This window comes from Triticum aestivum, chromosome 6B, assembly GCF_018294505.1.
Source record: "Triticum aestivum cultivar Chinese Spring chromosome 6B, IWGSC CS RefSeq v2.1, whole genome shotgun sequence".
NCBI classification, from domain to species: domain Eukaryota; kingdom Viridiplantae; phylum Streptophyta; class Magnoliopsida; order Poales; family Poaceae; genus Triticum; species Triticum aestivum.
Genome location: NC_057810.1, coordinates 395,136,386 through 395,208,474, shown reverse-complemented (window position 1 = coordinate 395,208,474; position 72,089 = coordinate 395,136,386).

Sequence of the window (72,089 nt, the reverse complement as noted above, 5' to 3'; positions counted from 1 at the left end):
GACGAGATGCAGCGCATCGCCACCAGGCTGGAAGAGGTGGCGGCAGCAGTTGCCGCGGGCGAGTTCGGGTTCACCGTGGAGGATGCAGAGGCAGCAGAGGCGGCAAGCCTTGCCGAGCACGAGGAGTTTGCCGTCGAGGAAGAGCTTGCCGGGCCTGAAGACGAGCCGAGCGAGCCCGGCGAGGGAGATCTCGTCGGGCCCGAACCTTCAGACAGCTTGCCGCAAGTGGAGCCCCCAGCTGCACCAAGAAGGCGTATCCATAAGGCCGGGGACGTAGCGGGGCGGCAAATGAGCCAACAGCCGCCGAGCCGTGCGACACGCTCTACCGCGGCAAGCACTGTTGCCGCGGGAGCGCCTCACGCTGCTGCGGCAACTGGAGCGGGATCTTCCCGGTCCACCGCTGCCGCCCCTGCCAAGCGGGAAAGGGAACCTACTCCTCCGCCTCGTCGCACCGGAGGCGAGCCGGACTTCGATCTCTCCGCGCTCAGCTCCGACGAGGAAGAAGAAGAGTAAGATTCTTCGTTGTTCTTGTAATTCTTCAATCTTGCTGCTTTGTCTTGTATCTGACTTGCTTCACTCTGAACCCATTCCTTTTCAGGATGCTGGCCCAGAGAGCGACGAAGAGAGCCAAAGCCCCGGTGATTGTCATCGAAGATGATCCCACCGTGTCAGCAGGGGGTGTGTCTGAGACCACCTTGACGGACCCGGCAACTACTCCCCAAAGTAGCCCCCAGCGCAGCCCCCAGCGTAAGTTTATAGTTTACTTCCTGCTGTCAGGCGCGCATGGATGCTCTTTCTTTGCTGATATCTTGGCTATTGGATTTGTGTAGGAGCAGAGCAGCCTCATCAGGAGGACCCGGAAGCCGCTCCCGAAGCGCCATCTGCTTCGACTACACCGCCAAGGGAGAATTCCCCGGCAAGGGAGCGCCCTCCGGAAAGGGAGAACTCTCCGGCAAGGGACAGTTCTCCGGCAAGGGATGGCACCAGCGATCCTCCGGCGGTTGAGACCGCGACCGCAGATCCTAGCACAGGTAATCTTCTTGCTTGAAAACTTCCCTTGGGTTCTTCTTCTTCTGATTTTCTTTTTGCATATTTGCTTGACTTCTCTCCCTTTTCCGTTCGTCAGATCCACCTGCCATGGAGCCGATGGAAACCGAGGTCGCCGGCGAGGAGGGCGCGCGCGGTGGTACCGACAATGCCGTCGCCACCAAAGGAGAGGCCGGCGCTGATGAGCCCGCTGGCGAAGAGGCCGCCGAAGCTGCCGCCGCAGAAGCTGGCGAGGGATCCGGCGATCGCACTGATGGCCCCGAGGCCACAGGAGCGCCTGGCGCTACACCGACCGCCGATCCCCCCGCCGCTGCTGCAGAGCCAGGCTCCGAAGAGCCACAGCCTGGCGCTACCTGAAGGCCGGCGATGGTATCTTCATCAAGCTTCCCTGGGCGTCAAGCTCCAGGGCGCCGGTCGAGGGAGAAATCCTGGACGGAGAGGTGCTTGCCTCCGCCGGGCTGATGCTGGTTGACGCGCCAAGTAGCAGCGATGAGCCTGAAGAGGAGCGGCTGCTGCGGAAGCTGACGTCGCTCTACCGTGCCCGACAAGCCAAGCTGGCCTCCCGAGAAGCGCTTGTCGCGAAGGCGGGAGTTGACATTGAGAAGCGCGCGGAGGAGCTCCGGGGCCTCAGGCAGGAAGCTCTCCGGTCCTTGGCGGAGGAGCGGGAGCAACTTCTCGAGGAGCGGAAAGCCTTCCTCCTCGAGAAGGCTGAGGCTGAAGAGAAGCAACGGCTTGTCGCCGAAAACCTATATGCGCAGGAAGGAGAGTTGGCGCAGCGCAAGGTCAACCTTGACAGCCACGAGGAGGAGCTTGCTGCGTGCGAGCAAGCAATTGGCGGGGCTCTCAAGGAGGCAAAGGATGCTGCCACGGCTGCCGAGGCCGCCAAGAAGGAACTGGAGACAAAGGTGGCGCAGCTGGAAGCCGATCTCCAGGCGAGCGGCGAGGAGCTTGCCGCGCTCAGGCGTGAGCGTGAGAAGGACGCTGGCGCTCATGGTGAGCTGCAGGGTCTTCTCGCTGAGAGGGGCAAGGAGCTCAGCGCCGCCAAGGATTCCAATGCAGATCTCGAGTTGAAGCTGGCCACTTTGACTCAGACGCTGGACGGCGCCAGGGAGCGGGAGGTGGCCTTGTCGGAGAAGATGAAAGCCGACGAGGCGCTGCTGGCGAATGCTGCTGCCGCCCACGACACCTTCAGGGAGACTGTGGAGCACTGGACTGAGGGTCTTGTGGATCTTGCCGCCGCCGTCGACGGGGAGCTGGCGCAGCTGGGGATGGAGGAGCTTGGGTACTCCTCTGACGAGCACCTCCAACCCAGCGCCAAGCTCAGCTTGTTCTTCAAAGGCGTGGCGACGGCCCTCCAGCGACTCCGGGAGAAGATCCCAAAGCAGTTGGTTGACGAGTCGCGCAAGATCTGCGCAGGAGCTCTCTAGAAGGTGCTGATGAAGGTGGCCTTCCGCAACCCAGGCCTCAACTTCACCAACGTCCTCAAGTCCCTGCCGTCGGATGCAGATCTGGAAACACTCAAGGCCCTTGTCGCACCCATTGTGGACAAGGTGAGCGGGATCAAGAGGGTTGAGGGCGATCGCGTAGATTAGGCCGCCTGTTTTCTCTTTTTCTTGTCGCTGTTGATCATGTTATGAGAACAATCTATTAGAGCTGTGACAAGCTATCTTGTAATATAACTCTATTTTGGGTAGTGATTGCTATGTTATTTCCTTTACTTGATCCCTCCTTTTATGTTTTTGCCCTACGCTTTTAGGGAACTTGTCGGCGCAGGTACCTTAGCCGCGAGCGCTGAGTGCGGGACATTAGCAGCCTGCTGGCGGTGCCGCTTCCGACAAGAAACCTTGTCGCAACTAGTCGCAGCTCACTTAAATTGTTGAGCGGACTCGAAACAAAGTAAGGGCACAACTAGCTACGAGTTGGTCCTCTGCGCACAGGTTTTCCTTACAAAGTACGGTCGTTCGAGGAAGATAATTTAAAAATTTAAAACTAATTGCTCAAACTTTGGCAACTTAGCTTTTCTGGCGCTTGCTTTCCGGTAAGGCGAAACTTCCTTGTACGATGCCTGGTCCACACCATTATCTTCTCCTTTCCCCCGGTAAACTTGTGTGTGAGGGAACCTTCTTTTCCTTTTTGAGAAAAAGAAAGAAGAGAAAATAAAGATATGGAGCCTTATGGCTCGTTATTGCTTATCGGGGGTCGGTGCTGCACAAAGTGTCAGATAATGCATGCAAAAGAAGTATAAAGCATGAAATTGACAAGATGTGCGGAGCACATGAGCTTTACTTATGCACGGGATCTGCGCCTGGCTTTGTACAAAGGATTACATGCAACATCAGCAAGACTTGTACAAAAGGTGGTTGCCGGAACAGGTTCCGGCAACCGCGCCCTAGGGGTAAAACTTACGAAGATGCTCAATGTTCCAGGAGTTGCTCACCGGAACGCCATCTTTGGTCTCAAGGCGGACAGCGCCGGGCCAAGTGACTCGTTTCACCCGGTAAGGGCCTTCCCACTTTGGTGTCAACTTGTTGGAATTCTTGGCGGATTGAACGCGCCGAAGAACAAGGTCGCCTTCCTCGAAGCTTCTGGCGTTAACTTTGCGGCTATGGTAGCGGCGCAAAGCTTGCTGGTATCGAGCAGCTCGTACAGCAGCCTGAAGACGGTTTTCCTCAAGGAGCAGTGTGTCATCTTGCCACAGCTGCTCTTGCTCAAGCTCATCATAAGCGAGCACTCGAGGTGACCCGTATACGAGTTCCGTGGGGAGAACTGCCTCTGCTCCATAGACTAGAGCGAAAGGCGTCTGACCAGTGGCTCGATTTGGCGTCGTTCTGATCGACCAAAGAACCACCGGCAGCTCCTCAATCCAGTTCCTTCCGCACTTGCGCAGCCTGTCGAAAGTCCTGGTGATAGAGGCAAAGGTGTCCCGTCTTTCGATGAGATGATGGATATCGCTTTGGTGGCAGTCGACTTTGACGATCCAACTACGAACGTGCGAGGACGTCGCGCCTTAGCAATCTCTAAACCAACTCCAAGAGGTTATTGACCACGCCGGAGCACGATCAACCTGACCACGAGGGTCTGTTTCCTGCGAGCAAACGAAGAACAAGCAAGAAACTGAGATTGCAATCTGGATATTGCGAATATAAGATGAAAGCTTTATTGATCAAGGTGGGGTTCTGTGACGCCTTTGTCTGGTCGTTGAACACAAACGAAGTACGCGAAGTTGCAGCTATGGCGAACTTTTAATCTAAACAAAACCCAAAGTCTAAACGATGCCCTAAGGGCTGTATATATGGAGGAAGAGGGGGGAATTTCGTGGCCCTTGGTGGAGGGGTCCTAAATCAACCCTATCTCTTGTTTCCCCACACATACGGACTCTAAAAATAGCCTAGACTTATGTATTTCGAAATTACATGGGCCTGGCCCAATAATAAGGTGATGCAGCACCTAAAATAGCCTCGGGACGAAATTTATGAAGTGGCATCTTGTATATTTCGTCCAAGGCTTCATGCACCCATTATGGTGGCTTCAAAGTCCTGAAATCATCACTTGTAACTCCGTTCTTGTTCCCCTTGCGCATGCCATCATCTCCATGCTTGTTCTTGCTCCAATGTTCATCCTTCTCCAAGCTAGGCCCCTCATTTGTAAGCAAAACAAATGTATCCAATTTAGGCAGCATCATATTCTCATGAACATTAGAATCATTACCAAGAAACGAAAGTACCTGGTAATTTAGTTGGCGTGCACGAGCTCTAGTAATTGGTCCAGTATGTATAGCAGCAGGGGCTGTGGGTGTAACAATTGTATTGATGTCCTCATCATCCTCCCCTTCTTGAAATGAAGTCGTCCTCGACGGAAGTTCATCTTCCTCACCCAAATAAGGCTTCAAATCTGCAATGTTAAAAGTGGGACTAACCCCAAAATCTGCAGGCAGCTCAAGTTTATATGCATTATCATTTATTTTCTCTAACACCTTAAAGGGACCATCAGCACGTGGCATTAACTTTGATTTGCACAAATCAGGAAATCTATCCTCACGCAAATGTAACCAAACAAGATCTCCAGGTGCAAACACAACATGTTTTCTACCCTTATCTCCAGCAAGTTTATATTTTGCATTCATACGCTCAATGTTTTCCTTAGTTAACTCATGCATTTTTAAAATGAATTCAGCACGTTGTTTAGCATCAAAATTAACCTTCTCCGAAGATGGAAGAGGCAAAAACTCAATAGGTGCATGAGGTAGGAAACCATACACAACTTCAAAAGGGCACATCTTAGTAGTAGAATGCAATGAACGATTATAAGCAAATTCAATATGAGGCAAGCATTCCTCCCACATTTTCTTATTACTCTTCAAAACAGCCCTAAGCATAGTAGACAATGTTCTATTGACTACTTCAGTTTGGCCATCAGTTTGGGGGTGACAAGTAGTACTAAAAAGCAATTTAGTCCCTAACTTAGCCCATAAACATCTCCAAAAGTGGCTAAGAAATTTAGTATCACGATCTGAAACAATAGTATTTGGCACACCATGCAAGCGAATAATTTCACGAAAGAACAAATCAGCAACATTAACAGCATCATCGCTTTTATGACATGGTATAAAGTGTGCCATTTTCGAGAATCTATCCACGACAACAAATATGCTATCCCTCCCCTTCTTTGTTCGAGTTAAACCTAAAACAAAGTCCATAGATATATCCTCCCAAGGAACACTAGGTACAGGCAAAGGCATATATAAACCATGAGGATTGAGTCGTGACTTAGCTTTTTGACATGTAGTGCAGCGAGCAATAAAACGCTCAACATCCCGTCTCATCTTTGGCCAAAAGAAATGTGTAGCAAGTACGTCCTCCGTCTTCTTCACGCCAAAGTGTCCCATTAATCCTCCTCCATGCGCCTCCTGCAACAACAAAAGACGAACGGAGCTAGCTGGAATGCATAGCTTGTTAGCACGAAACACAAATCCATTGTTAACAACAAACTTGTTCCACATTCTTCCTTCTTTACAATTCTGCATTACATCTTTAAAATCAGCATCATGCACATATTGATCTTTGATGGTCTCCAAACCAAATATTTTGAAGTCAAGTTGTGAAAGCATAGTATAGCGACGAGACAATGCATCAGCAATAACATTTTCTTTTCCCTTCTTGTGTTTAATGACATAAGGGAAAGTCTCAATGAATTCAACCCATTTAGCATGTCTACGATTCAGTTTAGCTTGACTTTTAATATGTTTCAAAGATTCATGATTAGAATGTATAACAAATTCTTTGGGCCATAAATAATGTTGCCATGTTTCTAAAGTCCGAACAAGAGCATATAATTCTTCATCATAAGTAGAATAATTCAGACTAGGCCCACTCAATTTTTCAGAAAAGTATGCAACAGGTTTGCCATCTTGTAATAACACACCTCCTAATCCAATTCCACTAGCATCACATTCAAGCTCAAAAGTCTTATGAAAATCAGGAAGTTGGAGTAAAGGAGCATGTGTCAACTTATCTTTCAATACCGTGAAGGCTTCTTCCTGTGCGGTACCCCAAAGAAAAGGCACATCTTTCTTTGTAAGCTCATTGAGAGGTGCAGCAATGGTGCTGAAATCTCTCACAAAACGCCTATAGAATCTAGCGAGGCCAAGAAAACTCCTCACTTGTGTGACCGTTTTGGGCTGCAGCCAACTCTCAATAGCTTCAATCTTGGCTTTATCAACTTCAATTCCCTGTGGAGTAACAACATAGCCAAGAAAAGATACTCGGTCGGTGCAAAAGGTGCACTTCCCAAGGTTACCAAACAAACGTGCATCACGTAGAGCAATAAAAATAGCACGTAAATGTTCCAAATGTTCTTCCAAAGATCTGCTATAAATCAATATGTGATCAAAGTAAACTACCACAAATCGTCCAATGAAAGCACGTAAAACTTCGTTCATTAATCTCATGAAAGTACTAGGTGCATTAGTTAACCCAAAAGGCATGACTAACCACTCATATAATCAAACTTAGTTTTAAATGCTGTTTTCCATTCATCTTCCAATTTCATATGAATTTGATGGTAGCCACTACGCAAATCAACTTTGGAGAATATTGTAGAGCCACTCAATTCATCAAGCATATCATCTAGCCTAGGAATAGGATGACGATAACGAATAGTAATATTATTAATGCCTCTACAATCAACACACATACATGATGTACCATCCTTTTTCGGCACTAGAATAATAGGAACAGCACAAGGACTAAAGGATTCGCGTATATAACCTTTGTCGAGAAGCTCTTGTACTTGACGCATAATCTCCTTCGTCTCCTCTGGATTGGTACGGTATGGTGCACGGTTTGGCAGTGAAGCACCGGGAATTAAGTCAATCTGATGCTCAATCCCTCAAATAGGCGGTAATCCCGGTGGCACGTCTTGTGGAAAAACGTCAGCGAACTCCTGCAAAATGTTAGTGACAGCAGGAGGCAAAGAGGAAGGCACGTCCTCGAATGAAAATAATGCCTCTTTGCACACAAAAGCATAGCAAACAGATTTGCTGAAATCTAGCTCATCAATATCAGATTTGGTGGCAAATAAACATGCACTTTTCAATTTAATTTCAGAAGCAACACTAGATGGTTAATTATTAGGCTTCATTTGTTGCTCAAATTCTTTTGCCACAATCTGATTTTCACTCTTATTCTTCTCCTGTTTTGCTTTATTAGCTCTATTAATATCATCTTTCAAAATGGAATCAGGAGTCATAGGAAGCAAAGTAATATTTTTATCCTTATGAACAAGAGTATAGTGATTGTTTCTACCATGGTGTACAGAATTTTTATCAAATTGCCATGGTCTACCAAGTAATAAGGAACATGCTTGCATAGGTACCACATCACAATCAACATAATCAGCATATGTAGAGATACTAAAATGCACATGAACAGTACGTGTTACCTTAACCTTGCCGCTGTTGTTGAACCATTGGATGTAGTAAGGATGTGGATGTGGTCTTGTGGTGAGAGAAAGCTTCTCCACCATCTCCATGCTAGCCAAGTTGTTGCAGCTCCCTCCGTCTATTATGATGCGCACAGAACGTTCCTTCACAACTCCCTTGGTATGGAACAAATTGTGCCTCTGATTTTGCTCAGCTTGTGTGACCTGCACACTCAAAACACGTTGAGCAACTAAACATTCATACCCGTCAGCGTCTTCAGGAGCCATGTATTGCGTCTCATGATCAGAATCATCTCCACCATGTTCTTCACGTGTAATAAGAGCCAATGTCTCCTCATCATAGTCACTAGCGGACTCATATCCACCATCCGCGGTAGCAATCATCACACGTGGAGATTTGCATTCTCTCGCATAATGACCTCCTCCCTTACAACGACGACAAATAATATCACTTGTGTGCCCTGTTGATGCCCTGGAAGAAGAAGAACTCTGTGCAGGCCCGGCAGGTGCGCTCTTGGCAGATAATGGTGGTTGTTCCTGTTTTCTTGTATCACGGCTGTAGGAGGCACCTGATTGAGGTGCTGGTGCAGTTGAAGTAGAAAATGCACGCGACGTCCATGAGGAAGGTCGGCCTGCAGAAAAGTTAGTTTGCGCCAATGCTTGTCGATCATGCACTTCACGTTCAGCTTTACAAGCAAGATGGGATAAATGAGTGATATTAGTATACTCCTTATAGTCTAGAATGGTCTGAATCTCTCTATTTAATCCACCCAGAAAACGTGCAAGCATAGCTTCATTCTCCTCAATAATACCACATCGAATCATGCCAGTTTGTAATTCCTGATAATATTCTTCTACAGAATTTTTTCCTTGTCTTAAACGCTGCAATTTTTGAAGCAATTCACGTTGATAATATGGTGGAACCCAACGCGTACGCATAGCGGTTTTCAAAGCAGCCCAAGTAGTTGGAATAGGATATAATCTACAATGTTCAGACCACCAGACACATGCAAAACTAGTGAAAGCACAAACAGCAGCAACAACCCGTCTCTCCTCGGGATATGTAAACATGTAAAACGTTGTTCAGTTTCTAACTCCCAAGTAAGATATATATCAGGAACATATCTACCCTCAAATGGTGGAATATTCAATTTCAGTTTAGAAATGTGGACATCATCTCGTACCTGAGGTGGTGGTGCAGGCCTACCATTACGAATATATACCTGAGGTCGACCTGGTGGTGGTGGTGCTGGTGGCTGCACGTAGTTCAGATTTTGATCAACCTCATCCTCATAATCTCCCACATAATCATCATCCTCCTGGGTACCAGCAGCAGCAGTAGCAGGAGCCAAAGAAGCACCAACAGTAGTAGCAGCGGCACCAGAATTTTGTCCTGGCTCAATAGGAACACGCTGTGCTCGTCCATACTGATTCGGAAGGGGGCGTAGTTGTTGTTGTTGCAGAGGTGCGACAGGTGCAGCCGGTGGTGGAAGACGCGCAAGCAGTTCATTAAATCTGTTATCGAGCTTTGTTTCGAACGTCTTCTCAAGGCCAGTAATCTTCTCCATGGCCTCTTCAAAATTGTTCAGCACATCTTGCACCTGTTCAGTCATCATTTGCTGAAACTTATCATGAAGCTCCTTGTTCGATAAGTTCTCCCAGTGAATCTCGTTGGCTTGTGATCCTGGCATGGTTAGCAGCAATAGAAACACACAAGAATATGATCCTACAGACTACTAAGAAGTTTTGGTGGTGTATCACAAACCCGTCAAGCAAACCTCAAATTCTTACCAGTTCTTACCCAGCAGCAGGTGGTGATCGGCAACCGTTGTAGTCAAAACTTCTCAAAGCTTGGATAGAGCGATTACCAGGGAAAGTCAAACGCACGACGTAGATGTATGTGGAGCTGGGAAGGCTTATAATATGGTAGCAAAAAGGGTCAGCAATAATCAATTCAGAGATGCAAAGTTGAATAAACGCTCAACGACGGTACTGTGCTGGTCCTAGGCTAGACCGTGCTAGAGACGCGAGCCTAGAACACTAACAAAATCACGGCGCTGCACGTAAACAAGGGAAAAGCACACTCTCGATTTTTTTTTCGCTCTTTTTTTTTTGCGTTGCTTTTTTTTGCGCTGCTCTCTTTTTTTTGCGAAAAATCACTATAATGGCGAGTGTCTCAAAACTCTTCCCAGGTCAAACTGACAGGATGGGCACGAAATTTTTGTGACCAAAATTTTTTTTTACTGCCCGGACCCAAAAACTGGAAACGGGTCAAAAAAAACTTTCTATAACGGCGACTGTCTCAATACGCTTAGAAACACCTAAAAATAGGATAGCCAGAAAATTTTTTGTCAAGTGCATTTTCCGAAAATTTTGGGCCTAAACGGAGGGTGGTTTCCGGACTCTTTTTTTTTTGGAAACCAACCTCTTCTACGGACGGCAAAAGATTGCTGGAATCCGAAACCTACTCAGACAAGGAAACACGAATCGGAAATTAGATGGATCCCGAAAACAAACCTAATATGCAAGGAACTCGGATTGGTGGTGGATATATGGTGGTGGTATATGGCAGCGGTGGTGGTAGCGGTGGTAGTATATGGATATGGATCGGTGGTGGTATACGGACACGGATTGGTGGTGGTATATGGATACGGATTCGGAGCGGTGGCGGATAAGCGGTGGTGGTAGATGGCAGGGGCGATGATGATGGTGCGGTGGCGGCGTGACAACTTATGACCAGAACTCGAAACTCTAAAAGACTAGACTCTAAGACCAGCAACTAGACACGACGATGCAACCGCAAATTCAACAAAGCAAAACCCTAAAAATATTATGCAAAGGCTCAGATTGGTTCGGATATGATGAACTAACCCTAATTTTTTTGTGGCTTTTTCGTGGACTGTAGGTATGAAGAACAGACTCGATCTAAACTACGAAAAACTATAAAATCTCACCGAGCAACCTGGAAATCTGATACCACTTGATAGAGGCAAAGGTGTCCCGTCTTTCGATGAGATGATGGATATCGCTTTGGTGGCAGTCGACTTTGACGATCCAACTACGAACGTGTGAGGACGTCGCGCCTTAGCAATCGCTAAACCAACTCCAAGTGGTTATTGACCACGCCGGAGCACGATCAACCTGACCACGAGGGTCTGTTTCCTGCGAGCAAACGAAAAACAAGCAAGAAACTGAGATTGCAATCTGGATATTGCAAATATAAGATGAAAGCTTTATTGATCAAGGTGGGGTTCTGTGACGCCTTTGTCTGGTCGTTGAACACAAACGAAGTACGCGAAGTTGCAGCTATGGCGAACTTTTAATCTAAACAAAACCCAAAGTCTAAACGATGCCCTAAGGGCTGTATATATGGAGGAAGAGGGGGGAATTTCATGGCCCTTGGTGGAGGGGTCCGAAATCAACCCTATCTCTTGTTTCCCCACACATACGGACTCTAAAAATAGCCTATACTTATGTATTTCGAAATTACATGGGCCTGGCCCAATAATAAGGTGACGCAGCACCTAAAATAGCCTCGGGACGAAATTTATGAAGTGGCATCTTGTATATTTCGTCCAAGGCTTCATGCACCCATTATGGTGGCTTCAAAGTCCTGAGGTCATCACTTGTAACTCCGTTCTTGTTCCCCTTGCGCATGCCATCATCTCCATGCTTGTTCTTGCTCCAATGTTCATCCTTCTCCAAGCTAGGCCCCTCATTTGTAAGCAAAACAAATGTATCCAATTTAGGCAGCATCATATTCTCATGAACATTAGAATCATTACCAAGAAACGAAAGTACCTGGTAATTTAGTTGGCGTGCACGAGCTCTAGTAATTGGTCCAGTATGTATAGCAGCAGGGGATGTGGGTGTAACAATTGTATTGATGTCCTCATCACCTGGTCTTGAGCCCGCGCAGCACTTCAGCATTTGCCCTCTCCGCTTGACCGTTGCTTCTCGGATGAGCAACAGAAGCGAAGCAGACCTTGGCGCCAAGATCTTGGACGTACTGCATGAAGGTGCGGCTCATGAATTGCGTGCCGTTGTCGGTGATGATCCTGTTAGGGATCCCGAAACGGCAAACAATCGACCTGAAGAACTTGACTGCTGACTATGCTGTCACCTTCCTCACTGCTTCCACTTCCGGCCACTATGTGAACTTGTCGATCGCAATGTACAAGTACTCAAAGCCCCCGACGGCTCGGGGAAAGGGGCCCAGGATGTCGAGCCCCCAGACCGAAAATGGCCAGGATAAAGGGATCGTCTGGAGAGCTTGAGCTGGATGGTGTATCTGTTTGGAGTGGAACTGGCACGCTTCACACTTGGTTACTTGTGCAGTTGCATCCTGGAGGGCTGTCGGCCAAAAGAGTCCTTGCCGGAATGCTTTGCCGGCAAGTGCTCTTGCGCCAATCAGGTGACCACATATGCCTCCATGTATCTCTGCCAACAGCTTTTGTCCGTCTTCCCGATGAATACACTTCAATTTCAAACCGTTGAGTCTTCTTCTGTACAGTGTGTCATCGACAAACTGGTACATACTTGACTGCCGGGCTACTCTTTCCACTTCTTCTTGTTCTTCGGGAAGTTCTCCTGCCTGAAGGAAATGGACAATCTGATGTGCCCATGCTAGAGCTTGTGGCTCGACAACAAGGACTAAAGGCACATCTGCTGCTGCGGGAACATCCGCTTCTACGGCGAGAACCTGCGGCTCAGCCGGAGCTTGATGTTCCCCGGCAAGCTTGCCGGAGCAAAAATTGTCGGGAGCGTCTGCTTCAACGGAACAAACCCTAGGGCTTGCCGGAGCAGATTGCTCCTCAGCACTCTTGGTGTTGATTTTGATGACTTTCTTGGCGGCGGCTCCGGGGAGCTCTGCCGGAAAGTAGTCACCAGAAATCAACTTCCTCTTCTTGCTCTGTCCATTTGATGGTGTTACAGACGGTTGAGTCAGCTTGAGCACAAAAATCCCTGGTTCCACAGGTAACTTGAGTGCAGCGCACTTCGACAGGCCATCAGCAATCTCGTTCTGAGCTCTCGGAACATGCTCCATTTGTAGGCCGTCAAAGTGCTCTTCTAGCTTTCTCACTTCATCAACGTAGGCTTCCATCAATGGACTCTGATAATTCTTGTTCACTTGGCGGACGACAAGCTGTGAGTCACCCCTGACAATGAGCTTCTTGATCCCAAGGTCTGCTGCGATCCTGAGACCGGCAAGCAAACCTTCATACTCTGCAGTATTGTTCGTTGCTTGCTCCCTGGGAAAGTGCATCTGGACTACGTACTTGAGGTGCTCTCCGGTGGGTGCGACAAGCAGCACGCCCGCACCGGCGCCTTGCAGCGAGAAGGCACCATCAAAGTACATCAGCCACTCTTTGCTTGCTTCCTTGACGGGGATGCTCGTTTCTGGAATTTCTTCATCTTGTGTAGGTGTCCATTCTGCTATGAACTCCGCCAATGCTCTGCTTTGGATAGTTGAAGTGCTCTCAAACTTTAGGTCAAAGCTTGACAGTTCCAGTGCCCATTCGACAATCCTGCCTGTTGCTTGTGGATTTTGCAGTATCCTCTTCAGCGGAAAACGAGTGACGACTGTGATCTCATGTGCTTGGAAGTAATGGTGCAGCTTTCTCGAGGCCATAAGAAGGCCGAAAAGCAACTTCTGCACACAAGAGTACCTTGACCTAGCTCCCTGCAGAAGGGAACTGACGAAGTAAACTGGGCGCTGCACCATCCTTTTCTGCATCTTCTCACACGCCTGCGTAGATCCATCCTTGTCGGGACCAGAGCTTGACGGCGAAGCCCCCTTCTTGTCGCTGGATGCATCTGCCGTGGTTGCTGGCTCATCATCTGCCTCCCTCTCTGCCACTAACGCAGCACTAACCACTTGATTGGTTGCCGCTATATATAGCAGCAACTTCTCTTGTGGCTTAGGTGCGACAAGTGTTGGAGTGGAGGACAGGTATCTCTTCAAGTCCTGCAGCGCAGCCTCCGCCTCCGGAGTCCATTTCATTGGACCTGCCTTTTTCAATATTTTGAAAAATGGCAGGGCACGCTCAGCAGATCTAGAGATAAACCTGCTGAGAGCAGCCACACAACCGGCAAGCCTTCGTGCATCCTTGACGCGCTTTGGTGCTTCAATCTGCTCAATGGCCTTGATCTTGTCGGTATTGGCTTCAATTCCCCCTTGAGACACGAAGAACCCGAGAAGCTTGCCGGAGGGGACTCCAAACACACACTTCTCGTGGTTAAGCTTGAGGTTGATTTTGCGCAGGTTTGCAAAGGTTTCGTCCAAATCTTGAATCAGAGTCGCCTTGTCCCTGCTTTTGACCACTATGTCATCCATGTAGGCTTCTACATTTCTGTGTATTTGTGGCTCAAAAGCGTCATGGACTACCCTTGCAAATGTTGAACCAGCATTCTTTAATCCGAAAGGCATCCGCACGAAACAGTATGTGCCACATGGGGTAATGAATGCGGTCTTCTCCTCATCCTCTTCTGCCATGAAGATCTGATGGTATCCTGAGTATGCATCAAGAAATGAGAGTAAGTCACATCCGGCTGTGGAGTCAACAATCTGATCGATGCGCGGCAAGGGAAATGGGTCTTTGGGACAAGCTTTATCGACATCGGTAAAGTCGATACAAAGCCTCCATTTCCCATTAGCCTTGCGCACGACTACAGGATTGGCCAACCACGTAGGATGGAGCACTCCTCTGACAAGGCCTGCTGCTTCCAACTTCTTGATTTCTTCTGCGATGAATTCTTGGCGCTCCACTGCATGTTTCCTGACTTTCTGCTTGACGGGCCGCGCATGAGGACAGACGGCAAGGTGGTGCTTGATTACTTTCCTGGGAACACCGAGGATGTCAGACGGTTGCCACGCAAACACGTCGACGTTCGCCCGCAGGAAAGCAACGAGCGTGCTTTCCTATTTGGGGTCCAGAGTGGCACTGATGGTGAAGGTACCACCAGTGCCGTCCTCCTTGGCGGACACCTTCTTAGTCTCTGGTGGAGCTTCCATCACCTTCTTAAACTTGCCGGTGGAGCTCGATGGTGCGTCCTCGACAGTAGCGCAGCACTCCGAAGAGGTGCGCTTGCCGGAGTGGGCATCAGAACTCTTGCCGGACTTAGTCTTCTTCTTCCCCCCGGGAGCTTCAGCGGCAAGTGACTTGCGATCCGTTGCGGCTGCTGCTTCCCGGTAGATCTTGTCAGCGCAGATAAGAGCATCCTTCTTGTCGCCAGGGACAGAGATGACACTTATCGGGCCTGGCATCTTCAGCATGTTGTATGCATAGTGAGAGGCTGCCATGAATTTGGCGAGTGCTGGACGGCCTAGTATCCCATTGTAAGGCAATGGAAAGTCAGCAACGTCAAAAGTGACCCTCTCAGTCCTGAAGTTTAACTCGCTGCCAAATGTCACCGGCAACGTGATCTTTCCCTTTGGCTTGCTCCTTCCCGGATTAACTCCTTGGAATGTGCCGGTCTCTTCGAGCTTGCTGTCAGGGATCTGGAGTTTCTGGAGTACCGCGGAGGAGATCAGATTCAAGCCAGCCCCGCCGTCAACTAGCATCTTAGTGACCTTGAGGTTGCGGATAGTTGGTGAAACCAACATCGGCAAGCACCCGACCGCAGTTATGCGATCAGGGTGGTCCTCAATATCAAAGATGATAGGCGTGCTGGACCATTTCAGAGGTTTGCGTGACTCGACGGGTGGTTCTGCTGCATTAACTTCCTGCACCCACTGCTTGAGCTGGCGGTGTGAAGTATGCAGAGAGGCACCACCGTCAACGCACAGGACCTCTGTGGCTTTCTGGAACTCCTGCTCATCAGTCTCATCATCATCCATATCTTCGTCGTCATCGTCGTCTTCATCCTTGTTGCGGCCGCGAGGAGGTCTGTCTCCTTGCCGCTTCTTGGCCTTGCCGCGGCGTCCTCCTCGGCCGGGACATTTCTTGCCAGCCCCTCCAGCACCTTCCTGGGCCTTCTCCTTGTCACGTCGCTCGTATTCAGCCTTCTGCTGCTCAACAAGCTGCTCAACCTTCTTGCAGCTCTGGAGGTCATGGCCCTTGGTGCGGTGGATCTTGCAGTACTGCTTGTTGGTGCCATCCTGCTTGTCGGCGACCGCCACAGCCTGGTAGTTGGTGTCTGCGGCAACCTCCTTGCCGGAGCTACCAGCTTTGGCTTTGTTGGCGCCACCTCCGTTGCCGGACTGCTCAACAACTAGCACCTCTTTGCCTTTCTTCTTCCTGTTGTTCCGCCGCCGGTTTTTCCTTGCCGGGGCAGTTTCCTCACTATCAGATCCTCCTGCTCCCGTGTTCTCTCCGGGGAGTTTCCTCCCTTCCTCAGCACATGCACACTTGTCGGCCAGGGCATATAGCTTACTGACGTCCCTGATCTTGCACATCGCCATCTCCTCCCGCATCCTGCGGTTTCGCACATTCTGATGGAACAGCTGATTACCGCGGCAGGGTGGACATCTGGGATGTTGTGCTGTACACGGCTGAATCTCTGAATGTACTTGCACAGGGGCTCTCCTTCCTTCTGGGCGAGCAGATGAAGGTCACTCTCTTGGCCATGAGGCTTGTGGCCGCCTGTAAAGGCGCCGACAAACTGATGGCATAGATCCGCCCAGGAGGATATGGAGTTGTCCGGCAAGTGCATGAGCCAGGATCTGACATTGGGCTTGAGCACCAGCGGGAAGTAGTTAGCCAAGATCCTGTCGTCCCGCCCCCCGGCAGCTTGCACCGCGATGGTGTAGATGCTGAGGAACTCCGATGGATGCGTCTTGCCGTCGTACTTCTCTGGTACGTCTGGCTTGAAATTCTTCGTGCTGGGCCACTGGACTTGCCGCAGCTCACGAGTGAACGCAGGGCAACCTACCACGTACAGCAAATCACCTGGTTCCCCTGGCGCATGCATGTCGACAGAGGGCCCAGCGCGCTGGTCAGATTGACGCCGCGCTTCTCTTCGTCGCTCAATGCGAGTTCGAGCGTCCTCTTGCTATCGTTCGTGAAGAACTTGGCGCTGGTCACGACGAGCTCGTGGATCCGATGACGCGGTGGAGTCGCTGTCGAGGTGGATCCGGCGAGTCGGCGATCTTGGCCTTCGGGGTGGGGAGTGCATGGTGGTTGCACCCCCACCGGTTTCGTCGCCACCGGCTCGTGTCTGGCAGTCCTGCCGCGGCAGCGATGTACTCGGCTGCCGCGGAGTGTCGCCGTTGGCGTAGCCGATGAGACTCTGAATGGTGGCCCTCCATTCGTCAATCTTGTCTGATGTCGGAGGGTAATCCAGGAGCAATTGAGCTCGCGCCAAAGCTTCTACTAGAGTGGTGGGTGGCAGTGGCGGACAGCGCAAGGAGCGGGATATGCTCGGACTTCTAACTATGTTAGAAGGAGCAGTATCCCGTCCGGGCGATCGTGTCTCGCTCGTGCCGGCACGTTGGCGTGCATGCTGATCTTGAGCGCCCCGGGATCCACCAGCTTGATCTTGGTCCAACAAATGTATGGTACTGCAAATACCATGACGCTGTCGGTCCTGCGCCTCCTGAGATGGGCGCGGTACATGCACGGACGCCGAGGTCTGCGCAGCCTTGCCCTTGGACCTGGCAGCGTCGTGAGCTCCCTCGTCAGCGTCCGTTCTTCCGCCGGTGTCTACCCCACCACTCGTTTGCTCCGGTGGTGGTGGGATCGACGCGGACGGAACATCTGCCGCCGAAGCCTTCTTCTTCGGTGGCATGTCGATGAAGAAAATGAAGATCTAGCTCGTGTGAACGCCGGATCAGGTTCACGCAACCTCGATGCCCCCTACCTGGCGCGCCAAAGAGTTGGGGAAACTGATCCTCGAACACCTATGGGGCTGGCGGACCGAGCCCCTTTCGGTTCGGCGGGGGGCGGAGGTTGCACGAAGAGCAGATCGAGGCGAAGCACACGAGCAGTTTACCCAGCTTCGGAGCTCTTCGGAGAGATAACACTCCTACTACTGCTTGTCTGATTGTATTGTGTTCTTGCTCGGGAGCGCTGAGTGCTACAGTACACCCGAGCTACTAACGAGACCGAGCGTGAGTATGTTCTCTGGCTTCAAACTGAGCCGAACCCCCTCTACGTTGCGCATGGGCCTCCTTTTATATGCTCAAGGGGTCACCGCAGGTGGCAACGTAAACAAGGGTAAAAACGTAAAAAGAGAGGTGGTTGGTATAGCTACCTGTACAGTGCATCCCACCTAACCCTAACGGCAAGGGACAAAGGCATTAAATGCCCGTCTGCGTCGCCCAAACAATGTAAAAAGGGGCCGTCAGGGGCGCCACCGCTTGCCACGATGGCAATCTTGTCAGCATCGCATGCCACTGCACACCGCTGGCTACACAGCCTCCCGCCACATGCTCCTAGAAAGGCCCCAGGGCGACACGTTGGTGGATGCGCTGGAGCGTGGGCACAGAGTGGCCGCTTGCTGCGGCAAGCGCCTTGCCGCGGTTGTTGTCTTGTCGCGTCCGGAAGCTTGTCGCTCACCGGGACGCGTGGCGCGTCGCGGCAAGTTCCTTGAGATGCCTCGGTCGGCCTTCCCGGCAAGCTCCTCTTACCGGGGCCTTGTCTCCTTGGCTTGAATACTTTGTTCTTGAATGGCTCCAGAGGAACCTCGGAGGACCTTGGCGGTCACCCGGCAAGCCTTGCCGCGGGGCGCTGCAACTGCCCGTGCACAAGTTCGGGATACTAGGGTACCCCTACTCTAGTACACCGACACCAAGCTTGGGGATGCTACGTTTAATGAAGATGATATTTTTAGCCTCCCAAGTTTTGATAAGCAAAGTTGTTATGATGATAGCTTGCCTTCTGCATACGATGATTATATTGATGAAAGTGGGTTTGGAAGAGTGTCAACTTTAGGAAGTAATGATCCCACTATTTTGGATGATGTTGAATCTTATAATATTTATTAAAGAGTATTTGGAGAGGTCATGACTTTATTTAGTAATGATTCCACTATCTTGGAAGAGGTTTCAATCTATTATGATGAGAACAAAGTTGCTACTTATGATGATTATTGTGATGAAACTTATGCTATAAAAAGTAGTGATGATTATATTTATAAAACTTGTCATGATTATGATTATCCTTTTTCTGAACATTAATCTTTTAATGTGGAAACATTTTTTAGTATCCGAGTCTATTATGATACTCCCACTATTCCGAATGAGAAGAAGTTTGCTTATGTGGAGAGTAGTAAATTTTCTATGCAAGTAAATCATGAAAAGAATGCTTTAGGTGTTGGTTATATTGTTGAATTCATTCATGATGCCACTGAAAATTATTATGAGGGAGGAATATATGCTTGTAAGAATTGCAATAATGTCAAGTTTCCTCTCTATGTGCTTAAAGTTTTGGAGTTATGCTTGTTTAGCCTTCCTATGCTAGTTGATTATTGTTCCCATAAGTTGTTTTCTCACAAAATCCCTATGCATAGGAAGTGGGTTAGACTTAAATATGCTAGTCATATTCTTCATGATGCTCTCTTTATATTTCAATTCTTATCTTTTATGTGAGCATCATTGTCATCATCATGCCTAGCTAGAAAGACATTAAAGAAAAGCGCTTGTTGGGAGACAATCCAATATTTACCCTTACTGTTTTTGTGTGTTCACATGATTATGCTACTGTAGTAATCATGTTTTATAGCTTTTGTTTCAATAAAGTGTCAAGTAAGACCTTTAGGATAGCTTACGGTGATAGTTGTGTTGATCCTGCTAAAAATCAGAAACTTTTGCACCCAGTAAATTAGTTTTGATAATTCCCAGAAACGCGATTTTGATCTGATTCGTTTTTCTTTGGATTGGTACACAAATTTCTTAGGACTTCCTAATTTGGTAGGATTTTTGGAGTTCCAGAAGTATACGTTTGATATAGATTACTACATACTGTTCTGTTTTGACAGATTCTGTTTTCTATGAGTTTTTTGCTTATTTTGATGAATCTATGAGTAGTATCGGAGGGTATGAACCATAGATAAGTTGTAATACAGTAGATATTACACCAATATTAATTTATAATGAGTTCACAACAGTACCTAAGTGGTGGTTTTATTTTCTTATACTAATGGAGCTTACGAGTTTTCTGTTGAGTTTTGTGTTGTGAAGTTTTCAAGTTTTGGGTAAAGATTCGATGGACTATGGAATAAGGAGTGGCAAGAGCCTAAGCTTGGGGATGCCCATGGAACCCCAAGGTATTCAAGTATAACCAAAAGCCTAATCTTGGGGATGCCCTGGAAGGCATCCCCTCTTTCGTCTTCGTTCATCGGTAACTTTACTTGGAGCTATATTTTTATTCACCACATGATATGTGTTTTGCTTGGAGCGTCATTTTCTTTTGTTAGTATTTGCTTGATGTTATTTATAATAATGTTTTATATATTTATTTTTAATAAAAATTTCAAGGATAGCCTTTACCATGCTTATTTTGCTAGTATACATGTTGCTGTTTCAAAACAGAAAGTTTGCCGATGTTGCAAAAATTCCCTAGAAAAGTCAGAGAATGATAAAATGTTGAAACATTTTGCATATTGAGATCTGATAAATCTTCTACAGTGTGGTATTTTTCTCATATTTTTTGGAGATAGGGAAGTATGATGGATCTTACATTCTTTACAGACTATACTGTTTTGGCAGATTGCTGTTATGTTTGCATTGTTTGCATATGTTTGCTTGTTTAATGATTCTATTTGAGAATAGGAGTATTAAATATGCAGAGACAGTTAGTATGCAATGTTTAATAATAATTTTAATGATTTGCTACAGTTGAAAATGGTAAGGTTTTGCATTCATTTATACTAACTTATCTCACGAGTTCTTGTTGAGTTTTATGTGGATGAAGTCTTTGAGAAATAGAGAAACCATGATATGAGAGGAATTAAGGAGGCACAAAAGTTCAAGCTTGGGGATGCCCAAGGCACCCCAAGATATTATTTCAACAAGTCTCAAGCATCTAAGCTTGGGGATGCCCCATTAGGCATCCCACCTTTCTTCTTCAACAACTATCGGTTAGTATCGGTTGAACCTAAGTTTTTGCTTCTTCACATGAGTTGTGCTATCCTTGCAATGTCATTTTATATTGCTTTGCTTGCTGTTTGAATAAAACACCAAGATCTGAAATTCTTAAATCAGAGAGAGTCTTCACATAGCTACATAATTATTTAACTACTCATTGATCTTCACTTATATCTTTTTGGAGTAGTTTGTCGTTTACTCGTGTGCTTCACTTATATCCTATGAGTAAATGGTTGAATGAATTGAATGTCATAAATCTGAAATTATATATGTTTCATATGCTTACCCTGTTGGGAGTAATGACTTCACATCTAATAAGTAGAGGTAGTAAATTTATTGAAGGTTAGCAAGCATTGTATTGGTCACTTGAACAATTCATGAAAGAATATTAAAGGAAGAGAGATTTCACATATAAATATACTATCTTAGACATCTTCTATGATTGTGAGCCCCATTAATTATTTTCAAACCTAAGCAAATTAGTTGAAGTTGGACAAGGAAGACAACATAATGATTTATGCTTGGGTGTATTTGTATAGAAGTTATATTGTTATAGCCTCCAACATGTGGTGCTTGCTTTTAGAATCCTTTTCTAGCCAAAATATCTGTACTAAGCGGGAATACTGCTTGTGCATCCAAATTCCTTGAACCAAGTTTCTTCCATGAGTGTCCACCATACCTACCTATATGCGGTATTTACCTGCTGTTCCAAGTAAATTTGCATGTGCCAAACTCTAAACCTTCAAATAATAATCTATTTTGTATGCCCGAATCACTCATGTAGTGACTAGGGGCTGTCAGTATCTTCCATGCTAGGTGGGTTATTCTCACGATGATTGGACTCCGCTCATCATTCACGAGAAAAATGGCTGGTAACCGGGATGCCCAGTCCCATGATCAAAAGATCAAAATCAAATAAAAAATAATTGCAAACAAAACTCCCCCAGGATTGATGTTAGTTGGAGGCACCCATTGTTTCGAGCAAGCCATGGATTGATGATTGTTGGTGGAGGGGGAGTAAAAACTTTACCATTCTGTTTGGGAACCACCTATAATGTATGTAGTATGGAAGATATTGGGAACTCTTGGTTGTTATGTTGACAATGAAAGCATGCCTCTCAAAATTATTTTCATCTCTATTTCAAAATCGAGCTCTGGCACCTCTGCAAATCCCTGCTTCCCTCTGCGAAGGGCCTATCTTTTACTTTTATGCAAGAGTCAGTAGTATTCCTTCTCATTCCTACCTACACTTTAGTTGGCAAGCATCGTGTGTTGGGGAAAGATCTAAGCATATATGGCCATTCAAATATATTTGATCATGAATTATTATTGTTGACAATTATCTATATGATAAGTGAGTTGGGAGGCGAAACACTCAGCCCCTATCTTTCTCTGTGTTTGATGGATGCTATTTGTTCTAAGAATATGCTTTGAGTGGTAGCAATCATGGAAGACTATATGATAGTTGAGTATGTGGAGTTTGCTAAATCAAAGCTCTGACATAGACCCTTCCTAAAAATAAGATGAATTGTAACTGTTTGATGACTGAGAATGAAGTTTGCTAGTTTTCAAGAAAGTTTATGGTCTATGCTTTAACATGTGAATAGCTTGTTACTTGATCTTGAGAAGTTTTATGCGATGAACTACTGTTATGACATATAATCATGCTAGAAAAGGTCATTGAAATTATCATTAATCAAACTTGTGCACCTACTAGCATACACACTGCAAAAATTCTTTCTTTTATCATTTACCAACTTGAGGATGAGCAGGAATTAAGCTTGGGGATGTTGATACGTCTCCAATGTATCTATAATTTATGAAGCATTCATATTATAATATTATCTGTTTTGGATATTTATGGGCTTTACTAAGCACTTTTATATTATTTTTGGGACTAACCTATTAACCGGAGGCCTAGCCCATATTTTTGTTTTCTTGCCTATTTCGGTGTTTCGAAGAAAAGGAATATCAAACGGATTCCAAACGGAATGAAACCTTCGGGAAAGTTATTATTGGAATGGAAGGAATCCAGAGGACTTGGAGTGCACAAGGGAAGCTTCGAGGTGGCCACGAGGTAGGGAGGCGCGGCCACCTCCCCTGGGCGTGCCGCCACCCTCGTGGGGCCCTCTTGGCTCCCCTGACCGACTTCTTTCGCCTATATATCTCCATATACCCTAAAAACATCAGGGAGCATAATAGATCGGGAGTTCCGCCACCGCAAGCCTTCGTAGCCACCAAAGACCTCTCGGGAGCCTGTTCCGGCAACCTGTCGGAGGGGGAATCCCTCACCGGTGGCCATCTTCATCATCCCGGTGCTCTCCATGATGAGGAGGGAGTATTTCACCCTCGGGGCTGAGGGTATGTACCAATAGCTATGTGTTTGATCTCTCTCTCTCACGCGTTCTTGAGGTGGTACGATCTTGATGTACCGCAAGCTTTGCTATTATAGTTGGATCTTATAATGTTTCTCCCCCTCTACTCTCTTGTAATGGATTGAGTTTTCCCTTTGAAGTTATCTTATCGGATCGAGTCTTTAAGGATTTGAGAACACTTGATGTATGTCATGCTGTGTTATCTGTGGTGACAATGGGATATTCACGTGATCTACTTGATGTATGTTTTGGTGATCAACTTTTGGGTTCAATGAACTTATGCAAAGGGGTTGGCACACGTTTTCATCTTGACTCTCCGGTAGAAACTTTGGGGCACTCTTTGAAGTACTTTGTTTTGGTTGAATAGATGAATCTGAGATTGTGTGATGCATATCAAATAATCATTCCCACGGATACTTGAGGTGACGATGGAGTATCTAAGTGACATTAGGGTTTTGGTTGATTTGTGTCTTAAGGTGTTATTCTAGTACGAACTCTATGATAGATTGAACGGAAAGAATAGCTTTGTGTTATTTTACTACAGACTCTTGAATAGATCGATCAGAAAGAATAACTTTGAGGTGGTTTCGTACCCTACCATAATCTCTTCGTTTGTTCTCCGCTATTAGTGACTTTGGAGTGACTCTTTGTTGCATGTTGAGGGATAGTTATATGATCCAGTTATGTTATTATTGTTGAGAGAACTTGCACTAGTGAAAGTATGAACCTTAGGCTTTGTTTCCTAGCATTGCAATACCGTTTATGCTCACTTTTATCATTAGTTACCTTGTTGTTTTTATATTTTCAGATTACAAAAACCTATATCTACCATCCATATTGCACTTGTATCACCATCTCTTCGCCAAACTAGTGCACCTATACAATTTGCCATTGTATTGGGTGTGTTGGGGACACAAGAGACTCTTTGTTTTTTGGTTGCAGGGTTGTTTGAGAGAGACCATCTTCATCCTACGCCTCCCACGGATTGATAAACCTTAGGTCATCCACTTGAGGGAAATTTGCTACTGTCCTACAAATCTCTGCACTTGGAGGCCCAACAACGTCTACAAGAAGAAGGTTGTGTAGTAGACATCATCCCGTGCGGCCGTTTTTTGTCTAATCTGAAAGTTTACCAGTCGTCGGCTTCGGACCCCTTGCATATAACGCGGGGGTGTTCGGAAAAACACTTCATCACTCTTGACCCAACATCTTGGTCCATTAAGGAGGTGTTAGTGCGGCGAACTAGGCAATCGGACTATAGGGCTTTAACACTTTCACTTAGCCATAGGAGTTTGATGGTGAGTCTATGATATAGCCCCTGGTATGTACGCGGTTGTCCTAATATGGTGCGTTTACATACATGACCAGAAGAACGGTCCTTCGTGTAATACGGAAGGAATCACGAAGATTCCAGTGAGTCTTCGAGTGGTTCACCAGCTCTCGCCGCATCATGACAGTCAGTTTTTGGCTTTCTCTACTGAGGTGCTCATCCGGATGAACCAGGACACAATCGTAGTAGTTCTTCCTTTACTACCCTAGCTGATAGAGCAGAACATAAGGTAGTAAGCACAGGAGCCGGGCAACCCAACTATTGACCAAAGACATGATTCGAAGCTGATGCATATAAGGCGAACCACATGACGCCGAACACTCCCTATAGGTATTTGGACTTTTCAACGTATACCGGGCCAAATACAACCCCTGGTAATGGACCCTGGTGTCAAGGCACGTGTGGCAATCTGACATGGGTGAGAACGCAGGTGGTGAGAGAATAAAACTCAAAACACAATATGAACTAAGCTGTTTCTATAATATCCCTTTCTAGTACGGCGAGCCGTGTACTTACAGATAATGCTGACAACTTCCTTGGACATTTTACATGCCAAAAAAGTATAAAATAAAAAGAGATAAAAGGTTTCCACAGGGTCTTAACCTAAAAATAAACCTTTGTGTGGGGCCCTACTGCACGCCTGGGTCGTTTTGTCCTTTGTGATGTGTCCTTGAAGGGGGGAGTGTGATGGCCATCTGTAAAAAAAGAAAAAACCTGGAAAAACGAATCCAGTGTGGCCGTAAACAAAGTTGGTTTGTTTAATGAACCTTGAAAGATAACTTTAGAGTCCGAATAGGGTCGAGCTGAACTATGGACTATTTGTATGCAGTGTGCCCCCAGCACCGCCCAAGGAATTTTAAGGGCATACTTGTTGAGGGAGTCCCGGACTAGGGGGTGTCCGGATAGCCGAACTATCATCTTTGGCCGGACTCCTAGACTATGAAGATACAAGATTGAAGACTCCGTCCCGTGTCCGTATGGGACTTCCCTTGGCGTGGAAGGCAAGCTTGGCGATACAGATATGTAGATCTCCTACCATTGTAACCGACTCTGTGTAACCCTAGCCCTCTCCGGTGTCTATATAAACCGGAGGGTTTTAGTCCGTAGGACGAACAACAATCATACCATAAGCTAGCTTCTAGGGTTTAGCCTCTCTGATCTCGTGGTAGATCTACTCTTGTACTACCCATATCATCAATATTAATCAAGCAGGAGTAGGGTTTTACCTCCACCGAGAGGGCTCGAACCTGGGTAAAAACATCGTGTCCCTTGTCTCCTGTTACCATCCGCCTAGACGCACAGTTCGGGACCCCCTACCCAAGATCCGCCGGTTTTGATACCGACATTGGTGCTTTCATTGAGAGTTCCTCTGTGTCGTCACCTTTAGGCCCGATGGCTCCTTCGATCATCAACAACGACGCGGTCCAGGGTGAGACTTTTCTCCCTGGATAGATCTTCGTATTCGGCGGCTTTTCACTGCGGGCCAATTCACTTGGCCATCTGGAGCAGATTGAAAACTACGCCCCTGGCCATCTGGTGAGATTTGGAAGTTAGAACTATACGGCTGACGTCCGCGAAAACTTGACCTTCGACGGGTTCGAGCCACAGCCAAGCGCGCCGCACTGTCACGATGGGCATGATCTAGCTCTGCTGCCGGACAGTGTCCTGGAGGCCGCACAAGTGTCTGCTCCGACCTTTAGTTCGGAGCCGACTGCACCGATCGAGGATGGGTGGCTGGACACCGCCTCGGGGGCTGCTACCTCTACGGCGATAGAGCCGAATACCAACCCTATCCTTTTTGAAGCTCGTGACTCCAAGGTGTCGGACTCCTCTCCGGACTCGGAACCTTCCGCGCCCCTGCCAATCGAATTCGATTGGGCGCTGATCATGGATTTCACCGCTGCGGACATCTTTCAGCACTCGCCCTTCGGCGACATCCTGAATTCGCTAAAGTGTCTCTCTTTATCAGGAGAGCCCTAGCCGAATTATGGTCAGGACGGTTGGGATGTAGACGATGAAGAAATTCAAAGCCCACCCACCACCCACTTCGTAGCCACTGTCGATGACCTAACCGACATGCTAGACTTCGACTCCGAAGACATCAATGGTATGGACGACGATGCAGGAGATGACCAAAAACCAGCGCCTACAGGGCACTGGAAGGCCACCTCGTCATACGCCATTTACATGGTGGACATCCCAAAGGATGGGAATGACGATGGAACAACGGAGGACGACCCCTCCAAGAAACAGCCTAAGCGCTGGTGTCAGCGACGCCGCTCTAAATCCCGCCATAGCAAAAATGGAGATTCCGGCACCGGAGACAATAACACGCCGGACAGTGCCGAAGACAACCCCCTCCAGCAGGATTCAGCACAGGAGGATGGAGAAGCCAGCCCTCATGAGAGAGCGGCAGACAAAGAGGTAGAGGACGATAATTATATGCCTCCCTCCGAAAACGAGGCAAGCCTCGACGACGACGAATTTGTCGTGCTTGAGGATCCCGTCGAACAAGAGCGTTTCAAACGCAGGCTTATGGCCACGGCAAGCAGCCTCAAGAAAAAGCAGCAGCAGCTTAGAGCTGACCAAGACTTGCTAGCCGACAGATGGACTGAAGTCCATGCGGCCGAACAGTACGAACTCGAACGCCCCTCCAAGAGCTACCCAAAATGCAGGATGCTACCCCGATTAGAGGAGGAAGCACCTAAACCTACATCACCAGCGCATAATACGGCCGACCGGCCACCTCGTGGCCGCGACAGAGAGGCCTCTCGGCCCTACACTCAAGCCCTACCCCGGCGCCGCTCAAAAAATACCAAGGCACGGGAAAATGCGCCAGACCTGCGGGATATACTCAAGGACAAGGCAAGGCAAACAAGATCGATCTATGGATTGCGTGGGCGCCCCACGATACATGATGATAACCGTCACACAGGATATAGCAATTCCGGCCGGGCCGAACACAATAGACAAAGCTCATTTGAGCTGCGTCGTGATATAGCCCAATACAGAGGCGCCGCAGACCAACTATGCTTCACAAACGAAGTGATGGATCATCAAATCCCTGAGGGTTTCAAACCCGTAAACATTAAATCATACGACGGCACAACAGATCCGGCGGTATGGATCAAGGACTATCTCCTCCATATCCACATGGCCCGCGGTGATGATCTACACGCCATCAAATACCTCCCACTCAAGCTTAAAGGACCAGCGCGGCATTGGCTTAACAGCTTGCCAGCAGAGTCAATCAGTTGTTGGGAAGACCTGGAAGCCGCATTCCTCGACAACTTCCAGGGCACTTATGTGCGACCACCAGACGCCGATGACCTAAGCCACATAATTCAGCAACCAGAAGAATCGGCCAGACAATTCTGGACATGTTTCCTAAGCAAGAAAAATCAAATTGTCGACTGTCCGGATGCAGAGGCCCTTGCAGCCTTCAAACACAACATCCGGGACGAGTGGCTTGCCCGACACCTAGGACAGGAAAAGCCGAAATCCATGGCAGCCCTCACAACACTCATGACCCGCTTCTGCGCGGGAGAGGATAGCTGGCTAGCTCGTAGTAATAACATGACCAAGAGCCCTGGTAATTCGGATACCAAGGACACCAACGGCAGGTCGCGTCGCAACAAGCACAAGCGCCGCATTAATGGTGACAATACTGACGATACGACAGTCAATGCCGGATTCAGAGGCTTTAAACCCGGTCAGCAGAAAAAGCCATTCAAAAGAAATACTCCGAGCCCGTCCAATTTGGACCGAATACTCGATCGCTCGTGCCAGATACACGTCACCCCCGAAAAGCCAGCCAATCACACCAACAGGGATTGTTGGGTGTTCAAGCAGGCAGGCAAGTTAATTGCCGAAAACAATGACAAGGGGCTGCATAGCGATGACGAGGAAGAGACCCGGCCGCCGAACAATAGAGGACAGAAGGGTTTCCCCCCACAAGTGCGGACGGTGAACATGATATACGCAACCCACATACCCAAAAGGGAGCGGAAGCGTGCACTCTGGGACGTATATGTGATGGAGCCAGTCGCCCCAAAGTTCAATCCGTGGTCCTCCTGCCCGATCACTTTTGATCGAAGGGACCACCCCACTAGCATCCGCCATGGAGGATTCGCCGCATTGGTTCTAGACCCAATCATTGACGGATTTCACCTCACTAGAGTCCTGATGGACGGCGGCAGCAGCCTGAACCTGCTTTATTAGGATATGGTGCGCAAGATGGGCATAGACCCCTCAAGGATTAAACCCACAAAGACGACCTTCAAAGGCGTCATACCAGGTGTAGAGGCCAACTGTACAGGCTCAGTTACACTTGAAGTGGTCTTCGGATCCCCGGATAACTTCCGAAGCGAGGAGTTAATCTTCGACATAGTCCTGTTCCGCAGTGGCTATCGTGCACTGCTCGGACGAACCACATTTGCAAAGTTCAATGCGGTACTGCACTATGCATACCTTAAGCTCAAGATGCCAGGCCCTCGAGGAGTCATTACGGTCAACGGAAATACCGAACGCTCTCTCCGAATGGAGGAGCATACAGCGGCTCTCGCGGCGGAAGTGCAAAGCAGCCTCTTAAGGTAATTCTCGAGTCTGGCTGTTAAGCAGCCGGACACCGTCAAGTGCGCCCAGAGTAACCTACAACAAGACCACCTGGCACGTTCTGAGCAAGCGTAGCAATGCGGCCCCAACCCTAGCCCTCGCGAAATCGCGAGACCAGTACCACGCGTACATAACTACGCTTTGGAGATACCATGGGCATAGGGGTAGGGGCACGGCCACGGCATACCTGGGGAGCGGCTCAACCGTACCAGGGGCTCCCAATTGTGTCATTCTTTTTCTTTCTTATTCTTAGGACTCACGTTTTCCAGAAGCCCTATCCGGCAGTAGAACTGCCGAACTCATGATGCAACAGCCAGGGAAGTAGACAAGCTACGTCGAGTGTCCAGGTGGTCTCTATTACGAGCAGTATACCTATTTTGCATACCATCCCGCAGCCTACCCCTGGAGGGGGACATGTTAAATAGTCCCATCCCTTGCTTATCCCACTACTTGCATCATTCTGCTTTCATTGCAGTATTTTTTGAATAAACAATGCATCGCTTTTTGCCTATTATTGCATTCCTTTTTTATCTATATATGTTCACTTATGACATCTTCCATCCGTACACTTTGGTACGGCCAAATACACCTGGGGCTTAAGTTCCCCAAAATATGGTGTGATAAGTCCGAACACTTTCACAAGTGCGGCACCCCGAACTTATAGCATTATATGCATCGGCTTCGAATCATGTCTTGGGTCAATAGTTGGGTTTGCCCGGCTCCCATGTTTTGGTACCTTACGTTCCGTTATATCAGCTAAGGTAGCGCTGGGAGAACCACTGTGATTGTGCCCCAGTTGAGCTGGGTTGAGCATCTCAGTGGAGAAAGCTAAAACTGACCGTCATGATAGGGTGAGAGCCGGTCGCTGTTCGAGAGCTTTTTCGAGTCCCTAAAGACTTATGCCGCTTAGCGCGAGGAATCGGCTTCGTCCGGCCCAGGCGTGGATAGCGCCCCGAATTCGGTCTTCCGAACACTAGGGGCTTCGCCGAAATTCAAAATTATAGAATTCTATGGCTAAATGGGAGTGTTCAAGCATTATAAGTCTGGTTGCCTTGTTCGTTGTGTTGAGCGCCTCCCTCGAAGGACCAAAGAATGGGAACAAGAGCGCTCAGGTTTATCCCGAACACCCCAGCACTCTGTCACACCCTGCATTTTGGTAACATTTCATTTGCATTATTAAAGCATGAAAATTTGGACCAACAAAAACTTTTGCATTAGTTGGCTTTTATTTGGAGTTGGTTTTCTCTCTGTGATTCTTTTTAAGTGCTCTTTAAAGTCAACACAACTCCACCTTATATACTTCATCTCCTTTCCCCAAACTTCTGCCCAATGATCATGCCATGTGTACAGAGCAATATAGTATTTTCTTACAAAAATAATTTGGCCAAATAGTATTTTCAAAAATTAGTTTTCCAAAAACCCCTAAATTGAGGTTTGCACTGCAAGTACTTGATTTGGGGTATGAAAAATATTTCAAAAAGTATATTTGAGACCTATTAGATATAGGACTCCCATAAACCACAAAAATATAATTTTAAAAGATATTTTCCTATTTTATTTAAAAGCTTTTTCTTAAGGCCAGAAATGGTCTTTAATAGGGAAAAAATATTTTATTGTTTCAAAAATATTTGACAAAAATCAGGGAAACTTAGTGGACATATATTTTCCATATATAAGAGTTCCAACACATGGTCATGTTCAAAATATTGGACAAAACCGCCCAAAACCATTTCTGCCCATTTCAAGGATTTGAAATATTTCTACAAGAAATATTTTCAAAACAATCCAAGGAAAATCCAGCAGGTCACAAATGCATATTGTGATCACCTTGCAAAGCCTCATGTCATTTAAAGTCATTTTGGTTCACCAAAAGGCCCCAAAACCCTCTCTGACGAGAATCATATTTGAACAAGTTTGTACTACCAACTTTCTCTCCTTGACCCCAACTTTTGTGAGCATGTTCACATGACCAAATGAGGCCACTACACCAAGTGGTGCATCAAGGAGAAGTGATTTGCTCAACTAGATCTACACAAGTTCATTTCTGCTAATTTCTAGGGTTTGCCAAAGTTTCATTAGCAAACTCTTCCAAATGAGCTCATCTTCCTTTTTCCCTATCATTTTGTCATGACAAACACCCCTGCCAAGTGCCACAAGAATTGAATTAGTGCAAGCACCCCAAAACCATATCAAACACCTTCTGCATGTTTACTAAAAAACCATGTTTGGGGCTCTTCCACTAATCTCCATGAGCTCCACTTTTTACCACAACCCCTCCTAGTCCCCTTTCACCCCCAGTAACAATGGCAAACCCACAACTCAATTATTGGATGGGTAAAACCCCACTTTCTCTCTCTGGACAGCCAATTTCTCCCTCTTCTTCTACCTCTCTCTTCTTCTACTGGCCACCCAGGGCATCCAAGGCCATCTCCTACTTCTTTACTCCCCCCTTGGGCTACCAGACACCTTTGGGCACGCCCATTTTGCATAAAAAATGGCCATGCCGGCCATTTGGGTGCCCTGGAGCGCGCTACAGTGCGCTCCCGCACTGTAGCCGCCCCCTTCCAACCGCCTCCGGCCACCTCGGGCCTCCCCAGCGCGCCCGACGATGCTCCTCGACGTCCTCAACACGCCACAGCATGGTCCCCCTCCTCCCTCTCCCTCATCTCGCCTCAGCTCGCACGAGTGCCGGCCGCCCGAGAGCTCCAATGAGCGGCCTCACACGCGCGGCGTCTCTGACCCCTCCCCGCTCTCTCCCTTAGCTCCCCTCGGCGTAGTCCACGCCCAGCAACACCCCAGACACGGCGCCAGCTCCTCCCGAGCCCTGTGGCAATGAGCAGGAGCTCGCCGGTGCACAAGTCCACGGCACCCCACCGTTCGCCTATTTAAGGGCCTCCCCGAGCCCTCCTCTCCTCACCACTCGCTATACCACTCCCCAAAACATCCCCCTGCACCCCCAGTTCGTCTCCAGAGCTGCCCGAGCTCGAGATCGGGCTCGAGCTCCGCCGCTTCGGCTCGCCGGAGTTTGCGAGGTACAGGCCGTCCCCGGCCCTCCTTCCTGTCGGTCTGGAACCCCTGCAGCCCTCTGATCCTTTCCCCCTTGTTTCCCCTCTTTGTAGCAGCCGGAAGCGGATGGAACCGTCGATGCCCGAAGCCCCTCCGCCGCGTGACCTCGTCGCCGGCGAACCAGGCTACCCCGGCGACCGCAACCACCACCACCCGAACGGCGAGACGACGCTGAGCCCAGTCGTTCCCTCGCCCGACCTCGTCGTGCCCTGCATCATCGCCGGTGAGCATGCCGACCGTCTGGACTCGGGGTTAGGGATGATAGGCGAGCCCCGCTTGTCAGCCTCTTCCCTCCATCGCCCCTCTCTCTCTCGCTGATGCCTGGGCCTCGCCTGTTAGGTTTAAACCTGGCGCGCGCACGTGCACCAGTGCGCTGGGCCGCCTCTCTGGCTGGGCCTGCTGCGCTGCGGCTATTCCGGCCCAGCAGGCACAGAGCCTTTTTCCTTTTTCTTTTTCTGTCACCTTTCCAAAAATCCCTCAGGATAAAATATTTATCCAAATGAAATAATTCCAGTTCCTAAATTCTTGTAAAAATCCCACCTATTTAATGGTGCAACTTCCATTCAAATCCCACAACCTTTTCTTCACTGTAAATATTTAAATGTGATTTTAAGCATTTAATATACCTTTGTAAATCCATTTCTCCTATTTTGCTACTCCAAATCCAAAACTAGAAATTTTCCCCTTCTTAGTTTTCACCCTAGTATTTAACAAAAATGAGTTGACATTATTCTGAGCACTTTGGTTTTTCTGTTTTATTATTGCCTTATTTTTCTCATTATTACTTTTGCGACGATAGATTGCGTTGCTGACGAAGGAGTTGGACCAGAAGACTTTGAAGACCCAGAAGACTTTGTTGAGCCAGGCAAGCAGCCCTTTGACCATGTCTATGAAACCCTTTTTATGCATATCATATAGCACCATATTGTTGTTGCAACGGAATCATGATGAGGTAGTAACCACTTTGATGGTTTGCCACCGTACTTCCTCATTGATACTTGCATTGTGCATGACCCTACCTTCTTATGATGGTTATGCCGGTGGGAGTAGATAGGATGCTAAAGTAGATGCTACGCAAAAAGGGACGGGTATATGCATGGTGAAGGAGACAAAGTATTTTTCAAAAGACTTTTCGAAAACCTCGTCGGGTGCCACTTATGCCCGAGGGAGATGATGAGATGGGTAACCACTTGATGACGAAGTGGTGTACCGAGGCAAGTGTGTGTGTTGTTTTCGAAAATGGATTAGATTTAAGATTTGTCGACTGTCCCATCCTTACATGTGCAACCACTCTACCCTTATATGGGAAAGGGCATTATTGATTACCTAGACCGATACTAGCTTGAAGCCCGCATTACTAGTGACGGGAGTGTTGTTGGTGTGCTCTCTCGGGATGGGGTCGTGCCAGGTAGGGCGGCCAAGAACATTTTTATGGGGCACCGGACACACCGTTGGTACCCCGTGCCAGTGGTATGTGATAAATATGGGAGCGAGGCTCCACAATTTTAAGATGTGAAATGTTGGGCACGGGGGTTACTACCAATCGAGTGGAATCCATGTTAATGTTGTCTAGGGAAAGGTAGTGATCGGGTGCTTACCCCGGGTACTTGAGGTATCGCGGGTCGTGGATGACACGGAAGTTCCCCGGATCTTGTGGGTAAAGTGTGCAACCTCTGTAGAGTGTAAAACTATTCGAATAGCCGTGTCCACGGTCAAGGACAGTTGGGCGGTGCTGCTTAAACTATGTCTAGAGTTTACAAACCAGTGTGTGCGTTTGGATAACTACTTGGGTCAAGTCAAAGGACTTGACGTGATTGAGATGGGTTGGTGCCCACTCTATTTATGTTGATACCTGTAACCTGTCCTCATGGTTACTTGAATTCTCTTGATGCATGTCTTACAAGTTGTTGAACATGTCATTGCACTCAAAACTAGCTTTCTGCAAAAATTTACCTATATCATGTATTGTTACATCTTGGACCAAAACATGGGTTGCTTGCGAGTACATTCAAAGTACTCATTGGCTTGCCACTGGTTATTTAATTGACCAGGCATGGAAGAACCGGAGTTTGAAGAAGAGTTCTTTGGAGACGAACATGCGAACTAGCACGTTTCCCAGTCAGAATGCCTGTAGGGTTAAGGCAGATGGCATGGGTTCTACTTATCGACGAAGATTTCCGCTGCTTGTGTTTCAATTGATGTTCAAGCCTTAAGGCTTTATCAATGTAAGACTTGACCATAATGGTCATAATTTGTGTAAGACGGTATGTATGGATGTAAGACTCTTGTTATTCAGCTTCTGTGTGTTCAGTGAGCATTGATCTCTGGGATCACTATACACGTGCATTCGGTGATCTCGGCTGATGAGTCAGGGTCCCCACAGAGCTGGTATCAGAGCCATCCTGACTGTAGGAAGCCTTAGTTAGCATGGACGTTAGTTAGCTTGAGACCATCTAAACTTCTCTTCTTTTCTGAAGCTTACCCAACCCAAAATATATTTCCCTTATTGACCTCTCACATTCAACCTTTGTAGATGGCTGCCGTACCCGAAGACTTCTTGACCACCGGATTTCCCGTACTTCTCGAGGATAGCCTCAAGAAGTGTCAGTTTCACCGAGCCCCCATTTTCACCTACCATGAGCATTGGATCAATGACACCGAGACGGAGTATCATGTGGAAGTGATCGGGAAGGCTAATGACTCTCCAACAAGCTAGTTCTTAGAGGGACCCCAGATGGCAACTCTGGTTCTTGCCGTCGAGACGGCAACCCTCAAGGCACTCACCCGCCTCCGAGACCTTCTTCTAGAGATGGCAGACGAGTTGGCAACCCGCTTCTTGCCTTATTGGAAGGAAGGTGAGGATGAGAGCAGTGCGCCAGCTCCACCATTAGAAGAAGGACTTCCACTCCGATTCCAGACCTACTTCAGCCTTTGTGCCGATAGTTTGGCACAACACTTGGCCTCGGAATCAATGGAGCTCCGAAAGGTACTTCATGAGACCAAGCTCAAGTGAAGACGGATAGGATCAAGAAAGAAGGTGCTCCCCCTGGACAGCCCGCAATCGCATACATATGCGGAAGACCCCCAAAGGATGGAGAACCACCACAGTAACACCGCATGAGCGCAAGGGACTACCGCAAGCTCTTCACCCACCAGCAAAGCAACGCCGCGTTGAGCTCCGAAACTCCCCCACCCCTTCAAGTGAAGAGGAAAGTCAGGATGCTGATGATGAGGAGGAAGACCCAGAAGAGCCAGACTACACGACCGAGCATTCCACCACTTAGGCATCATTCGCAACTTGGATATGCCCGTTAGTAACCCCTACGGTAGGATAGGTCATGTACCCCTATGCAAAGTCGAGTCCTTGTGATGGTTCATATAAAACCATGTAGTGTTGTGTTTGCTTTTGATGTGTTTGATGGACGTCGTGCTTTCCTTCGGGAACTTGTAAGCGACTACATCACCCATTTGGACTTTAATGAATGTGTTTGGCCCTTTTGGCCCTTGCATGAAAACAATTAGTGTCATACCAATCCCCTTACTAGGCATCCCATCTATATTGCTTTCCCCATCTTTCCCAATCATGAGACCTTGACCGCTCCAACAGGATGCCTGTTGTAACACGTATTGGTACCTCTACCCAGCAGCAAGAAGCCGGAGGTTCTGCTGAAGCAGGAGTCATCCAGGACCAAGCCCGAGGACAGACTCCACCCCCACCACCTCCTCCAAACATGGACATGGCTGAGGTTCTCCAAGCCTTCCGAGAGGAACGCCAAGCCAACACTGCAGCCCTCCAGATGATTGCTCAAGCTATCAATCGCCAGCCGGCGGGACACGGCAATGGACGTTCCACGTTGGTGGAGTTCAAGAAGCATGCACCACCCACCTTCATCGAGACTGCTGAACCCATGGATGCAGACGACTGGGTCTACACCATTGAGGACTTGTTGGAACTAGTCGCTTGCACTGAAGACCGTGAGAGGGTGGCATATGCTGCCCACTGTCTCAAGGGAACTGCTAGAGCTTGGTGGGATGGATTCAAGGCCATGCATGCTGAGCAAAACATCACTTGGAATGACTTCAAGGAAGAATTCCGCAAGGCCCACATTCCTTCCGGAATCATGGCCATCAAGAAGCGTGAGTTCCGAGCCCTGAAGCAAGGAAGTAGCACTGTCAAGGAGTACATGCAGAAGTTCAGTGTTCTCTCAAGGTATGCTCCTGAGGATGTCAGCACCGATGCTGCCAAAAAGGAGCGCTTCATGGAAGGCCTTAACCAGACTCTGCAGTACTCGCTTGTTGTGTGTGACTGCCCGACCTTTCCTGATCTGGTGAACAAGGCACTCATGCTTGAGGACAAGCGACGTGCTTTGGATGATACCCGTAAGCGCAAGATGATCAGCAAGGGTAGCTCCAGCAACTAGAAGCCTCACCCGTGGCAGCCAGCCCCGGTCAAGCCACCCTATCAGCAGCCAAGAGCTCCTGCACCCCGCACCAACTATCCACCTCAGCAGTATGCCAACCCCAGGCTAGCTTACAACAACCTCAATAACAATGCCGGCAAGAGCAGCAACCCCAACCAAGTCACTTGCTTTGGATGTGGTCAGCCAGGACACTACTCCAAGTATTGCCCCAACAAGAAGCCCGACGCCCCGCGCCCCAATGCGCAGAACCCAGGACAAGGCCGTGGAATGCCACCAAGGAACCAAGCTCCCCGCAACCCGCCCAACAATAGCAAGGGACGTGTGAATCATGTCACTTCAGAAGAAGCCCAGGAAGACCCGGACGTCGTGCTGGGTACGTTCCTTGTCAATTCAGCACCTGCAACTGTCTTGTTTGATTTTGGAGCCACGCATTCATTTGTCACCCAAAAGTTGGCATTAAAAAGTGGCATGACCCCTACACCCCTGAAAAACCTTATGGTGGTACAAACCCCCGGAGCAGAGATGAGAGCCAAGATAGGATGTAAAGGAGTCGGGATTATCATTAATGGGGTAGACTTCCTAGCAGACCTTATCATCTTAAGATCACAAGGCTTGGATGTGATCTTAGGAATGAATTGGCTCATCAAGCACCAAGGCTTGTTAGATTGCGCCAACCGGACTATCACTGTGGCCAATGAGCAAGGAGTCGAAGTTAAATTTGCCTCCAACCCCTCCTTTGCTCAAGCCAACCAAGTCAACGGTCTGACTGAAGTTGGATTGGAGCAAGTGCCGGTAGTATGCGAATACCCCGATGTTTTTCCTGATGAGCTACCGGGAATGGCTCCTGACCGAGACATTGAGTTCATCATCGAGCTCATGCCCGGAGCAGGACCCATCTATAAGTAGCCTTATAGAATGGGATCGGAAGAGTTAGCAGAATTGAAGAAGCAACTGGAAGAGCAGTTGAGGAAGGGATTTATCCGCCCTAGTGCCTCCCCTTGAGGATCACCTGTTCTGTTTGTGGCAAAGAAGGATGGTACCATACGCTTGTGCATTGACTACCGCTCCCTCAATGAAGTTACAATCAAGAACAAGTATCCACTTCCCAAGATTGAAGATCTGTTTGATCAACTCAATGGGGCCAAGGTGTTCTCCAAGATCGACCTCAGATCTGGGTACTACCAGCTGAAAATCAGACCCCAAGATATTCCGAAGACGGCATTTGTAACCAGATATGGCCTGTATGAGTGCACGGTCATGTCCTTTGGATTGACCAATGCCCCAGCTTACTTCATGTATCTCATGAAGAAGGTCTTCATGGAATATTTGGACAAGTTTGTCGTTGTCTTCATTGATGACATTCTTGTCTTCTTGAAGACGGAAGAAGAGCACGAGCAACACTTGAGGATGGTCCTAGACAAGCTTCGAGAGCACCAACTGTACGCCAAGTTCAGCAAGTGCGAATTTTGGCTGCATGAAGTTGGATTCTTGGGTCATGTTTTGACCGAAGAAGGATTGCTGGTCGATCCCGCTAAGATTGAAGCCGTGACTGAATGGCAATCCCCAAGCAATGTGAAGGAAGTACGAAGCTTCCTTGGACTCGCAGGATATTACTGCAAGTTCGTTGAAGGATTCTCAAGCATTGCCCGACCCATGACTCAGCTCTTGAAGAAGGACAAGAAGTTTGAATGGACGCCGAAGTGCGAAGAGAGCTTCCAGGAGCTGAAGAAGAGACTGACCACCGCCCTAGTTCTGGCCACACCAGATATACACAAGGAGTTTGTGATATACTGTGATGCATCAAGAACCGGACTGGGAGGTGTCCTGATGCAAGAGGGCAGAGTCGTAGCTTACCTTTCAAGGCAACTACGGCCTCATGAAGAGAACTATGCTACCCATGATCTTGAGTTAGCAGCAGTGGTTCATGCCCTGAAGACATGGCGACATTACCTCCTAGGGAAGCAGTGTGAGATATACATGGATCAAAAAAGTCTGAAGTATATTTTCACTCAAAAGGAATTGAACATGAGGCAAAGAAGATGGCTAGAGTTGATCAAGGATTATGACCTCAGTGTTCAATACCACCCTGGAAAGGCTAATGTGGTAGCATATGCATTAAGCAGAAAGGCTTGTTCCCTGAATGCTATGCTTAAGGACAAGATACCCGCCTTGTATGATAAACTTGAAAGCTTCGGGTTGGAACTGGTTGCACTAGGATTCTTGGCCAACCTCGAAGTTAGGCCTACCTTGATGGATGATGTTAAGGAAGCTCAGAAGGGACATGAAAGTATTGAAGGCATCAAGAGGAAGATCAAGGCAGGCAAAGCCCCAAGTTTCTCAGAGGATGAGCAAGGAGTTGTGTGGTTTGGGAATCGCATTTGCGTGCCCAACAAGGTTGAGCTCAAGAATCTGATCTTGCAAGAAGCTCATGACACCATGTATTCCATCCATCCTGGAGGAACCAAGATGTATCAAGACCTGAAGGAAAGATTTTGGTGGCACGGGATGAAAAGGGATATTGCCACCTATGTTGCAAAGTGTGATGTATGCCAAAGAGTCAAGGCTGAATATCAGCGACCTGCTGGATTGCTCCAACCACCCAAGGTTCTCGAGTGGAAATGGGATAAAGTCGGAATGGATTTCATCACTGGACTACCTAGGTCAAACAAGGGACATGACTCCATCTGGGTCATAGTTGATCATTTGACCAAAGTAGCCCATTTCATTCCCGTTCAGACTACCTATGATGGCAACCAGCTAGCAACTCTATACATCAACAGAATCGTAAGCCTTCATGGTGTTCCCAAGGAGATTGTGTCAGATCGAGGAACCCAGTTTACCTCAAGGTTGTGGAAGAAGTTCCAAGAGGCCATGGGGACCAAGTTGTCCTTCAGCACTGCTTTCCACCCACAGACCGGAGGTCAGACAGAACGAGTGAATCAGATACTCGAAGACATGCTCCGAGCCTGTGTCCTGGCATATGGAGCTAGGTGGGAAGATTGCCTCCCTTTTGCCGAGTTCTCCTACAACAACAGTTATCAGTCAAGCCTTCAGATGGAACCATTTGAGGTGTTATATGGACGGAAATGCCGCACACCCCTCAATTGGTCAGAAACCGAAGAAGCACTAGTACTTGGGCCCGATATCCTCCGTGAAGCAGAAGAGCAAGTCCAGCTTGTCAGAGAGCGTTTGAAGACCGCAAAGTCAAGGCAGAAGAGCTACGCTGACTCACGTTGTAGAGACATGGACTTCCGAGCTGGAGACCATGTCTATCTCCGGGTCACACCTCTCAAGGGAACCCAGCGCTTCCATGTTAAAGGGAAACTCGCACCAAGATACATCGGCCCCTTCAAGATCATTGAACGACGAGGAGAAGTGGCTTACCAGTTGGAACTGCCACCTGAACTATCCGATGTGCACAAGGTATTCCACGTGTCACAACTCTGGAAGTGCCTCCAAGTTCCAGTCAAGCCTGATCTTTACAAGGACGTCAATCACCAAGCCATTGACCTTCAGCCTGATTTGACCTACCATGAGAGGCCCATATGCATTTTGGATGAGGCTGAGCGACACACTCGAAGCCGCACCATCAAGTACCTCAAGGTCCAGTGGAGCAACCATTTGGGTAAAGTGTGCAACCTCTGTAGAGTGTAAAACTATTCGAATAGCCGTGTCCACGGTCAAGGACAGTTGGGCGGTGCTGCTTAAACTATGTCCAGAGTTTACAAACCAGTGTGTGCGTTTGGATAACTACTTGGGTCAAGTCAAAGGACTTGACGTGATTGAGATGGGTTGGTGCCCACTCTATTTATGTTGATACCTGTAACCTGTCCTCATGGTTACTTGAATTCTCTTGATGCATGTCTTACAAGTTGTTGAACATGTCATTGCACTCAAAACTAGCTTTCTGCAAAAATTTACCTATATCATGTATTGTTACATCTTGGACCAAAACATGGGTTGCTTGCGAGTACATTCAAAGTACTCATTGGCTTGCCACTGGTTATTTAATTGACCAGGCATGGAAGAACCGGAGTTCGAAGAAGAGTTCTTTGGAGAAGAACATGCGAACTAGGACGTTTCCCAGTCAGAATGCCTGTAGGGTTAAGGCAGATGGCATGGGTTCTACTTATCGACGAAGATTTCCGCTGCTTGTGTTTCAATTGATGTTCAGCCCTTAAGGCTTTATCAATGTAAGACTTGACCATAATGGTCATAATTTGTGTAAGACGGTATGTATGAATGTAAGACTCTTGTTATTCAGCTTCTGTGTGTTCAGTGAGCATTGATCTCTGGGATCACTATACACGTGCATTCGGTGATCTCGACTTATGAGTCGGGGTCCCCACACACACGTGGCATGGGGGCTGAAGCCAACGACTTGCCATCTCTCAAATTTGATAAACGGCCGCACAGAAGGTAATATTTTAAATTAACAAGCGTTGCATAGCGCATATGAACAAAGTTTCCAGCGCATAGGATAACAAATGCGAGTCTACTCAAAAACTACATCTTTGGAGCACTCACCCGCTATAAGGCGGGCACCCTTCAGGACACCCTTATAGTACATCTCGGGCGTGCGATACTCCTTGCCCGGCGGTGGCACATCCGTCACAAGCTTCTCGGCGTCCATCTTGCCCCTGTGCACTTTAGCACGGGCAAGGGCCCGACGGGCACCTTCAATGCAGACGGAATGCTTGATGACATCAATCCATGGACAGGCGTCCACCAGCCGCCGCACCAGACCGAAGTAGCTCCCAGGCATGGCTTCTTTAGGCCACAGCCGAACTACGAGGCCCTTCATGGCCTGTTCGGCCACCTTGTGGAGCTCGACCAGCTGCTTCAGCTGGTCGCTCAGGGGCACCGGATGTCCGGCCTCAGCATATTGAGACCAGAACACCTTCTTCATCGAGCTCCCCTCCTCAGCTTGGTAGAACGCGGCAGCATCAGACACACTACGGGGCAGATCTGTGAACGCTCCTGGAGAGCTTTTATTTCGGGTAAGTAACAGATAATTCACTTTTACATGCTTGCTTTGCATGAAGAATGCCTTACCCGCCGCTATCTTTTTTATCGCCTCAATCTCCTGGATGGCTTTTTGGGCTTCGGCCTTAGCGGCTTTGGCACTCTCAAGAGCCGAGGCGAGCTCGGACTCTCGAGTCTTCGAGTCACACTCCAAACTCTTGTGTTTTTCCACGAGAGCCTGGAGCTCTTGCCGCACCTCCGCCACCCGCGCCTCCTGCTTCTCTCGCTCGGTGCGCTCTGCGGCCGCACTTTTTTCGGCCTTGGACAACGCCTCTTTCAGGGTCGCCACCTCGTTCGTGGCCCCTGCAATACTCACGTTATTCCTATCATTTTTTGCAACCAAATCCTTTCTATAAGGTATTACTTTAATAAGGTATTACTTACCTTCCTAGTCCTCGAGCTACTTCTTGGCACGGCCGAGCTCGTTCTCGGACCGCTCGAGGCTCTCCTTCAATACATTGACCTTCGCAGTCAGTGCGGCAGAGGTCAGGAGCGTAGCCTGCATTCCCATATTGACATGCTTACGTTGGACTCCTGCGTATATCTTTTTAGATCCTTAGTTCGGCTTTTCTCCCGAACACCAAACTGAGCATCAGGGGCTACTGTCTATGCGGTACTATTTTTACATATCTTAATTACATACCTCAAAGCCTGTTAGAAGGCTGGTACAGGCTTCAGTCAGCCCGCTCTTGGCGGACTGAACTTTCTGGATCACCGCACTCATAACAGTGCAGTGCTCCTCGTCGCTAGAGGCGCCGTTAATCGCCTCCAGCAAGTTATCTGGTGCCTCCGGTTGGACGGAGGCCACCAGCGTCGCAGTCTTGCCCTTCTTACGAAGAGCCTGCCTGCCGGACTACGGAACCACTATAGGTTCCGGTACGGAGTCCGGCACAGGGCCGGACTTAGAGCCCTCTGGGGTTTGGCCCTCTTTGCGCCCGGAGTCCGGGAGGTCGCCTTGCGGCGCCTCCAGAACCACCTCCTTCTGGTTGGGCCCCTTTTGAGACTCCGCCGCGGCATCGTCTGCGTCACGGGGGGAGGAGGCGGTCGGAAGTGAAGTGCTATTCACATCCGATGAATCCAGGGAGCCGCTCGACGTAGCGGGGAGCTCATCCTGGGGCGGGCTACACGGTTGTATTCGGCGTTAGAAGACACTATGCGAGAAAGGAAAAATCATGAGTTATTCTGGAATCCGGACACTTATGATCTCGCCAGGGGCTTGGCCCTCGAGGACCAATCCTCTTTGCCGTCGTCGACGTTGGTGGAACAGTCCGGAGGAAGGGTCCTTCCCTTCTTGGACCCTCCGACCTCCCCAGTTGGGGAGGCCTTCCTTTTCTTCTCTCCCCCCGCTGGGGGAGAAGCCTCTTTTTCCTCCTCCCCGTCTTCGCGGGAGGAGTCTGCCTCGGTGTCGTTGGACGATAAGTCCGACAACACCTAGCGCCGGGAACTCCTTCGAGTTCCCGTGGCCTTCTTCTTGGCCTTCTTCTCCGGCACCACGTAAGGCGCCGGAACCAGCAACCCCGTCAATCGGGCATCCGCTGGGTCTTCTGGTAAGGGAGCCGGACAGTTAACCTGCCCGGACTTTTTCTGCCAGGCCTGTCAAAGGTAAGGGAGTTTAGATCCCGCATAGAGTCAAACTATGAAAAACAAGTGTCCCTTTATGCTTACCTCGCCGGCTTGACGCTGCGAGCTGAATCCGCAATCTTCGGTAGCGGATGCGGGAGCCTCGGCGCCCTTGAACAACACCCTCCAGGCATCTTCGTACGTAGTGTCAAAGAGCTTTCTCAAGGTCTGGTGTAGTGCCGGATCAAACTCCCACAAGTTGAAAGCCCGTTGTTGGCACGGGAGGATCCGGCGGATGAGCATGACCTGGACTGCATTGACAAGCTTGATCTTCTTGTTCACAAGGTTTTGGACGCAGGTTTGGAGTCCGGTCAGCTCTTCCAATTCACCCCATGTCAGGCCCTTCTCTTTCCAGGAGGTGAGCCGTGTGGGGATGCCAGATCTGAAATCAGGGGCCGCTGCCCATTCAGGGTCACGCGGCTCGGTGATGTAAAACCACCCCGATTGCCACCCTTTGATGGTTTCCACGAAGGCGCCCGCGAGCCATGTGATGTTGGGCATCTCGCCCACCATGGCGCCTCCGCACTCCGCCTGCTGGCCGCCCACTACCTTTCGCTTGACATTGAAGGTCTTCCGCCATAAGCCGAAGTGGGGTTTGATGCGGAGGAAGGCCTCGCACACAACCTTAAACGCTGAGATGTTGACGATGAAATTCGGGGCCAGATCGTGGAAATCTAGGCCATAGTAGAACATGAGCCACCGGACAAATGGGTGGAGTGGGAAGCCCAGTCCGTGGAGGAAATGAGGAAGGAACACTACCCTCTCATGGGGCCTAGGGGTGGGGACGAGCTGCCCCTCGTCTCGAAGCCGGTGCGCAATGTCGTTGTGCAGGTATCCGGCTTTCCTCAACTTTTTGATGTGCCCCTCCATGACGGAGGAGGCCATCCACTTGCCTCCCGCTCCGGACTTGGCTGGGGAAGGTTGAGGCGAGATGTGCGGACTTGGGCGATGGAGCTCGAGTACGCGGAAATGGATAAGCAAAGGAGGAAGAAGGCGTAGGTAATAAGGTGGATCCTTATCCCCTTATATGGACGGGCAAAACTATGCGTCCCCACCAGCCTGGTAAAACTCGCTTATCTCCCAAGCGCCATAATCAATGGCGTGGTTGGGTTACCCACGCCCGTATTGATGAGAATACCGGAATAAGGGGACACGATCTCTGCTTTGACAAGACGTGCCAAGGAAACCGCTTCGCTAAACGCACTAAGGTGGGATAGCAAAAAATGATTCGAATAAAGGCCTGGCCGTGGTGTGATGTCACGCCACGAAATACGTCAGTAGAACTGTGTAAAGATTATTCTCTCTACGGTGGTATGTGGAACTTATTTTGTAGAGCCGAACACTATCCTTGTGTTCAAAATCTTCTATGAAGTATTCGGAGGAGGAACCCGCCTTGCAATGCTGAAGACAATATGCGCGCCGGACTCGTCGTCATTGAAGCCTGGTTCAGGGGCTACTGAGGGAGTCCCGGACTAGGGGGGTGTCCGGATAGCCGAACTATCATCTTTGGCCGGACTCCTAGACTATGAAGATACAAGATTGAAGACTCCATCCTGTGTCTGGATGAGACTTTCCTTGGCGTGGAAGGCAAGCTTGGCGATACGGATATGTAGATCTCCTACCATTGTAACCGACTCTGTGTAACCCTAGCCCTCTCCTGTATCTATATAAACCGGAGGGTTTTAGTCCGTAGGACGAACAACAATCATACCATAGGCTAGCTTATAGGGTTTAGCCTCTCTGATCTCGTGGTAGATCTACTCTTGTACTACCCATATCATCAATATTAATCAAGCAGGAGTAGGGTTTTACCTCCACCGAGAGGGCTCGAACCTGGGTAAAAACATCGTGTCCCTTGTCTCCTGTTACCATCCGCCTAGACGCATAGTTCGGGACCCCCTACCCGAGATCCGCCGGTTTTGACACCGACACTTGTGTACACGAGGCATGTATGCTATCACCTTATGGGGCAGTCGATGGGGGCGTAACTTCTAAACAGGCTCAAGTTCATCTGAGCTGTTGCACTGAGGCGTACGCCGAACATGTTTAGCTGTGTCCGCGGTCTTAGCGACCGATGAGCTGTTTGGCTTGAATAAGCCGTTTTGGACTTCCGCTGCTAGGGCCGCAATGTCCTCCTCCGTACAGAGAGAGCGCTCCATGTTTCCATTGACCATAATGACGCCATGTGGTCCAGGCATTTTGAGCTTTAAATAAGCATAATGCGGGACTACATTAAAGCAGGCGAAGGCGTTCTTCCTAGTAGTGCACGATAGCCACTTCAGAATGGAGCTATGTCGAAGATTAGCTATTCGCTTCGAAAATTATCGGGAGAGCCGAATACGACCTCCAATGTTAAAGATCCCGTGTAACGGGCCTCTACGCTTGGTATAACTCCTTTAAAGGTCGTGCTGCTTGGCTTGATTCTTGACGGGTCTATCCCCATCTTGCGGACAGTGTCCTGATATTTTAGATTGAGACTGCTGCCGCCGTCCATAAGGACTCCAGTGAGATGGTATCTGTCGACTATTGGATCGAGCACTAGGGCAGCCGAACCCTCGTGATGGATACTAGTCGGATGATCCCTGCGATCAAAGGTTATCGGACAGGCCGACCATGGGTTGAATTTTGGGGCAACAGGCTCAACGGCATAGACATCTCGGAGTGCTCCCTCTTTGGGATATGAGTGGCATAGATCATGTTCACTGTTTTGATCTCTAGCAGAAATTTCTTCTGTCCCCCCATGTTCGGCTTGCAAGATTCATCCTCATCTTTGCTCTGAGGTCCCTTCCCCTTGTGTTCGGCGATGAGCTTGTCGGCCTTCTTGAAGACCCAACAACTGCGGTTGGTATGGTTTGCAGGTTTAGCGGGGGTGCCATGGATCTGGCAGGGCCTGTCTAATATTTTGTCAAGGCTAGATGGACCATCTTTGTTGCCTTTAAATGGCTTCTTCCGTTGACCGGCTCTGGGGCCACTAAATCCAGCATTTACCGTTGAATCATCTGGGCTTCCATCATTGTTTCGACGTTTGTTTTTGTTACGTCGTGGCTTTCCATTGTCATCCCTGACTTCGGATGTGCCAGGGTCGCTGGTGCTGCTACGAGCTAACCAGCTGTCCTCGCCCACGCAAAAACGTGTCATGAGTGTAGTTAGGGCTGCCATTGTCCTTGGCTTTTCCTGGCCGAGGTGTCTAGCTAGCCATTCGTCCCGGACACTATGCTTGAAGGCTGCTAAGGCTTCGGCATCCGAACAATCGACGATTTGGTTCTTCTCAGTGAGAAATCGATTCCAAAGCTTACAGGCTGATTCCCCGGGTTGTTGGATTATGTGATTTAGATCGTCAGCATCCGGGAGCCGGACATAGGTCCCTTGAAAATCGGCCCGAAAAGCATCCTCAAGTTCTTCCCAACTACCAATGGAGTTTTCTAGAAGGCTTTTCATCTAGTGCCGAGCTGGTCCTTTCAGATTGAGGGGTAAGTATTTGATGGCGTGGAGATCATCTCCGCGAGCCATGTGGATGTGAAGAATAAAGTCTTCTATCCAGACAACAGGATCTGTCGTTCCATCATATGCCTCGATATTTATGGGTTTAAACCCCTCTGGAAATTCATGATCCAGCACCTCATCGGTGAAGCACAGGGGGTGTGCGGCACCCCTATATTTGGTTATGTCATGGCGTAGGTCCGACAGTTGCAATGTTCGGTATCGGCTCCGAACTGGTATATGACTGTCATATTTGGCTTGATAACCATAGTCCCGCGTGGGGGCATGATCCCTGGATCCGTAGATGGATCTGGTCTTGCCAGCCCTTATGTTCAGGTACTCACGTAGATCGTGTTTCTGGCCCTAAGCCGCGGCCTCCCTTCCTTTACGAGGAGGGGGTGCGGGCTTGTGTACGTCATTGCTAGCCACTCTATCTCGTCCATGAGGTGGTCCGTCCAGCTTGTCGGCGATATTGTTTTTCGGCGGTATGGGTGCAATAGCCTCGTCATTGAATTCGGAAACTAGTTTACGATTAGGATAGCCCTTTGTTTGGCGATTACAGCCATATTTTTCCTCAGTGTCAAGCACTTCATTCCATCTATCATTGAGCGTATCTTGTGCGGATAAGCCGCTGCTTCTGCTTCTTCAGGCTCCTTGCGGTGGTGATAATCCTTCGATGGAGGCGCTCTGGTTCTAAGGGTTCTTCTGGGACGACGAAATCGTCGTCGCCCAGGATGACCTCCTCTTCGGAGATAGGTTGATAATTGCTATCTTCGGCATCGCTGTGGTCAGACAACGGCCCCGGACTGTGTTCGTCGTCCTCTCGCTCGTCCTTCTCCATCGCTGGATCTGCGGAGTCCTCGGCTTGGTCCGGATTATAACCATCGTCAGTGACAATGTTGCTATCTTTCCCTTTGCCGGATCGAGATCGGCACTTCTGACGCCGACGCTTGGGAGGTTCATCGACAGGCTTATCGTTATCATTGTCGTCCTCCTTCTCTTTAAGTGTGTTCACCATATATACATCGTATGAGGAGGTGGCTGTCCAGCGCCCTGTAAGCGATGGGTTTTGTGCCTGCTCCTCTCCGGCATCGTCGTCCATACCGTCGATGTCTTTGGAGCCGTAATCGAGCATGTCAGTTAAGTCTTCGACAGTGGCTATAAAGTGGGTGGTGGGTGGGAAGCGGAATTCTCCATCATCAGCTTCCAATTCAAGCCGGATATAGTTCGGCTGAGAGTCTCCTGATAAGGAGAGGGCTTTTAATGAGTTTAGCACATCTCCTAAAGGCGAGTGTCGGAAGATGTCCGCGGAGCTGAACTCAACGATCGCCGCCTGATCAGGTTCGATGGTCGCGGATGCACGTGGTTTGGAACCTATAGCCGGAGACGAATCCGAGGTTCCGGTGACATAGGCTCCGCTCGAGGTTGGATCTGTGTGCGGCTCTAACGCCGCTGAGTCTGTGGCTTCCATGGTGGGGTTGAGCTTCCCGTCCTCGGATGGCGCAATCTGCTCTAGATCTAGGACTAGAGCAGTTACAGGCGCTATCTCCTGAGCATGGCCCGATGACAGATTTAGGTCATGTTCATCGTGGTGGCAGGGAGCGGCCATCATGGGCTCGAATCCGTCGAAGATCAAGTCTTTGCGGATATCAGCCACATAATTCACGCTTCCAATCCTGACCTGATGGCCAGGGGCATAGCTGTTGATCTGCTCTAGATGTCCAAGAGAGAAGATCTGTCTGGGGAGGAAAATCTCCCCCTGGACTGCATTGTTGTAGATGATTGATGGAGCCATCAAACCTTTTGGTGACGACACAGCGGTACTCTCAATGAAAGCACCAATGTTGGTGTCAAAACCGGTGGATCTCGGGTAGGGGGTGCCGAACTGTGCGTCTAAAGTCGATGGTAACAGGAGGCAGGGGACACGATGTTTACCCAGGTTCGGGCCCTCTCTATGGAGGTAATTCCCTACTTCCTACTTGATTGATCTTGATGAATATGAGTATTACAAGAGTTGATCTACCACGAGATCGTAATGGCTAAAACCCTAGAAGTATAGCCTGTATGATTATCATTGCCTCTACGAACTAAACCCTCCGATTTATATAGACACCGCAGGGGACTAGGGTTGTACAATGTCAGTTACAGAGAAAGGAATCTTCATATCCGAGTGCCAAGCTTGCCTTCCACGCCAAGGAGAGTCCCATCCGGACGCGGGAGATAGTCTTCTGTCTTTTATCTTCATAGCCCAACAATCTGGCCCATGTTACATAGTCCGGTCGTCCGAGGACCTCCTAATCCAGGACTCCCTCACCCATAATGACTTGCAGTTGCACAGGTTAGCTTCCGGGCATGAAGTATTCATCCGTCTCTTTGAGTCTGGGTGAAGCTTTCCGCAAGATGTCATGACGCTTCTCCTTGCATCCCAGGTCATCCACTGGTTGCTCCAACATGTCCATCTAAACCATCCTTCACCCAGTAGTGTGTATTGAATTCTTGTCTCGAATCTTGAAGTCTTGAGGTCCTGAAGATGCAGTCCTTGCAAATGCTATCATGAAGTTGTCGTCATTGATGTAAAGTCCTTCATTCTCACACCACTCCCGAGCACTCACAGCAACCCTGTCTCCTATAGCATAGCATATCAAACTAAACAACGTCCTGGGCTTGGTAACAGGGATTTGGGTTCCTACCTCATGCATTCTACTCAACTACAAGATTCAATAACACTACTGGAGGAGTATGAATGGTGATACTAAATGCAATAAAAACATAACATGGTCAAAGTGAACTTGCCTGGTATTACTTGATGAAGTTAATATCGCTCTCGGAAACTTTGATAAACTATTCGTCACTTCGAGAAAAGCCATATAGTCAAACATTGTATTCACATAAATAACAATTCTACCAATCAATTTTATCACTCAAAATAACAATCAGGACAACAAGGAAACTCAATAATAAAAACTCAATCGCAAATCAAAGAAACTACAAAGAAAAACAACTAAGTAAAGTCTAAGACTTTAAAACACACAAATAATATAGCTTTGTCCTAAGTAAAAACCTAACAACAAACAAAATACTAAACTAATAAATAAACAGTAAATACAACATAAAACAACTAATTTTAACAGAAAGTATTTTTCCAAAACTTTTATTTGCAAATAGAAGAAAATAAATAAATAAAGCTTTTACAAAACACTATTTGTGACTTATATACTAGTTATTGCTACAAACTAAAGGAAAAATATTTTTGTTAACTAACCAATAAAAGTGGCTACTATTAACTAACAGAAACAAAGTAAAATTTCTCAAAAGTTGCAAAAGAAACTAATTGAAAATAAATAAAACTAAGGAAATAAAGTTAAAACAAAAACAAAGTCAAAATAGGCCTTTTTTAGCAAAACCCTAATTTAAATCAACCTAAAAATAAAATACTCAACACAACTGGATAAACAAGGGTCCCAGTGACCAGGAGCAAAATGAATCATTCAAAAATATATTACAGAACTCAAACTAGAGCCAAAATAGTGTTTAAAGCATATTTGAAATAATTCAAATTTAGTTTACTCAAATTTGAAAAAATAAGTATGCAAATGGAAACTGCAACAAATTTGACAAAGTGCAAAAAGAATCACTCAATTTGGATTTAAAACACAAAAGTTATAGGCAATCTAAAATCGGAACTATTCTGTTTTCAAAACATAAACAAAAACAAAAACAGAAATGCTACAGATCGGCTATGGCCACGTGTCAGATTCTGGTCCGATGCGGGTGTGCATTGTGGAAGCTAAACGGCAGACAACCGCTACTTAAGAAAATCAGCATACGGTGCGGTTAAAAGTAAATTGTAGAGGCCGGTTCGATCTAAACCGTAGAATAAACTGAACTGAACCGATCTAATCAAAAAACAACAACTTACCTTTTCGTTTGGATCTAATCTCGAGCGTTAATAACAGATCGGACGTAGAAGGTTGCTTACAGTGGTGGTGGCGACTCCGGCGAGGTTGTCGTCGGCGGTGGCGGCAGCTCGGAAAAGAGGGGAACGGGTCGAGGGGGAGAGATAGGGGGTCGACTTGGAGGAGGGGGCGAAGCGGGAAGAGGATCCCGTGAGGATCGGGATTCCGGCAGCGGCGGTGCTCCGCGTGGTTTGCGGGAGGAGGAAGAAGGCAGTGGGGCCGATCGGTTGGGGTTCAGGTGCGGGCGCGGTTGGGGCAGGCCGGCTTGGGTGAGCTGGCTCGTTGGGCCGCGGCTGGCTGCTGGACCGGCCAGCCTCCACTTCACTGCGGTATTTTTTAACAGAAAAAACAAAAACTAAACAAAGTAAATAAACACTTTATATATGCATATAATATATCATAATTTTCATAAAATGATTTCCTACAACGTGAACTATTTCTCCGAGTCAACTAAAATGTACAAAAAATCAAATAAAACAAACAGTGCTACTGTTGCAGTAAAACCCAATAAAAATCATTTTTCAAATACCAAAATGCTTTCAAATCCATTTTCTACTAATTTTCCATTGAATGGAATCATCTTACCCTTATTTCCATTTATTTCTTTTTAGGAGAAAATAATTTGAATAAAAGGCCAAATAACTCCAAATTGAAAGTGGGTTTCAAAATACCTTCAAAGGGACTTTCAATTTGATCCTTCTAAACTTCCAACTCATATTTCATATAATTTGAAGAAGTCATTTTATCTTCTCTCACGAAAATCATTGAGTTGCATAAAGTTTCTGAATTTGAAATACTTTCAGATGGCATTCAAATCTTTTTCAAAATCCCTTTTCATTTCAAATGGAAGAAGTCATGTCATCTTAACTCTAGTGTTTGGTGATGAAATGAATTTGAATTCCCAAGGATCACAATGCAAAGTGAAAGTTTGGGAAAGTCATTTCATTCCCTCTCATTCAACTTTCAAAAAGTTTCAAATTTCACTCAATTTCACACAAGCAATCACAGCGAGATCAAACAAACTATCATAAATATTTATTTAATATAACATTCCAAAATCTAGAATTTTGGGATGTTACAATACCAAAGAAACTAGGAGACCCAGGAGTACCAACTATACCATACTCCATTAAAAGAAACAATGTTAAAACTACTTTATGTGATCTTGGAGCTGGTGTTAGTGTTATGCCTTTCTCTTTATACCGTAGACTTGAATTGAATAAGTTGACACCTGCTCAAATCTCTTTAAAAATGGCTAATAAATCAACTGCTATACCCATCGGTATTTGTGAGGATGTCCCGTTCTGGTTGCAAACGTTACTATCTTAACGGACTTTGTTATTCTTGATATTCCCGAGAATGACAGTATGTCGATCATACTTGGTAGACCCTTTTTAAATACTGCAGGGGCTATTATTGATTGCAACAAAGGCAATGTCACTTCTCATGTTAATGGTAATGAGCATACAGTACTCTTTCCAAAGAAACAACCTCAAGTTCATAGTATCGATTCTATTGGAAAATTTCAACTATTACTATTGGGGGTTTTGAATTCCCTCTTCCTACTATCAAAACGAAATATAATATTCTTATTGTTAGGGACATGCATATCCCCGTTGAGCTAACCTAGTGTTATTCGAAAATTCTCCGGTTTCATGTCATTCGGTAAAAGTTTGTTAATAAGACTTGATCAGCCTTGTTAATGGATTCCTTTTGATGGGTATGAGATGGATGAATTTAGAAAGCATAACTTTCTGTACCTACCTCTTACTTTCTGTTATTTAGTTTAAATAAAGCAAAAATAGTATTATCTGTCTATTTTCTGAATTATCCGTGCAATAAAAAATGTCCCAAAAAAAAGTTCTCCAAATGCCCTAAAAATTTAGTATGATTTTTTATAGAATATTTTAGAATTTCTGGCACTGAGAATGCACCAGGGGGATGCACCAGTGAACCACAAGGGTGGAGGGCGTGCCCTACCCCCTGGGCGCACCCCCGTGCCTTGTGGGTCGCACGTGGGTCCCCTTCACTTATTCCAGCACCCATCCACTTCATCTTCCTCCAGAAAAATCATCTCGTAGCTCAAACTCGTGTTCTTGCTCATCTTGGTGCCATTTTCGATCTACTTGTGCAAAGATCCATTTGCAAAATTGTTTTGGGGGATTGTTCTTTGGTATGTGACTCCTCCAATGGTCCAATTAATTTTTGTTCTAGTGCTTTATTTATTCCAAATTTTTGTTGCTTAGGTGACCCTGTTCTTGAGCTTGCATGTCAAATTTATATGGTCCAAAGTAGTTTTGTTGCATGATATAGCTTCTAGGCACTTGTGGGAGTAATTGCTATCAATCTTGTTGAGTTTGGTTCACTTTTATTTCGAGTCACTAAAATTTTTAGAAATTTTCCAAAGGAAGAAAAATGTACCCAAGGTGGTTCTTCGAGGAAGCAAGCACCTAGGCTCGCGATACGAGAGTCGGACCTTGAACCACCAAGGGAAGCTCAAGTGCGGCCTTGTGAATGGCCGTCGGATGAATTCATGGTCCATGCAGGTTTCAAGGATGAGTTTGATGCATACGTAATAAATGCCGGCCTTGAGGACTTTGTATTAGATAAGTGCCGACAATACTATTTCCTCACTGATTCCTTTGTGCGGAGGTTTGAATTTTCATCTAAGCGCAATACCCATACTGTTTTATTTGATCTTTATGATGAATCATGTACTATGGACCTTGAAGATTTTAATATTGCATGCAAAATCCCACAATGGGGCATTCATAGCGAGCCTCACAAAGTTGAATACAATGATTTCCTTGCTAGCATCACTGTGCGAGAAATTAGAAATATCACACAAGCTACCATAGGAAGCATTCACTTTCCTGCCATACATTAATTTGCTCTCTTTATAGGTAGATGCATTAACGGTAAGGATGAGCATAGCCACCTTTGCATTCTAGATCTTAGTGTCCTCAAGTGTGGTGTTAGGTGACAAGCGATATAACTTGGGGGCCATTATTGCAAGGAGGTTACATCTTAATGCTAAAGATGGAGATTTATTTGGTGGGATTTATGCAACTCGTTTAGCTAATTATCTTGGTGTAACCATATGAGGGAATGACATTGAGTTACCACCTGCTTTTCTAGATTATAATGCTATGGTACGCTACCAGTTTCTTGAGAGGAACGAACAGTCCCTCCAGTACCGACTAATCTTCGACAGACGGCCTGTTGTCTATATTACGCTTCCTGCTCCTTCCTTCTTTAACTTTCAGGTGAAAGGGAGATATTTTATAACTAGAGAGGAGGCAAACGAGTATCAGAGAATAGCGTAGGCTGCTCGCCTCCATGAAGCAGCTAGCCAGGAGGTAGCTGCCGTAGCGCAGCACAACCCCAACTATGATTTCGGATACAATCCAGGCCAGTCATGGCCCTAGACCAACTTAGGCCAAAAGCCTAAGCTTGGGGGAGTACGTATTTCCCACCGACATTACATTCATGTTCACACATTCGTTCTAGTTGTCGGTGTTCATACTTTTTCATTGTATTATCCATGCTAGTTAATTTCTTTTTCCCGCTTTCTTCTTGCGTGTTTGAAAGACTTTGAGAAAACCCAAAAAAATTAGTTGTAGTTAGTTTACTTTCCATGCTTAGTTGTAGTAAAGAAAACCCAAAAAGATATCTCGTTCTTCTTTTTTGCTTGTTGTGAGCTTTCCCGTGTAAATAGTTTTTCTTGTTCTTGTTTTACTTTCTTTAGAAAAACAAAAACTCCAAAAACATTTCAAGGTGTTTCTTTGAAATTCTTTTCTTTTCTTTTCTTTGGGGGTCGAGAGGAGAAGACCATGATGAAAATGTTGAGTGGCTCTCATATGCATTATTGTTGATCTAACAAAGAGCCCATATTACCTTGTCTTCTCCTTTGAATAAATGTTTGCAGATTCCAGCTTAGTCTAATGCACGTGCACTATTATTATTATCCACGCCGTTCGATCGTGCAAGTGAAAGGCAATAATGACGATATATGATGAAATGATTAAGATGAGGAAAAGCTGGTATGAACTCGACCTATTTTGTTTTTGTAAATATGATTAGTTAATTGTTCCTGATTCAACCCATTATGAATGAAACATGTTTGCAATGAAAATTAGAGATTATAGTTACTCATTCCATGCTTAATTAGCTAGGAGTTTATAATGGTTTACCTTGCGTGCGAACATGCTTTTAAAATGGCTGTGATGTAGTATGATAGGATGATATCCTCCTTTGAATGATTCGAGTGGCTTGACTTGGCACATGTTCACGCATGTAGTTGAAACAAAAACAACATAGCCTCTACGATATTTATGTTCATGGTGATTTATAACCTACTCATGCTTGCACTCAATGTTGGTTAATCTCAATGCATATTTATGACTGTTGGCACTCTCTAGTTGGTCGCTTCCTAGTCTCTTGCTAGCATTCACTTGTACTAAGCTGGAAAGCTGCTTGTGCATCCACTTCCATAAACCCAAAGTTGTTCCATATGAGTCCACCATACCTACCTATATGCGGTATTTACCTGCCGTTCCAAGTAAATTTGCATGTACCAAACTATAAACCTTCAAATGATAATCTATTTTGTATGCCTGAATCGCTCATGTAGTGACTGGGGGCTATCTGTATCTTCCATGCTAGGTGGGTTATTCTCATGACGAGTGGAATCCGCTCGTCATTCATGAGAAAATGGCTGGTAATTGGGATGCTGAGTTACATGCTCAAACCTGTTTGGGGAGTAAAAACTTTACCATTCTATTTGGGAACTGCCTATAATGTATCTAGTATGGAAGATACCGAGATCTCTTGGTTGTTATGTTGACAATGAAAGCATACCGCTCAAAGTATTATTTATCTCTGTTTTAAAAGCTCGAGCACTGGCACCTCTGCAAATTCCTACTTCCCTCTGCGAAGGGCCTATCTATTTACTTTTATTGTTGAGTCATCATCTTCTTACAAAAAGCACCAGTTAGAGAGCACCACTTTCATTTGTATGCATTGTTTTTAATTGATATTGAGTATGACTATGACTGGATCTCTTTTACCTTGAATTACAATGTCTGGTCAGTCCTTGATCTTCAGGGGTGCTTTGCATTTATGTTTTGCAGTCTCAGAAAGGGTTAGCGAGATACCATTTAGTTATATCATATCATGATTGTTTTTATTAAGTGTTGTCATCCAAGATTTATTATTATTGCTCTCTAGGTGATTATGCCATTGATATGAGTAAATGTGAGACCTAAATGTTATTGTGAATATGGTTAGTTCATAATCTTTGCTGAAAACTTGAATGTTGGCTATACCTATTTGCAACAAGAAGATCAAACAGAGTTTGTAAAAGTTTTTCATTATCACTTTCAGTTTATCAACTGAATTGCTTGAGGACAAGAAATGGGTTAAGCTTGGGGGAGTTGATACGTCTCCATCGTATCTACTTTTCCAAACTCTGTTTCCCTTGTTTTGGACTCTAATTTGCATGATTTCAATGGAACTAACCCGGACTGACGCTGTTTTCAGCAGAATTGCCATGGTGTTATTTTTGTGCAGAAATAAAATTTCTCGGAATGACCTGAAACTTCACGGAGAATACTTTTGGAATTAATAAAAAATATTGGCAAAAGAATCAACCGAGGGGGACCCACCACCTGTCCACAAGGGTGGGGGCGCACCCCCTGGCTTGTATGTCCCACGAAGCTCCACCGACCTCAACTCCAACTCCATATATTCACGTTCAGGGACAAAAAAATCAGGGAGAATGATTCATCGTGTTTTATGATATGGAGCCACTGCGACCTCCTGTTATTCCTTGGGAGGGCAGATCTGGAGTCCGTTTGGGGCTCCGAAGAGGGGAAATCATCACCGGCGTCATCATCAACCATCCCCCATCTCCAATTTCATGATGCTCACCGCCATGCGTGAGTAATCCCATTGTAGGCTTGCTGGACGGTGATGGGTTGGATGAGATTTAACATGTAATCGAGTTAGTTTTGTTAGGGTTTGATCCCTATTATCCACTATGTTCTAAGATTGATGTTGCTATGACTTTTCTATGCTTAATGCTTGTCACTAGGGCCCGAGTGCCATGATTTCAGATCTGAAACTATTATGTTTTCTTGAATATATATGTGTTCTAGATCCTATCTTGCAAGTTATAGTCACCTACTACGTGTTATGATCCGGCAACCCCGGAGTGACAATAGTCGGGACACATCCCGGTGATGACCGTAGTTTGAGGAGTTCACGTATTCACTAAGTGCTAATGCTTTTGTCCGGTTCAATATTAAAACGAGACCTTAATATCCCTTAGTTTCCAATAGGACCCCGCTGCCACGGGAGGGTAGGACAAAAGATGCCATGCATGTTTTTCCCCATAAGCACGTATGACTATATTCGTAATACATGCCTATATTTTATTGATGAATTGGAGCTAGTTCTGTGTCACCCTAGGTTATAATAGTTGCATGATGAATGTCATCCGACATAATTATCCATCATTGATCCATTTCCTATGAGCTTTTCACATATTGATCTTTGCTAAGTTACTTTTCCGTTGCCATTGTTACAATTGCTACAAAACTGCTGCGGTTACTTTTGCTACTGTTACCGTTACTTCCATACTACTTTGCTACTAAATATTTTGCTGCAGATATTAAGTCTTTCAGGTGTGGTTGAATTGACAACTTAGCTGCTAACACTTAAGAATATTCTTTGGCTCTCCTTGTGTCAAATCAATAAATTTGGGTTGAATACTCTACCCTTGAAAACGGTTGCGATCCCCTATACCTGTTATCATTTTGCAAAAGCTAAGATTAACCAAATATTGACATGTATTTCCCCTCAAAAAGACATGTGACTCTCTCCTCTTTGTAAGTGTGCATATTTTTAGACGAGGCTTTGATGCTCTCTCTTTCTGCTAAGCTTTGATGTTCTCCCCCCCTTTGACATCAATTTCCAATAAGGGTTTCTTCAGGAATTTGAGTCAAGTAGGTTTAGTCCTTGAGAGATACTACAAAGCAGCGTGTAGCTCGAGATGCGGGTAGAGGATAAGAATCATTGAGTGGAGCTGGAGAAGAAATAGGCAAAAATGCAATGGCAAAGTTTTTTTTCAGCAGTGAAATTGGTGACACTGAGTGGTTTTCATCGGTAGCTCCGAGTGATCAGAGCAACTGAGATTGTGCACCGATTAGACCAAGCTAATCCTTTTCAGTTGAACCAATGAACTATATACAAGGAGTCCTTGTGCTTCGGTCTAGTCGATAGGCTGGAATCGGTGTGTCCGAGTTCAGTGCAGAGGAAAAGTTTTGTCAACTCAGCTCACTCGGCAAATGAAATTTCACAAGGATTTGCAATGAATTAGATTGAAGGATTTGCAATGAATTAGATTGAAGGATTTGCAAAACAGAAATAGAGAAAAACCGTACAAAAGAAATGAGATCTGGATGAAAGAAACATATGCAAGGACATAAAGAAACACCAGAGAACTTCATCTAGATATGGTCGGTGACAATTTCACCTATGTTAGAGCATAGTCACATAGGATTTAAGTGAATTCACTTGATCATAGGTCATACTCATCGTTTAAGCTCAACATGGAGTTACCATTTTTTGTTTAAGCATTTTGATGTATTCTCATCTCATTGAGTTGCTTTGACTCATGACTTGGAGAAAAGCTTCTCTAAGATGGAATATCATACCTTGGTTGTGATGTTGATCTTGATCATGTAGTTGAACTTGTGTTGGATGTTCAAGGTTGATGTAGTCCATAAAGAGTTTGCTGCACCACTTGTAGTTTGAATTCATCTTCCTACATGGGTTAGTCTTGCAAGGAAGAGCACTTGTGTATCCAAAATGACAATCATGAGAGGATACCAAATGAAATTTGATATATAGAAATTGTCAAAGGATATGTTGAGTGGATTAATGCTTCCTTGTAATCAACAACCATATCATAGGAACTTGGTGATGTAGAGATAAATCAATATGTGAGTGGCTGGCAATCTCATAGATTTGAGTTCATCCAAGTACATACAAGTATTAGATAACATTCAAGGGTACAAGTAGAGATCCAAGACATATGATGATCATCATAAGAGAAATATCAAGGATTAGTCATTAAAGGCTCATCCCTTGCATGTTTCCAAATGGAGTTTCTACTCCAAGTTTGAAGCATCAATGATGTTCAATTCACCTCTCAAACAGCAAAAGACTTTCTCATCAAGTGGTTTGGTGAATATATCCGCCAATTGCTTATCGGTACGAACATGCTTAGGATTGATGTCTCCTTTAGCAACATGATCTCAAATGAAATGATGACGAACTTCAATATGCTTAGCTCAAGAGTATTGCGCAGGATTATGAGCAATGTTAATAGCACTTTCATTGTCACAAAGCAATGGAACATGTTTCACATGTATCCCATAATCTTTAAGAGTTTGGGTCATCCAAAGTAATTGAGCACAACATGATCTGGCAGCAATGTATTCCACCTCGGCAGTGGATAAGGATATCGAGTTTTATTTCTTGGAGGACAAAGACACAACAGATCTACCAAGAAATTGACAAGTACCCGAAGTGGACTTCCTATCAACCTTGTCACTAGCATAGTCTGAATCGGAGTAGCCAACAAGATCAAAAGAAGACCTCTTAGGATACCGAATGCCAAAGTTTGGTGTTTGAATTAAGTATATCAATATCCTTTTCATAGCCTTAAGATGGCATTCTTTACGGGCCGCTTGATATTGTGCACACATGCACACACACTTAGCATAATATCGGGACGGGAGGCACATAGATATCACAATGAACCAATCATAGAGACGTAAACCTTTTGGTCAACCGGTTTGCCATCCTTAGTCAAATCAAGATGTCCACTAGTAGGCATGGATGTTTTCATACCTTTGCTTTCTTGCATGTTTAACTTGTTGAATAGGTCCTTGTTATACTTTGTTTGGGAAACAAAGCTACCCTCCTTAGTTTGCTTGATTTGCAAACCAAGAAATAATTTGAGTTCACTCATCATAGACATCTCAAACTTTGCCGACATTAGCCTTCCAAACTTTTCACTAAAATGAGGGTAGTCAAACCAAATATGATATCGTCCACATAAACTTGGCACACAAATAATTCACCTTTAGCCCTTTTAGTAAAAAGCATAGAATCAATCTTCCCAATTTCAAAGCCTTTTTCAATAAGAAACTTGGTTAAGCATTTATACCATGCTCTAGGAGCTTGTTTAAGACCATAAAGAGCTTGTGAAGTTTGTAAACATGATCAGGTTTCTTAGGATTAACGAAGCCGGGAGGTTGTTTAACATAGACTTCCCCCTCAACTTCACCATTTAGAAAAGCACTTTTAATGTCCATTTGGTATAAAGTAATGTCATGATGATTGGCATAAGCAAGTAAGATGTGTATGGACTCAAGTCTAGCAACGGGGGCGTATGCCTCACCATAATCCGTACCTTCGACTTGAGTGTAGCCTTGGGCGACGAGACATGCCTTGTTGCGTACAACTTGTCCATCCTCATTTTGCTTATTCTGAAACACCTATTTGGTACCAATGACATTGTACTTGTCGTCGGGCTTCTCAACCAATGTCCATACTTGATTCCTCTCGAAGTTATGTAGTTCTTCATGCATAGCGTTCACCCAATCCGGATCATCAAGAGCTTCTTCAACCTTCATAGGTTCAATACTAGAAATGAATGAGTAATGTTCACAAAAGTTAGTCATCGGCAAAAATGAGTCAAGGGTACTGATACGTCCATTTTGCATCATCTTTTCCTACTGTTATATATAGTATTTTATGCAATATAATACTTTGTGGAGTATTTCTAATGCATTTTCTCTCATAATATGCAACGTTTACACAAAGAGGGAGAATACCGGCAGCTGGAATTCTGGACCTGAAAAAGCTATGTCAGAGATACCTATTCTTCACATCTCCAAATGAGCTGAAATTTTACAGAGACTTATTTTGGAAAAAATAAAAAATACTGGAGAAAAGAACTACCCGAGGGGCCACCCAAGTGCCCACTAGGCACCAGGGCCCCCTCCAGGCACACCCTAGTGGGTAGTGGGCTCCTCGGCCCACCTCTGGTGCCCATCTTCTAGTACATAAGGTCTTTTGAACTAGAAAAAATAAGGAGAGAACTTTCGGGGCAGAGCGCCACCTTCTTGAGGTGGAACTTGGGCAGGAGCACTATTGCCCTTTGGCGGAGCGATTCCACCAGGGGAAATTCCCTCCGGGAGGGGGAAATCAAAGCCATCGTCATCACCAACAACCCTCTCATCTTTGGGAGGCCAATCTTCATCAACATCTTCAACTGAACCATCTCATCTCAAACCCTAGTTCAACTCTTGTGTTCAATGTTTTATCAAAACCTCAAATTGGTGCCTGTGAGTGACTAGTAGTGTTGATTACATCTTGTATTTGATGCTAGATGGTTTATTTGGTGGAAGATCATATGTTCAGATCCATTATGCTATTTAATATCCCTCTAATCTTGAGCATGAATAGTATTTGTGATTAGTTGCCCTTGTTCTTAAGGCCACGGGATAAGTCATGTTGCAAGTAATCATGTGATTTTTTTATTCATTCGATATTTTGATGATATGTATGTTATGAGTCCCTTACTTGTGTTATGCGAACATTGAGTATATGGCACTTCACCATCTTTGGGCCTAAGGGAATGCATTGTGGAGTAGTTATTAGATGATGGGTTGCTAGAGCGATATAAGCTTAAACCTTAGTTTATGCGCTATTCCGTAAGGGGCTGATTTGGATCCATATGGTTAATGCTATGGTTAGATTGTTATCTTAATTCTTCTTTCGTCATTGTGGATGCTTGCGAGGGGGTTAATCATAAGTGGGAGGTTTGTTCAAGTAAGAACAACATCCAAGCACCGGTCCACCCACATATCAAATTATCAAAGTAGCAAACGTGAATCAAACCAGCATGATGAAAGTGACTAGATGAAATTCCCGTGTGTCCTCAAGAACGGTTTACTTGTTATCTGAGACTGTTCTAGCTTGTCCTTTGCTACAAAAAGGATTGGGATACCTTGTTGCACTTATTGTTACTGTTGTGACTTGTTACAAATTATCTTGCTATCAAACTACCTATTACCGACAATTTCAGTGCCTGCAGAAATTGCCTTGCTCAAAACCAGTTGTCATTTCCTTCTGCTCCTCGTTGGGTTCGACACTCTTACTTATCAAAGGGACTACGATTGATCCCCTATACTTGTGGGTCATCAAGACTCTTTTCTGGCACCGTTGCCGGGGAGTGAAGCGCTCTTGGTAAGTGGAAATTGGTAAGGAAAAACTTATACTACATGCTGAAATTTAGTGTCACTTGATAATATGGAAAACAATCCTTTGAGGGGTTTGTTCGGGGTATCTTCACATTGACCGGAAACACAAAGAGTTGCCCCTCAAGCTATTGCACCTACATAAAATTCCTTTGGGTATGATAGATCAACTGCTAGCTAATCCTTATGCAGGAGACGGAATGAAGCATCCCAATATGCATTTCATACATGTGGATGAAATGTGTGGATTGTTTAAGCTTGCAGGTTTAACCGGAGATGAAGTTAAGAAGAAGGTTTTCACTTTATCTTTGGGGGGAGCATTGACATGGTATTGGAGCTTGGAATCAGAACTGATTGAAATTGGAATTTCACCAAAAGTTTTATCCTATGCATCTAGTTCATCGTGATCAGAATTACATATATAATTTTGGCCTGGTGAAGGAGAAAGTATCGGTCTAGCTTAGGGGAGGCTTAAGTCAATGTTATATTCATGCCCCACTCATGAGCTCTCAAGAGAAATTATTATTCAGAATTTTTATGCTCGGCTTTCTCGTAATGATCAATCCATGCTCGATACTTCTTGTGTTGGTTCTTTTACGAAGAAGACTACTGAATTCAGGTGGGATCTTTTAGAAGTTGTGTCATTTGGTTTGATAATATGCAATATGTCAAACCAAATGACATAATTGTATACTCATATAGCCCATACCTCATGGTAAAAGTTGTCTTAGGTATATCTTGCTCTCGGATTTTCAACTGGTGATAACCTAATCGAAGATCGATCTTGGAGAAGACTTTAGCTCCTAGTAACTGGTCAAACAAATCATTGATCATTGGGAGAGGGTATTTGTTCTTGATTGTCACCTCATTCAGCGCATGATAATCTACAACCATCCTCAAATATCCATCCTTCTTCTCCACTAGAAGCATTGGGCTCCCAAGGTGATGAACTTGGTCGAATGTAACCTTTCTCCAGTAACTCCTTAATCTGCTTCTTAATTTCCTCCAGATCCTTTGCGGGCATCCGATACGATCTCTTTGATATTGGTCCGATGCCTGGCAATAAGTCAATCAAAAACTCAATGTCTCGATCCGGTGGCATGCCTGGTAACTCCTCCGGAAATACGTCGGGATAATCCTTCACCACTGGTACTTCCTCCTGAACAACTCCTGAGAAGGAATTCACCTGATTCATCCTTGCCGCATGCCTAGACACATACTTGATCATCTTTCCTTCCGGGGTGGTGAGAAGAATTGATTTACTAGCGTAATCTATGTTTCCCTCATACTTGGATAGCCAATCCATGCCTAGTATCACATCCGACCATTGTGACTCCAGGACAATCAAGTCGGTTGGGAGAACATGTCTACATATGGTTACTAGCAACTAATAGCATCCCCTACTAGCCATATACTCTGCTCCTGGGGAACTGACTAACATAGGTGACTTAAGGGATACTGTTGGCAACTTATACTTATCCACAAATCCCCTTGATATGAATGAATGAGATGCACCAGTATCGAAAAGAACAAGTGCTGTAAATGCATTAATCAAAAACTTACTGACAACTGTGTCGGGTTGATCCTCAATCTCCTCCACACTGACGTGGTTCACCTGTCCTTTGGTGAAGGGCTTGGGCTTCTTTGCAGAACCTCCATTGCCATTTCCATTCTTAGCTTCAGGACATTCAGTGGAATAATGTCCGGTCTTCCCGCACTTGAAACAAGTAATGTGGCTCAGATCCCTCTTGGCTGGTGTTGCAGGGTTGGAATGGTTCTGGCTGCTGCTTCCTCCTCAATCTGTTGTTGCTTGCCTTCTATCATGAGGGCCGTATCTACGAACTCCTGGTAGTTGTTAAAAGTTGCCACCATCAACTTCATACTTAGCTCATCATTGAGTTCCTCAAGAAACTTCTCCTGCTTCGCGGCATTTGTGGCCACATCATCTGGGGCATAGCATGCTAACTTGCTAAACTCATCCACATACTGTCCCACTGTATGACCTCCTTGGTGCAAGTTGTGAAACTCGTGCTTCTTCATGCTCATAGCTCCAGCTGAAACATGGGCGGTATGGAAAGCCTGCTGAAACTGATCCCATGTAACTGTATCAATGCGGTAAGTGGTGGTGAAATTCTTGCACCAAGATGATGCGGGTCCATCAAGCTGATGTGCGGCAAAGCAAACTCTCTTCGCATCTGTGCATCCTGCAGTGGTTAGCTCTCTTCCAATCTTGTAGAGCCAATCATCTGCAACAATCGGCTCGGTGCTGCTAGAGAACACTGGCGGATTCAACCTCAGAAAGCAGGCTAAGTTGTCAATAGGGGGTGGTGGCGGTGCGTTGTTGTTGTTGTTGTTGTTGTTGTTGTTGTCTTGGTTCTGGTTCTGAACTAGCATCTGCATCAAGGCATTCAGCTGCTGGATCAACTGAGTGAGCTCCGGTGGGAACACGAATCCTTGTCACGTCTTGGAGGCATCTAATTGGTAGAAGAGGTGAGAAGACAGAATAGAATAAGGTCTAAGAGAGAATCACTACTCATATGCACATGAGACAAACACAATCCATTCACTTCATTCAATATCAAACAAGGTTCACACAAACAATCTAACTACGATTACAAACTCGATCGATGCTAACTACTTGGGAGAATACTACTAGTAACATGGTGGTCGTCTAGAAATTTTGATCAGAGGAAGACTCCATGATATCTGCTCCAGCTCCGTCAATGTAGTCGTCATCACTGTCATCATTTGCATCACTATCTGTCTCGGTGTCGTCCAAGATAATGTAGTCCTCCGAACGGATTTCCTTTGCAGGTTCTCCCTTATGGTTCTCCATGGGAAGTCCTAGCTTCCTCTTCAAATCTTCATGCTTCTCTAGTAGTACAACAATTTCTTCCTCATATCCATCGCGTGTAAACTTGAGTTCCTCTTCTAGCTCGATATTCTTCTTCATCAGCTTCTTGATCTTCTTCATGTTGAAGCACAGTTGATTCTCTTATCGATGAATGTGATCACCATCTCCTGAATGTATGTTGCAACCGATACATCCTTCCTGGTACGGATCATCTCCCATTCCTCATCTCGGCGTCCACATATATAATAGACGGTGTTTTCAAGCTCCTTGTGGTACACTTCACATATGCGTCCAAAAGTGATGTGGGCTGCCATGCTCTTTCAAACTCCAACTTGGTGCATCCAAGTAGAAATCAATAGGCTCCATTGTTGGTGCAAACATCCTCCTAGGTACCCAGACTTTGATCTTCCAGCGCTCCTCTTCTGGTAAAGTTGTAGATAAAGTCCCAGTGAAGCTTGGTAGTTTGATGTTCAAGTACTTAGTGACTTCCTTCAAGTGGTGTCCGAAAGGGGTGTCATCATCTGGCTGAGTGAACTTGTTCCTGGGGTCCACCATCTATAGAGTAGAAATAGAGGAGAATTCGATATGAGCAGAGAAGAGAAATCACGTGGATTATTCCAATGGTCGCCTACGATAGTCAGCGTGTGCTTTGATACCATCTTGTAGCGACCACGATCCCAATGGACTAAAGTCTCTGTGCTTAAGTGTCATCCCTGGATCAGTAATGCTGACACACACAGTACTCAAGGAATTATAACAAAGTTCAATCACACACTTATTACATTGAGTCCTCGAAAAGAGTATGATTACACAAAAATATCATGGTTGAAGGCCATCTAAACTAAATAACTGTGGAAGCTTTGAAGGAAAATGAGTCCATCAACTCCAACGGCATAGCTGAGTGCAAGACAACGATCTATCGCACCTTATTCATTGTCTGAGTAGTCTGCAACATGAGATGTTCCAGCTGTGTAGGTCAGCACATTGAATATGCTGGCAGAGTTACACTGTAAAGCAATGAATGCAAGAACTATATCTACATGCAATATTTGGCTGGTGGAGGCTCTATGTTTATGAGTTTGCATAAAGCTAGTTTTTCCCTACAACAAAGGAATAAATTTATTTAAACTACTCCCATGTTGTTCCAATATTTGAGAAGGTTTCTCCAACTCAAATCCCTATTAAACAAGTATCATCATTAAACCCAATTCAATTAATTAAAGACTGATGACATCAACAATAATATCCAATTCCAGATACTCAAGATGTCCATAACCGGGGACACGGCTAACCATGATTAGTTTATTCACTCTACAGAGGTTGCACACTTTTCCCCACAAGACTCGACTGCATCCATGATCGGAAGATCGAGACATAGTCTTTCTGAAGCATTAACTCTCTACTCTAGGCAGACCGGTACACCTAGTTTCCCCTACATCTGCTAGACCACCTCTTCGAGAGCTCATACAACTTACTCAACTACGCCAGAGCCCATAATGGCTTGTGGCTGCACATAGAAGTTTCTAGGCATGAAATAGCATATGATCCCTTTGAGCCTGGGTGGCGAACCGAGGAAAAATCACACGGGTACTCCAGGATTTCCCAAATGGACAAACACTGGATTCTCCAGGTGCCCCAACCAATCCACCCAGATGTGTATTAAAGTTGCCACCTTAATGTTATCCAAGATTAATACTCCCTCCGTTCCTTGATATAAGGTGTATAGGTTTTTCAGAAAAAACCCGAAATATAAGGTGTATTGCATGGCACCACTCATTTGGATAATTTTTGGGGGGATTTGATTACATTTACTTATATCACGCAAGCTCCTCTATTTTCTCATGTCAATTAGTCAGGTGTAATCTCACCCAAAACTTGTGAAGTTTTTCCTCCACATGCGTTCTTTAATTTCTGTGCCAAAAACTATACACCCTATATTTAGGAATGGAAGGAGTAACTCTCATCACTTCCATGTGTATCACGATCCAATCCCAGTCTACGAGCATGGCTAAGCAATATAAGAGCATAACGTATATTCCCGGGGTGATCAAAAGGTATTAGGTTCCTACATCAAGTAGTACAACCAAACCACATGTTCCCAATCCTACTCATGCAAATATTTGAGGGGCAAAACTAATGCATAGTAAAAACTGGGTATAAAACAGTATGATCAAAGTATAACTTGCCTTGCTGACGATCTGCAAACTCTAGGGATTCGTAGTAACAAGCTTCACACTCCGGGTAATCTAGCGTAGACAAACAATAGCATACATAAGCAATCACTCAAACGAAACAGAGAGAAATCGAGAAAAGATCCAAATAAAACTCGAGACATGCAAACGTCTACACTAAACAGAAAACAAAACCTAACAGCATTATTTTCATTTTGGATTAGATCTTAACAGTAGGTATATGTGTTTAGCTACGATTTGCAAAAAGAAACAACTCAAACGGAGTTACAAAACTCAAGATACGAACAAAACAAGATCATTTACTAATCTGAACTAAACTCCATTTTTAATTTGTCAAAATCGTGTTCAAGTTGTTTTACTGGAAAGAATAGATCGTTACAAAGATTTAGGTGTTGGTTTCATCTAATTTGGATAAACGAGCAAAAAGTTTAGCTAGTTTTAAGATCAGGGGCTAAATCGCTAGAAAACTATTCGCAGATAGGTCCCTGGCCGAAAATAAAACTAAAAAGAAATAATCTACAAAACGAATGTTCGCTAACATAAACTAACAAACGCAAGCGTTCAGTAAAACAATCTAACCGGTGAATGTTTACTAATTAAACTAAAACAATAACGAAAAACCGATCTAAACCTAAACCAATCGAAAAAAAATAAACCGGAAAAACCGAACGGTTTTATACCGTTTTGCCGGGATTGACCGGCGGCGAGGTCAACGGTGAATCCGGTGGCGGTGGGCGAGGCTCCGGTGGCGGCAGGGCGTTGGCGGCGCGGGGCGGCGGCAGCGCGTCGATGCGGGGCGGTGGTGGCGGCGGCGGCTCCTAGCAGCAGCAGCGGCGGCGGCGGCGCGGGCGGGCAGCAGCGGCTCGGCGACGGGGTGTGGCGGCTGCGACGGCGGTGGTGCGCAGCGCCAGCGGTGAGGCAATGAGGAGGAGGAGGCGGGGTTCCTGCGGCTTATAAAGGGGGCCGGGGGATGCCTTGCTTGCGGGAGGGGCCGACGGCGACACAGAGGCGGAGCCGGACTCCGAGGCGGCGGCGGTCGGGACTCCTGAGCGGGAGGCGGCGAGCTCGACTCGGCCAGCTGGGCCTTTGGCCCAGTTCGGTCCCGATATTTTTTTAATAATTTCGCCGTGAAGGAAAAATCCTAATAAAAATATATAAAAAATTCTAAAAATTCCAGAAACAATTTTCACCGTCCAAACCTAGTATTTAGGACAAGATGAACATTTTTCTTGACTAAAAATGCAATTTCCAAAAATGCATGTTTTTCTCTAATTCAAATAAAATAGCAAAAAAAATACAAATAAAATAATAATTTGATTTTAAAATTTCTTCTCCAATATTTCTCTTTTGTTGAAGAAGCCATATTATCTTCTCTCATTTATTTTTATTGTTGGATATAATTGGAGAGAAAATACTAAAATCAAATTGATCCTCTTTTCAAATTTGAACTAAATTCAAATATGAAAATTTTGTGAAACCTCCAGCTTTCTCTTTGGGTCCTTGAGTTGCTTAAGATTTGTAGGGTCACAACAAAATGCAACTAAAATATGATATGCATATGATGATCTATGTATAACATCCAAATTGAAAATTGGGATGTTACAAACCTACCCCCTTAAGTTGAATCTCGCCCTCGAGATTCAGGTTGGTCAGCAAAAAGGTTTGGGTGGTCCTTGCGAAGATCTTCTTCTCGTTCCCAGGTGGCTTCCTCTTCGGTATGGTGGCTCCACTAAACTTTGCAATACTTGATAACCTTGCTACGAGTAACTCGGCTAGAATACTTGAGAATCTTGACTGGCTTCTCTGGGAGGAATGTCGGCCATCTCTGCGTGGCATTTCTTCAACTGGGAACGTGAAACACATCATGAACTCCTGACAATCCTTTAGGTAATTCCAACTTGTACGCAACTTCTCCCATACGTTCCAAAACTCTGTAGGGTCTCACAAAACGTGGTGCTAGCTTTCCCTAAAAAACGTTTAACTCCTAGAAGTGGTGACACACGAAGATATGCTTTGTCTCTGACTTCGTAAGCTACCTCCCTGTGTTTAGCATCCGCATAACTCTTCTTCCTGGATTGGGCTACCTTGAGTCTGTCGCGAATTAACTTAACCTTTTCCTCAGAATCTCTGATTAAGTCTGGTCCGAACAACTGTCGATCCCCAACTTCATCCCATGATAACGGTGTCCTGCACCTCGTTCCATACAAAGCTTCGAAAGGGGCCATCTTCAAACTGGCTTGATAACTGTTGTTATAAGAGAACTCTGCATAGGGCAAATTGTCATCCCAACTAGACCCATAATATAGTGTACAAGCTCTCAACATGTCCTCCAGAATCTGATTGACTCTCTCTGTATGTCCATCTATCTGTGGATGAAAGGCTATACTAAACTCTAGCCTGGTACCCAAAGTTTCATGCAACTAATTCCAAAACTTTGAAGTAAAGTGTGTTCCTCTATCTGATATAATGGTCCTTGGAACTCCATACGGACATATGATCCTGGTCATGTATATCTTTGCCAACTTAGCACTCGTATAAGTTGTCTTCACCGGGATGAAATAGGCTACTTTTGTCAAGCGATCAACTACAACCTAGATAGAGTCATAGCCGGAACGAGTCCTGGGTAATCCAGTGATGAAATCCATGCCAAGTTTATCCCACTTCCATTTGGGTAGCGGCAACGGATGTAGCAATCCTGCTGGCTTCTGATGCTCTGCTTTAACTCTCTGACATATATCACATACTGCTACATACTCTACAACATCCTTCTTCATTCTTGTCCACCAGAAACTTTCCTTAAAATCCAGATACATCTTGGTGCTGCTTGGGTGAATCGAGTAAGGCGAATCATGAGCCTCCTGAAGTATCAACTTCCTGATCTCAGGGTCATTAGGCACATAAATACGATCCTCAAACCATAAGGTGTCGTGCTCATCCTCATGAAATCCTTTAGCCTTTCCTTTACTCATCCTTTCCTTTATCTCAGCAATCTCCTTGTCCGTCTTCTAGGCTTCTTTGATCTTACCCAACAAAGTGGACTGAATTTCCAATGCTGCAATAATAAGGACGACGACGATGACGACAACGATGACAACGTCACGAAACAGCCCTCTGCCGAGCGGGCCGTGTTCCTCTTGAGACTGGACAAACTTCTGGTGTCGCTGCTACTGTTGTTGATGCTTTTGTAGCTCCTGCTATTACTTCGGAGGTGGAGGGCTATTACGAGGATGTGGTTGATCAAAACCAGAACTACGTGCAACCACCATCACCACCAGCACCAGGTTGATCTCATGCATATAATCGCAACGGTAGGGTTGCAACACCATGTCAGGTACGAGATTATGAAAATACTCCTAAAGTAATATTGAATATTCCACCGTTTGAGGGTAGATACATTCCTGATGTATATCTGACTTGGGAGTTAAAAACTGAACAATGTTTCACATGCTTACAATATCCTAAGGAAAGACGTGTTGCTGTTGTTGTTTGTGAATTCACTAGTTTTGCTTTTGTTTGGTAGTGTGAACATTGTAGATTATATCATGATAATATTCCTACTACTTGGGCTTCTTTGAAAACTACTATGCATACTCGTTGGGTTCCACCATATTATCAACATGAATTACTTCAAAAACTGCAGCATTTGAGACAAGGAAAAAATTATGCAGAGGAGTATTATCAGGAATTACAAACTGGCATGATTAGATGTGGTATTCTTGAGGATAATGAAGCTATGTTTTATGGGTGGATTAAATAAAGAGGTTCAGACCATTCTAGGTTATAAGGAGTATAATAATATCACTCGTTTATTCCATCTTGCTTGCAAAGCTGAACATGAAGTGCACGATCGACAGGCATTGGCGCAAACTAATTTTTATGCAGGTCGATCTTCGTCATGGACACCATGTACATACTCTACTCCCACACGTCCTACTATAGCACCACTGACTTCAGCAGCCAATTCCAACCGTGATACAAGAAAACATGCACCACCACCAACATCTGCTAGGAGTACACCTTTCGGTCTTGCACAGAGCTCTTCTTCATCCATGGCATCAACAAGGCAAACACATGATGTTATATGCCGTCATTGCAAGGGTGGAGGTCACTATTTGAGAAAATGTCCATCTCCATGTGTGATGATTGTTATTAAGGATGGTGGGTATGAGTCCGCTAGTGACTATGATGATGAGACTTTGGCTCTTATTACAAGTCAAGGACATGGTGAAGATGATTCTGAACATGAGACGTAATACATGGATGCTGAGGATGCCGACAGGTAAGAGAGTTTAGTTGCTCAGCGTGTTTTGAGTGTGCAGGTAACACAAGCTGAGCAAAATCAGAGGCATAATTTGTTCGATACAAAGGGAGTTGTGAAGGAACGTTCTGTCCGCGTCATCATTGATGGGGGGAGCTACAACAACTTGGCTAGCATGGAGATGGTGGACAAGCTATCTCTCACCACAAGACCACATCCACATCCTTACTACATCCAATGGTTCAACAACAGCGGCAAGGTTAAGGTAACATGTATTGTTCATGTGCATTTTAGTATCTCTACATATGCTGATTATGTTGATTGTGACATGGTACCCATGCAAGCATGTTCCTTATTACTTGGTAGACCATGGCAATTTGATAAAAAATATGTACACCATGGTAGAAACAATCAATACACTCTTGTTCATAAGGATAAACATATTACTTTGCTTCCTATGTCTCCTGATTCCATTTTGAAAGATGATATTAATAGAGCTAATAAAGCAAAACATGAAAAAAATAAGAGTGAAAATCAGATTGTGGCAAA